The 59,470-nt window shown below is 39.9% G+C and overlaps 1 protein-coding gene and 1 pseudogene across 1 annotated transcript; one reads left to right on the top strand and one right to left on the bottom strand.

Annotated features, from left to right (window-relative positions):
- Positions 1–2,501: 2,501 nt before the first annotated feature.
- On the bottom strand, positions 2,502–3,011 carry LOC121651526 (annotated as a pseudogene).
- An 11,437-nt stretch (positions 3,012–14,448) lies between these two features.
- On the top strand, positions 14,449–58,560 carry LOC121645680 (solute carrier organic anion transporter family member 3A1-like). Its single transcript, XM_041994280.1, has 10 exons — positions 14,449–14,987; positions 21,048–21,507; positions 50,706–50,801; positions 51,064–51,333; positions 51,464–51,628; positions 52,808–53,006; positions 53,098–53,233; positions 53,362–53,534; positions 54,996–55,060; positions 55,340–58,560. The coding sequence occupies exons 1-10, from the start codon at positions 14,829–14,831 to the stop codon at positions 55,714–55,716; spliced, it is 2,100 nt and encodes a 699-aa protein (XP_041850214.1). The 5' UTR covers positions 14,449–14,828; the 3' UTR covers positions 55,717–58,560.
- Positions 58,561–59,470: the final 910 nt, after the last annotated feature.

The raw sequence follows: 59,470 nt of genomic DNA on the forward strand, positions 1-59,470 counted from the left end.
TTTTTTCCAGACTTTAAATCTTTTCACAATATGATGCACTATAAACTATAAATCCTTGTGTCTCTTTTAAATCCCACTCTGATAAAAATTAAGTTTTTAACCTTTTCAACATGTGCATAACTTTTCATTGCAGATGCATTTTTTCCATACCAGAAATCTGCCATAGCTCTGATGGCTGTGACAGATTTCTGGTTGGAGAATGCAGAGTAGGCCCAAATTAAACCCTGAAGGGAGGACTCCACAGACAAACCTACTTTTTCAACATTGCTCGTTGTCTTTGGGCATTAAATGCATAAACACAACTTAAGTTGCAGTGTGTTTCTAAGTTTTCAACCAAGAAAATCTTATCTTTCAAAAATACCCTTTAAATAGGCAACTTACTAATGTATGTTTATTTGTTGAGGAATTTATTGATTTATTCAAGCAAAGCAAGGCAGTTTATTTGTATAGCACATGTCATGTACAGGACATTAAAAGCATTACAGATACTAAGAACTAATAAAAGGCAGCAACAAATAGCAAGAATCACAATAAAATCATAAATTACATAAAAATTTTTAAAAGCAAGATTAATGAAAAAGTTACCGTGCAGAATTCATACATATGCACATGAGGAAAAAAAATGTTTTTAACCTGGATTTAAAAGTGTCTACATTTGGTGACAGTTTAATCTTCACTGGCAGTTTATTCGACTTATTTGCAGCATAACAGCTAAATGCTGCTTCTCCATGTTTAGCCTGGAGTCTGGTCTGGACTAGTTGACCAGAGTCTTTGGATCTAAGAGCTCTGCTAGGTTTATATTCTTTGAACATATTACAGATGTATTCTGAGCCTAAACTGGCATTTGTAAATGATCAGGAGGGTTTTAAATTTTATTGATATGTTCCTTTAAAATCTGTAAACACTATCTGTGGACTGCTGCTGTACAACATCTTATGCTACTGTACAACGGCGATTGTTGTTCTCCTCCAGCGGTTTAGATTACTGAACAATGACAAATGCCGTTCTCTCGCATTGGCTTTTGCTGCTGTACCTCAGCAACTGCCAATAAGCAACAGTAAATGCCATCCTCTGCCTAATGGATGATGGAAAGGATGTTTCATAAGCAAATGAAAGTGTTTAACATCTGAATTTTAAAATGTATATTTGTGGTAAAATATCAAGGTTTTAAAAATATGTATAACACTAAAAAGGCTTGATCATGTGTTTACAACACTTATTTTCCATGGATTAATTATTTAATAACACACTGGAATGCATCTGGAGAGTTATAGGAAGAAAAGAATGGCCAGCCATTGTACAGCGGTGTAAACCACTGTACATTGTGGTTTACATCTGCAAGTGCTGTTGTACAGCAGCATAAGATGTTGCATTTTAAGAGTTGTATTTTAAAAGCCGGAAATACAGAACATTCTCTTATTGAGGGTGGTAGAGTGTTACCACCCTTCACAAAATGTGTATTTTGTCCAAAGCCAGTTCTTCTGTGGAGAATTTCACTGTCCCCCTCTTGAGAAAGCCCTGAGGCCACTGTGAGTTCTCAGTCTAAGAAAGTCAGAGTTGGGAGGTGGAGCCAGTCCATGTAACACCTTATAAATCAAATCATGCATGTTTAATATTCTTAAAATTATCAAAGCCCAGAAGATTGTATTTAACTAAGATGTTACAGTGGTGAAATTACTTATGTTTATCAAGAATTTTTAAAGATTTTTTGGACAGTGATTCCATTATTGTGAATGTATTTACATCTGTTAGGGACCAGCTGGTGAAGTACTCTGTATGTGAGAGGATCATAGAGTGTACGAAGGTTCTAGCAGCACCAAGTTTTATAAAGGACCTGATCTGTTTAAAACTGTGTTTGTAAAATTTTACTGAGTTTCATACCCTTTTCAACATGTTTCTTAAAGCTTCATGTTGGGTCCAGTGTCACACCGAGATACTTAAATTTGTTTATATTTTTGAGTTCCTCACCTCTCAAAAAGACCCCAGAGTTTTATGTCCACTGGCTGAGGCTGATTCGATACACATCTCGATACGCTGCTAGAGATAGGATGCATTAGGATACAGTGAAGCCCCCTGCCAATACATTGCGATACGATTCACCCCTATTCACAATGTGATGCAATTCATTAAAGTGTAACTACACCCCCTACTTTTTGCGTAACTCCACTCACTGCCGAATTTGAGAAATGCCTGAAACTGCAAGGGTTGGGGTGGGAGGAGTGGAGAGATCAGCGAGCAGAGAGTGGGCGGGTCGGGATACACAGGCAGAAATGACTGACGGACAGCAGCTCAGCTCACTGGCAAGATGCAAAGCAAGATTCACAAAGCAGCTACACCGCAGAGCGGTCTTTGAGGTGGAAGACTTTTCCCCTCCTGAATCTCCTCAGCTACTCAAGAAAAAGGTGGTCCTGAACGTATCAGTCTGAGTCGTTTGCGCTGTTTTGCTGACCTGTCAGCAGCTCCAGCACCTCTGGAAAGCTGTGGAGACTCGGGGCAGGTTGTCACAGCTGCAGGAAGTGCTGCTGGAAGTTGCTGCTGCCCCCCCTGTTGATAGAAAGCTGCTGTCTGCCTCCCTTTCTGCCCAGTTTAGAGTAGCATCCCTGTCCATTCTCAGTGCTGATGTAGTCTTACTCATTTGTGTGGGGCACAAAAACGACGCAGGTACAACTGAAGCCTCTCATAGCATTCTCAATCGTCTGCTTCTCATAGGAGGGGTACTGATTGCTCACCACGTAGGGACCTACCACGTTGCCGTTGGAGTCTTTCCTCCACAGGCAGCTGTTGGACCAGCATTTCATGGCATTTCTGGTTGTGGGGGCCACAATGTCTCCTTCCATCAGAGGTATGTTGTTAGTTGTCAGAATCTTAGTGGTCATGTCAACAGCATTAAGCAAAACAGCATTTTTTTCTGCTTCATCTTCGTTTTCTTCCTGCTGGACAGATTGATCATCTGGTAGAAACTTAGCCTGTGAGAGGCCGAGCAGGAGCAGCAGGCTTGCAGAGGGAGACATCTTCAGACTCTGTGCAGGCTGTGGAGTTTGTGGAGAGTTCCTGTTAGAAGACCCCAGGTAGCTTGGTAGGTCCGTGTACTTCGCGGCCATCCGTTTTTCGTATTGATATTGAAAAACGAAAATCGGATATTCATCCGATTTATGATTTTCGTTTGGAGGAAGATAAACAAAAAACAAGAAATGATTCATCTCCCGTTTTTCGTTTGGAAATCGAAAATTGAAAAACAAAAAACGAGCCTTTATCTGATTTTCTATTTCGGGTGCACTTTCACAGAAGTCAGGAAATAAAATACGACTGTAATTCTTTATTCAAGCTTGCATTAACTTAACCCGGAAGTACCTTCTTCTTCTACTGCTCCTGCTTCCCTGGTGCTGCTGAAACTACACAACAGTGTATATTACTGCCCCCTTGTGATATGGTTGACTTGCCACACATTTAGCCCAGCCAGACAGTTTTCTGGGATCGCCATGGCTTTAGATGGCTACGGCAATTTTATCGCGGAAATGAAAACCAATGGCATGACTTCTGGTGAAATCGCAGCACAATTGTGCAGGCAATTTGGTCATATTCGAGGCCTTTCAGAGCGAAATGTTCGCAGGTGGATCTTGGAGCACGGTCTCTCTAGCTACGTTAGTGATGACCAACTCCAAGTTGAAGTAGCTACAGCTACAGCTGAAAAAAGTAGCGTCGCCCCTTGATTCATAATATTTAATAATTCATAATATATAGCCGAATGGATCCCCCCAGGTAACACAACTTTTTATTATTATTATTACTTTTGCATTACCACGCAATACTTTTGGATTCTCCCAACCACTATTAACCTGAAAGCGGTAGCAGCTGATGTGCAGCCATTCTGACAGTGGCGGAGAGGAATATAGGATGAATGAATGAATAAATAAATAAATTAAATGCGTGGGTACCTACTTTATATCTTTATATTTTCTATGTACAGTCTATGGTGGGAACTCAAAAGGAAACAAAAACGCCATGTTACCTGGGGGATAATTCTGATATCTAGTTTGTAATACATTTAAAGTTAATAAAATAGTCCTATTTTATTCCTATCCTTATGTACGCTGCAGATGCAATATATTCAGTATCAGTAGGGTGATTTTGTAGTAAGACTGCAATATTTACACATTCTAATGAACAAATTATACTGTTTGCATATTGGTTTTATTATCTTGTTTAAAGTTTGTTCATTTGTAAATTTCTTTGTTATTTGAGAAAAGTATCTATCTATCCATCTAGCCATTCATCCATCCAATTTAATATGCCGTTTTCACCATCTTAATGATTTATGTGTTACCTGAATTGATAGGTTGGGCCAACATATGGAAGAAAAATGATGACAGGATACCTATCTTCAAAAGGCATACATGCGAGTGAAAAGAGAGTGGGAGCAGCTTTACAAGCAACTCATCCTCAACATCATGAAGCTCGCCAACAAGAAAGCCTATTTGCTGGAGGATCAAGGCTTCCAGGACTCCTGTTTTCCTGCCCTTTTTTCTTCAGAGGAAATATTAGTCCCCATCCATGAAATCACCCAACATTGCACAAAGTGCACTGTCAATTCCTCCCCAATGCAAATATAAACCAATAGACCTGATGGTGGCGCTACAGCAAGCATCTAAAGCAGGCACTTCCAAAGTGGGTCCTCAAGGGCCGCTGTCCTGCAGGTTTTCCATGGATCCCAGCTCAAACACACCTGACTCATATTAAATGGATTCAGCAGCAGTTCAGCACAATGCCTGATTATTTTAATTCGGGTATGTAGCAACAGGGAGATATGAAAACTTGCAGGATTGTGGCCCTTAAGGACCAGTGTAAAACTTAAACAACAAACAAACTAATTAGGCTTCTTTGCTTTTTTCTTTGAGGGCGCACGGAACCTGAATCCAGTCCCATAGGGCAGACAACTTTGGACAGAAACTGCACATAGATCAGAATGAGAAGTTGGTGATGTTTGGGGTTACCCATGTTTTAACCATCGATGGATACAGTGGGAAATTGGTCGCTCATTCTACTATGCCAGTTAAGAACAACCTCAAAATATATGAAGAGGTGTACATGTATAGTGTTAATTGTTGCATGTAATTCCAAAACAGTCGCCTGACATAATGTTATATTGTGAGCATGTCAGAATGAATTTAGACCCTGATGTCTTTAGATTTTTCCCCAACACAAATATGTAAGCATATGTACAACTCATATTGTTTTTGGGTTTTCTTTCTTTCTTTCTTTTTTTTTTTTTTTTTTTGCGTCTTCAAGGGAAGCAACAATGGCCTACGGGTTGTGGGATCAGCTTCGAGCAGACTGTGGGACAGAATTCCACTTGAGTCTGTTCATGCAGGACAAACTCTCTGGCTACAGATATAGCACAGATAAGCCAGCATTTCTGCAGACGCCATCAACATCGGTAGGTTTTCATTGTTTGTATTCTTCTTTTGCATGGTACATTGTGAAACTGGCCTGCTGTTGCTCAGCAGGAATGACATTGTTTACAGTTTTAATAATATACTCCATCATATATTTTAAGTTATCTTGTTTAGCCTACATGAACTCTGTCGTCATTCGTCACATGCATTGCTGTTTTTTCCTGTTTACTTTCAGAACCATCGCATTGAGCGAATTTGGGTAGAGGTTTGTATGTTAAAAACAGCATGAATGCTTTTTTCCTCCCTTGCTGTGAGCTAATACATTTGTTGAACTGAAATTAGATTTTCCAAATATTTACTGTATTTTCCAGACTATAAGTCACACTTTTTTTCATAGTTTGGCTGGTCCTGCAACTTATATATCAAAATATATTGAAGTTAACATGGGTTTAAACATTAATTCAAACAGACTGACAATGAACCAAGGAGTTGTTTGTTGTTATTAGTTTGTTGTGACAACTATATGCTGCGTAGAACGTAAATACAAAAATGTCCGTGAGTAGAGTTCATTTTGGACATCTGACCACACTGCCTGTGTAGAATGGAGCAAATCCTCAAAAACATGTTTATACTTCTTATTTATGATGTTTATGATCATTGACAGGCATTCATTTTGTGGAAATAATTTCTAAATAAATACAGCTTATAGTCCAGTGCGACTTGCCTACGTTTTTTTCTCTTCATGACTCATTTTTTGACTGATACGACTTAAACTCTGGAGCAACTTATAGTGCAGAAGAAACAGTAACTAAGCTCCAATCTATGTATTTGTCATGACTTTGTAGGTGAATAACAGAGTCAACTACAAAATAAAGGCCTGCCTGATACATCTGCAAGATCAAGAGGTCTTCAGTATGCAGGATGGGGTTACAAAGTTCTGTGTTTCAACACTGGCATGCCAGGTTGCCAGTGTTGGCATCAGCCGCTTTGTTGAGTCATGGAATGCCCTTAGAGTGACAGGTGGTTATATTTTCATATTCTTTGTAGGCTCTTAGCTTATCTAATCGGATGAAATTCCGATTTTTGTTTTTCAATATCAACACAAAAAATGGATGGCTGCGAAGTACACGAACCTTGGTACTTGACTCAGTTCATTTCAGGGTCTTTATACTGTCCTGTGCAGGTGTGTCCACAGGAGAATTATGGGTTTGGGTCCTCTCTGCTAGGCCCAAAATAAACCCTGAAGGGCAGACTACACAGACAAACCTACTTTTTCAACATTGCTTGTTGTCTTTGGTCATTAAAAACACAACTTAACTGGCAGTGTGTTTCTAGGCTTTCAACCAAGAAAAAAATCCTCTTACAGAAAAATCAGACTTGCTTCACGTGTGTTTCACATGTAGTCTGCATGTAAAAACGTGGATTTGGGACATTTTCATGTGATCTACATTTTCGTGTGATTCACGTGTTCTTTGTGTGTAAAGACCATGTGAAACACATGTGGACCACATGGTTATGTAGATGTGTACCATGTGTGATCCACATGTGCAAACATGTGGTTTTGGAACACTTTCATGTGGTGCACATGTGAAGAACAGGTGAAGTACACGGGAACCAAATGTTCATACAGATATGAACCATGTGTGGTCCACAGATGCAAACATATGGATTTGAAACATTTTCATGCAAACAGCATGTGAATTGAGATTCAGAAAACTACAGGCAATTTATTTGCAGCTTACCACAGACACCAGTCAGCATTCAAAGTGTAATGTGTCAGACATTATCAGTACAGAGTGCCCATGAGGTCGTTGGAAGACACAAGAAATAAATACATTAAATAATCAACAATAAAACAATAAACACCAATACAAGCTAAGACACCTGTTAGTTTAGCTAACATAAAGCAAAGACAAAATAAATATCATTTAAAATGACTGCTGTCAGAGTTAGAAGTGTGAAAAAGCTGAAGGAATAAAATATTTTGAATGTCATTGGTTGTCCTTTGAGGAGCATGATAGCACCGGCCTAAAAGCATCAAAGCAAAGTCACTGGACCACATGGTGAGGATTACTGATGATGGTCTTTTCTCAATAATTTGAGGTTCCCAGAACATGTGAAGACCATGTGAAGTACTTGTATGGTTTGGGACCAATTTAATGATACTTAAACTCCTACATTTAGGGTAGGAAACTGAGGAGTGTGAGCCCCCTTTAGGCTGATCACACCCTTCGGTACCCCTTCTTAAACGGGGGGACTACCACCCCAGTCTGCCAGTCCAGAGGCACTGTTCCCGATGCCTATGCAAAGCTCTAGAGGCGTGTCAGCCAAGAAAACTCCACATCATCCATAGCCTTAAAGAACTTTGGGTGGATCTCATCCACCCCTGGGGTCTTGCCACTGAGGAGTTTTTTAACCACTTCTGCGACTTCAGCCTCGGAGAAAGGAGAGCCCACACCACATAGAAGGCAATGGTCCTTCAATCCACACCAACCCCAGACAACCAACTGCTACACCTGTACAGAAACACAACAGTTTCCAACGACTTTTACAAGAAAACAAAGCTGACAATTATAAGCAGCACCTATAGGAGATGAAAAGCTCAAGAAGAAAAAAAAAAAAAAAATAAAACAAAAACCAGAAGGTACCAAAAACATGCACACACAAGGAAAAAGACTAAACAAAAGTAACTATAAACCCACAGGACAACGCAGCGACTGTGTCAGCATGCAGAATATGAGGAATGTAATCATGCAAATGCGATCATGCCTCTACGAATGCCAGAGACAGACTAGGCTGGTCCAGCAATCCCAGAGCATGAACCCATGCCACCTCAACATGAAGACAACAATGTACCAGGCTAGTGGAAGGCCCCCAGCGAAAGCCCCCCCACAGCCACAGGGCCCAGGCCCCCAGTGGGCTTGTACTTGGGTCTCGCAAGTACAGTAATATATCATCAGCATAAGGAATTATTGTGTGATGTAAATTTTATGTTTGTATTCCTTTATTCAATATATTTTGATGAATGGTTGCAGCTAATGGTTCGATAAAAATTGTAAACAAAGAGGGAAAGAGTGGGCATCCCTGTGTAGCCCCCCAGTGCAGTGTGAAGTTACGAGATGTTTGTCCATTCATCATAACAGTGATGAACAGTGTTTCCTGCAAAAGTTATAAAAATTTGATTTATATCTTCTGACGAGTTGGTGAGAATTTTTCTTGATTTGATTTGCTAAGTATTTACCACAATTCTTGCCATGATGAAAATTCTCTTGACACAGCCTATGAATCATGAATTGAGTATGTATGTATGAGTTTGTATGAGTTATTTGGGGTCAGTTTAATTGTTATGGGAGCATGGTTGCTAATAATGATTGGGTGGATCTTTGATTCAGAGATGTTAGGAATGATGTAATTGTTAATCCAGGAATATGAGCGATAGACTGAAGAGAAGAGAGTATTCCTTCGTATTAGGATGCTGAAGTTGCCAGCTATCACCAAGGCCAAAGTTATTCATGTATCACTTTATTTTTTCTTTAGACTGCCAAATGTGTTTATTGGTACTATTAGACTAAAACAATAGTGATTGCTCTGCTCATGAAGGAGAGGAGAGGCTTCTGCCACATGGTTCAGAATTTGATTCCGGACCTGAAACAGATAAATCCAAACGACTAGTGGGTGTCGGGATTCACCATCTTTGTGCCTAGCATGTAGGGTGTGGTGGGCTCAGTCCAGCATGGGCTTGTCATCAAATCCAAGCATTTCTTGTAGGAAAGGGGTGATTAACTCAGTAGAATGAGGACCCCCAGAGCCATCTAGCAAACCCATCAGGCGAACAATGTTCCATCTCAAACATCCCACCTCTGAACTTTACTTGAAAATTGCTGGACAAGAAAGGGGGCAAACGTGTAGCAATGGGTCTAAACCAGGATTGAAACCCAGGCCAGCTGCATTAAGGAACTTCAACCTCTGCACATGGGGTACCTGCTCAACTCATCGCACAGGTTTCTCATGTAATACAGGCTAAAACATCAAATACATCAGTAGTGGATTCTGTTTTTTATCATTAAACAGTGAGATTTTATTCCAGACTTTAAATCTTTTCACAATAAGACACAATATATATGTTTGTGTCTATTTCAAGTCCCACTCAGATAAAATAAACTTTTTAACCTTTTCAATGCATGCACAAGATGCATTTTTACCATACCAGAAATCTGCCATAGAACTGAAGGCCATGAAAGATTTCTGGCTGCAGACTAAAAAGTACCTTCTGCTCCAACTCCAACTGTTCTATGGACAAGTATGTTGTAGACTATTGAGAGCAACCAGTGGTCACCAATCCTGACTACCAGTGGGATAGCACAAGCTAGCACAAGCCTACCATCTGGAACTAACTAATTGAAATCATGCCAGCAAGATAGTTTTCATATTACTACTGAAACTGATATAAATATAATTTGTTTAGAAAGTATTAGGTTTTAAACTGAAAGCAGTTGACACTTCATTTTTTTAGATTTCCAAGACTCCTTCATTGTTGACATTTGCAACATTATTATCACACTGAGTCAAAATTATAAATGATAAGCTCAGGGGAGAGGGAGTAAATGAAAGAAAGTAAATGAAAGAGAAAAATGGAGTGAAGAGAAGAAAAAAAGAGACAAGGATACTCCAAATATAAGTTAACAGCATCAGCTGTTCAATCTTTTAAAATTTTTAAGTGAGGTCAATAATAGATCACATTCAGCACAAGCTTGTTAATGGTCATTTTTTCTGTGTATATCTCACGGATGTAGTTTGCTCCCAGCAGGCTTATATTTTCTTAAATCTGTCGTATTTCAAGTAAAAAAGTTGATTTATTTTCTCTTCCTTTAAAGAACTGACAAGTTTTTATTTAGGAATCAAAGGTTATGGCAATATGAATAAAGTTGTGCATCATTTGCATCTCTTTGATGATTTATTTGTTTGTTTGTGCACAAATGCATAAATGCATTCTCCTCTGAGTGGATCTTGTGATTAAGAGGCATCTTAAAATAATGTCTTCAGAGGGCTTGCTCTGCATCAGCAGACACTGGTTGATCTTAAATCACCACTGCTACGCTGAGTGACTCCATGAGGAATGGATGCCCTCCCTGCTGAGTCCACACTTTACCTGATAGATTGTGCTGCTTCAGATGCTATTGCATTGATCCTGATAGAGCATCGTAATTGTCAGAGGAATATTGTGAGCCAAAAGCTGCAGTGTAAGTGACCTTGGCATCGAGTCTTCACTAATTTCTCAGTCATAACAGAAGACCCTTGCCTTTTGTGATTTATTCACATCTCTGCCGTTTTCACTTTTGCTCAACACACTTTGAGCAAATAATAAAGAACATTTTCATTTAATACCCAGTGAAGAAAAGCTTAACAAAAAGAAAACAAAACCAGCAAAATGTAGTCATTAATATATTCCATCGGGTCTGATTCAACCACTATTCATATCAGGTTTCCTCAATAGCACAGGCAGCACATTGGAGTTACATTACATCTGTTTGACTGGTAATGTGATAATTCACACTGCATCAGCAAATCCAGTGTTCATTTATTTACACATCTTTTGTTTGTTTTTGATAAGTGAAATTAGATAGCCATTTATATCTTTTAGCTGGTTGCAGAAGTCACAATTTTAGCATTCATAATCTTTGAGTGTTCACCTAACAAGACACACACACACCTTATTACTAAGTCACACTAACACAGGGAAGTAACACCCTATGTGTCAAAATAGCTTGAGGCTCAAATTTAATATCCTAAAATATGGCCTCCTGAACATGTGCCAACACTAATACAGTTGTATTTCAAAGGGAATATCTACATCTCCAACATCTATGGCAATAATAGGCTGCTGATGTGTGTGATATGTTTTTGTGTGGTAAGTTTTGAATGTAACATTTCCAAGTCGGCAGAATGCAGTTCAGTAAAGCCTAAAGATGGATGGCCTTCACCTAAGCTGCAAACACATTAATTCTGCTTTTATGAAACTGTTTAAACATATTCATCCATTTTCTGATTCAGGGTTGCGGGGAAGCTGGAGCCTATCCCAGCAATTAATAGGAGACAATAGTCAATTGTTAGATTGAGACACTATTTTGCTTCAGCTCCTTAGAGTCTGGGCATCTTACTCATAAGTTATACCTTTGTTCATCCAGTAAAGTAAGCTGCAGAGTCAAATTCTATGTAAGCATAATACAAACTGGACAAAGAAATATGAAAAACTACACAAAGCTGCTTTCAGTTTGGCATTTTTAAATGTCAGCAGACATTTTGAAAAATGGCATGTCACAACATTGCAACAATGCTCGCAGTTATTTTTTAGTGAGAGCAACATTAAAGGTGAGACTCAGATACAGACAAAGGAGATATGGTAAGCTTTTTAAACATAAATACTTCAATGGGTCTGTTTCAATTCCTCTTTAGAAAGCCGCTTTCCCTCAAACCAGACTTTTGCCTCTTATCATTTTATTTCAACATTCATGGTCTTTCTCTGAGATCGGACTGCATCAGCTTGCTGTTTTTACACCACTGAACTGTTGCTTTCAGTAAAGTCTCACTAATGACAATAGACCTATTCTCTTTTTTAGCCCTGTGGTAATGTGCTCTCACTTCCTTGTACCTGTTTAAAACTGGACATCTGCATTTTGAACCATTTAAAGTCTTGCTATGCAGGCCAGGCTAACTCCTGCCAAAAGTGAGTTGCAATAATCCAAATGGGATGTAATAAAAGCATGAATTATAGTTTCAAGGTAAGGTTTGGATAGAACAGGTTTAACTTTTGACAGGTGCCTAAGATGGAAATGTAGGATTTAACTACTGCATTTACCAGTTTATCCAGCTTTAGATCAACAAAATCTGTGATAACAGGCTTCTCATGCTGTAGAGAGACAGCAAAGAAAATCAAAACTGTGAGTCCTGCAAGTGCTACTGGGTGTAAAAGAAATGACTTTGGTCTTTTTTTCATTAAAATTAAAAAATCTCAGTCATCCACCTCCTGACTTCTGAGATGCAGTCAAGGAGAGGCTGAACAGAGTATACACCTGAGCGCTTGAGTAGAAAATAAACCTGACAATTGTCAGCATATAAATCAAAGAGATGTTGAGCTTCCTAAGATTTTTACCTAGAGGCAGAAGGTACAAAGATAAAAGGAGTGGCCCTAATACAGAGCCCCGTGGCAACCCCCCAGGGGAGGTCAGCACTAGAGGAGGTAAAATTCTCAAATCTTTTACAGAAACTCCACTCAAAAGGTAAAACCTAAACCAGTGGTTCCCAACCAATTTTCCTTGATGACCCTCTTCATGCAAAAACTAAGGAGCTGTGGACCCCCTGCCCCACCCTAAGCTGATACCATGCTTAATTTTATGCTTTCATTAGCAAGATTCTCAACATAAATTCTGTATTCTGGCTGAAGCCTGTCCTTCAATGAAGCCAAAATTATATTAACAACATACAGTACAGCCTTACATCTTTTATAATTTAAAATTGATTCAATACATAAGTTGTAGCCTATAAATGCCTTTTCTTTTTACTAAGGATACATGTGTTAAATATTGTATAGCAGATTTTGATGACCCCCATTTTTCACTTTGGGATCTGGTTTAAAAAGTTTGGGTTTTCAGGCTCCAAAAAATGCCAATTCCATGTGAACGAAATGTCCAGTTGATTAAAAGAAATTGAGTGGACACACTTCAATTTGTCTCTGTGTGGACGTGGAGCTAATTTTTAATTTCAATGGCTCTGAATGGTCATAGTCTTGGGGACCCCTTCTGCTCTTTGAGGAACCCCCTTGGGGGGTTCCAGACCCCAGGTTAGGAACCACTGGTCTAAACCACTGGAAGGCTGAGCATGTGATGCCCACTCATTCCTCTAATCCTGAGATGGGAATCTGGTGGTCCACAGTATCAAAAGCAGCTGTTAAGTCTAGTACAAGCAAAACACAGTCACAAATATATCATTGAATACTCTTAGCAGGGCAGACTCAGTGCTGTGGTTAGCTTTGAATACAGATTTCTACAACCCTGTGTTCTTCAAAAAGACATTAGCTCAGTGTACACAATCTTTTCTCGGATTTTACAAAGATAAGTAACTTTAGAGAAAGAGTCAACTACATGTTGAAAATTCTTAGATACCACAGTATAGGTCAAACTGCTATTAATGATGCTGAGAATAAGGTTGGAAGGACCTCCTTGAGAAGCCAAGGAGGGACATCATATGGAGAGCCTGATGCTCAGAGTAAGCTGCTCTAATAGAGTGAGGTTAACTAGCTCACAGTATGCAGGACAGGGTCTCACCATAGATGGATCAAGGGAAGATGGTGACATGAGGGCCCTGTGATTAGCAAATTTTTCCAAGAAGTGAAAAAATTGATCACAGGTTTCACTCAAAGTTTTCAAATGCACAGATTCTTTAACATTTACAGAGCAAAGTGTGTTAAACAAAATGCAGGGATTATGAAAGTTTGCAGAAATAATATCAGAGAAATACTACCTAATGAAGTGACCGTGAGTCTGTGTAAGCCAACATCAACCATCTGGTGACACTATGGATTAGTTATTTATTTATTTATTTATTGCAACTTTGAAAGATCGCTTAATCTACTTTTGTAAATGTGAGTCCAGCTGCTGAAGTAAATTGAATCAGATTAGAAAAATTGGAATTAACTTACTATAGGAATTGATCTGCCCATAGTCAAGAAAAGAAAATAAAATCATATTATTCTGATCAATCATTTAATCACATAGATTTAACCTAGTAATATGAACACAGTAAATGACAATATGGATTTTAAAGGCAAACATTTGCTTCCAATTCTGTTTTTTGTTGCGGTGTCACATAAGAATGAAAATAATAGCCAGTAATGATGCATTTATGAGTGTTTGGTTACAGTGGTGTGTAGCATACGTAAGGGTTCTCTGCACACTTGATGAGGCAAGGAATCACGCTGGAAGAGAGGAAGAGGAACCGTGAGAGAGAAGAGGAGAGTTAACTACACATCTCCCTGTTGAGCTGTAGATGGGAGGAGCATTATAGCACCGCTAACCGGACGTACAAGCACAGCATCTCGGAACCGGCGGGCTGAGGAACCAAAACTAGTCGACAGCAGTGCTGGGTGGAAAAACAGCATCCGTCGGGCAATATTAAGAAACCGTTATCAATAAATGCGCAGCCTACGGATTTGAATATGATGTTGTTGGTGTACACTGAGTGGACGGGCGATGTGAGGTCTTTGAAGGACTGTGCGTAACGCTGAGTGGTCGTCCACATACCTGCCGAGATACGGACTACCGACACCAGATTCCTCTTTTTATCCTGCGGTGTTGCTCGTTAACATCGTAACTAGATGCTCCCCGCCGGACCGGACCACAGTTTCTTAGCGTCCAAACCAAACGGAGCCTGAGCCGAAGGATGCAGGTTAAAAACCAGATCTGCACAGAGCGGAGCAGCACCGACGACCCGGAGCAAGATGACAATCAAAAGAAGACCTCGTGTTTTTCCAACATAAAGATTTTTCTGGTGTCGGAATGCGCGCTCATGCTGGCACAGGGCACGGTGGGCGCCTATCTGGTGAGTTAAATGGGTTCGGTGATGGTGTGAAGGAGCGTCGTAATTCAGTGTTCCTCTGGTAACATCGGGTTAACGCAGCGCCCTTCAGACCAGTACGCAGCAATGACGATGCGGTGCTTCAGATAATGCGGTTAGTCATATTTTTCAATCATATTAAATATAATTACATCTTACAGCAACCATGAGACGCTGGGCTCTCATTAATTGATGAGTTGCTGCGTGTCATCCATCAGGCCTATGCGCCATCTGCATGACACTAACCGCGTCACAGTGGCTGTTTTGGCTCCACGTTGTTTTCAATGCATTTGTAGGGAGTCTGTTGGAGAGCTTGTTACAAAACACTGGTCTGGAGGTGCATCTAACCCGCAGGCTCTGCTACACTGTGCACACAAATGTCTCAATAAATAATGCAGGAGGCCTTTGACACTGGTACACAGGCCGGAGAGATGACGTGATCTCCACAACAGAAGACACAAGAGGTTGTTTTTTTAGTAGCACCACATTTCCTGTAATAGTGCAGCCCAGAACACCAATATCGGATGATTAATTATAGACTGAGAGACATGCTGTGATCTGTTCATTATAAGAACAGAATTGGAAAATCTCTAATGTAGAGGTTACACTCGGTCACTTTGAGGTGCAATGAGACCAACTCCTCTTTGTGGTCAGACCAGAACTGCTTATATTAGTCAGTGTCAGCATAACCATTTACTATAAGTCATCATGAAGTCATTTGAAAAATAAAGTACACCCTCTTTGATTTTTAAGGTTTAACGTATAAATAATCTGGTCATTAACAGGGTTTACAGTGGGTAAACACATTAGATGTACAACAACAACAGCATGTCTTTGTTAATTTAACATTAAGTTAAAATGTAAAGAAATGTTTAAACGAAAATCATAAGTAGATGTTTTAATAGATTGCAGAACAAACAAGTTAAATTGAAACAATAATGTTATAAAATTCTTTTTAGGGGTATTTTTGGCTCAGTCTTTACAGAAGTACATTCATAGAGCTTTGCAGGCGTTCATTAATATACAGCACTATTTTAAGTCCCCTACATTAGATTAAATTAGATTCTTTATTGTCACTGTAAAACACACAAAACGAAATTCAGCGCACTCAGGAACCAGGTTCCATTTTCAAACCAATAGATAATTAATCGGTAATAAAAAGCAATCCAGCATTCAAAGCAGGTTGATGTCTGAATTTTGGCTATGCCATTGCAACATCTTGATTCTTTTCGATTTTAGTCTTTTTTTCCATATTTACTAAAGTGTTTTGGATCACTGTCCTGGATGATCAATGCATGATCAATATCAGCCCAACTTTAGTTGTCAGATAGATGACTTCACATGTGACTCAAGAATCGTTTGGTATACAGAGAAGTTCATGGTCAACACAATGACTTTACATGTCCTGCAGCTGCAAAATGATCCCAAATAATTATCCCTTCACCAATATGCTTGATAATAGTTGTGTGTTCGAGTTATATGCTGTGTTTGGTTTTTCAGAACATGGTGCTGTGCATTGTGAATATCTTCACTTTGATTGAATCTCTCAAAGGGTTTTCATTTAGTCTTTGTTCAGATGCCACTTTGCGAACCTCAGCTATGCTGCCATGTTCTTTTTGGAGACAGGAGGCTTTTTCCTGTCAACCTTTCCAAACAAGCCATACTTGTTCAAACTTATACTAATGATGCAGTCATAACCAATTTACAAGGTAACTGAGGTCTGTAGTGTCTGACATGTAACCGTTGGGTGTTTTTGCAGTTTTTCTGAGAACTGCATGGTCTGACCTTGGGATACATTTGCTATGACAGCCAAAAGATTGAGAGCTGTACTGAATGTTTTCCACCTGAAATAATCTTTCTTGGAATGATGGACTCCATATGTTTTAGGGAATGGCTTTATAACTATATCCAGGGTTGTTGAGTAGCAATAACTGCTTCTATAACATTGCTGGTGTCTTTCCTCTTTGGCCTTATGTTAGTGCACACCTTAACGCTCCAGGCCAGAAAACTAACAAAGCCTCTGCTTATACAGAGGTGCTCACAACCGCTGATGATTAGTTAATCAAGTGCACATTTACCCTAATAAGTTGTGTGGAAGCAGTAAGGATTTTGCTTCTTAAATACTGCAGAAGCAGAGTTTCACGTTCTGCATTTTTGTTTAACTTCTATAAAATGACATATTACAATGATGCATTGTAATATGTCTTGAGTTGTTGTTAAGATAAAGATGTATTTACTTATTTCAAAGATTCAGAAGATTTTTATTGTATCTTGATATGTGAAACTCTACGATTGAAAGAGAGTCTACTTTCATTTCTATAACTGTAAGTGCATGCAGTTGGATTTTTTTGTCTCATCAAAGCCAATTTCCCTTGTAGATGTCAGCACACTCATACTCATACTATAAATACAATAGAAAAATGTGGGACAGGAAGTTGCTCAGACACAAATTGTATTTACAACTCCCTTTTGAATTCATCCTATGAATCAGGAGCATTCAGCTAAAATTTAAAGCGGTCCAGTTAAAGAAAAAAACACACACACACACACACATACACACACATACATATATATATATATATAAGTGCTGGGCAACGATTAAAACTTTTAATCGCGATTAATCGCATGACATGCTGCGATTAATCGCATGGCTACGCGCAAAATGACTCTTTCCTTTAAAATAAGGCCTACAGCTATATAAAGAAAATGCCGTAAATTTTGTTTTACAAACACTAAATCAGGGGTCTCTAACCTGCGACTCTGGAGCCGCAAGTGTCTCTCTTGACCTTCCACAATGCCTCTAAATACGGGGCTAAAAAAAAATTTTTTTAAATCTATCTTTCTTTTCATTAGGTTGGAAACCAGGGAACTTTTTTCTTTCTTTTACATCATTTTCCACAAATATCTACATCCCTTAGAAGAAAGTCTGTTTATCCTCTTTTTATAAAGGTTTTATATTTTTCTTTATTTTAAAACCCAAAAACAGAATTCAAAATGTGGTTCTTAAAAAATAACAATTATCCAATGGTGGCTCTTCATTAAAAACATATATTAAGTTGCCTTTTTGAAAAGTCTGGTAACATTTGCGTCTCTAAAGGAGTTTTATTTTGCTGGCTGGGGGGAAAATGTCTCTTTGGATTGGAAAGGCTGCAGACCCCTGCACTAAACACATAAACAGGTTTAGCAGCAGTTTTCTCTTTAAACAGCAACAGATAAAATATTTCTTCATATATATTTATAAAATCAAATATTTATGAGAAAGAAGGATGAAATGTTCAGGATTTACTAACTAAAAGGTATAAAATCAGCTGGATGAATTTAACGCTGTGAAGCTGCTTCCTTCTAAACACAGAAGGAACAATATGTGATGAATATCAGCATCAGGTGAACAGACAGAAAGCAGGATGAGAATCTCACAGCTTCTAGATCAGGGCTACTCAATTCGGTCCTACGAGGGCCGCAATCCAGTAGGTTTTCCATGTATCCCTGCACCAACACACCTGAGTCAAATTAGGTGGCTCTAACAGCCAATCAGGTTCTACACAATGACTCATTAATTTGACTGAGGTGTGTTGGTGCAGGGATACATGGAAAACCTGCTGGATTGCGGCCCTCGTAGGACCGAATTGAGTAGCCCTGTTCTAGATGGTGAGGAGAGAGAAATATTCACAATATGTACAATAACTTCCATCCATGCACCTTCACCGCTTCATTATCCTGATTTTTGGCCTATAAATTCTCTAAACTTTAATTTTTACCTTGACTGCACCTGCAGCCTCCGCTGCCGGGAGTTAAGAGGTTAACATCTCGTTTCCGGGTGTAATGTCAGGTCTGTAGATGTAACTATAAACATGTGTGGTATCCACAGAAAGTCCAGAATCTCAGCTAAGAGCTCAGTAAAACCATTTCTATCACCAACAAACACAGTTAAGACAAAAAAGTCTGAAAAATATGTAAACACAGATGATGTCTCCCCATGAACACGAACAAACGACTCCTCTACTGAAAGCTCACATCTCAGATTCCACAGCTGGAAGTTTCATCTCGCTATGACCAAGATTCACCGAACCAGAGGTAAAAGAAGACCCTATTTATGCTTCACGTTTGTAAAAGTCAGAAAAATTGTCTTACCTTTGCTGTCTTGCCTAAATTAAACCCGCATTTATTAAAAAATAATAATAATAAATAGAAAGTTTCTCAGTGTCTTTTGGGAGCAGTTTCCCATCCAAAAATCATGATGTTCTGCCATCTACATGGGTTTAGACAAAGAGAAACGTCGATTCTTCTTCTTCTTTCTTAAGTTCCAGACAGAAAATGTCTCTTCATTTTAATAAACCCGCTCTCTCTCCTGATTACATCAGACGCACCGCTGCAGCAGGGAAGAGGGACATGGACACCATGTTTCTGTCATCAAAGCCAGCAGCCAGAAAAAAAAAACAAAAACAACGCGCGATTAAAAACATTAACGACGTTAATTAATCGTTGCGTTAACGCATGATTAACGCGTTAACATGCCCAGCACTAATATATATCTAATGTATATATATATATGTGTACACACACATACGTATACACACACATACATATATATGGGTGGGACACGTTCATTACAATTAATTAATTATACGCGAAATGTTTGTCAGTCCACCGTTTTCGGTGCACAGATTAAGTTGAGACACATGTCAGAGGTCGGCTAAATCAGTGTTGCTAAATAACTACTTTGGCACTTTATTTAGCGAGTTTTCAGACCCATCTAGTGACTCTATTTTAAAGAAGCTACTAGTAACAAATCTAGAGACTTTTTCTGGTGATATTGGAGACTTTTGGAAACTGACGTGAAAGTACATTTTCTTCTTCTCAATGAGCGGCGTTCTGTCCATCCCCCGTCCATTAGCGCGTGAATTATTTGCTTTTCAAAATTCACAGTAAAAACACGACTTTCATTTTCGTCAAATATTTTTCACTTTCAAATATTTCTTTCAAATGAACAAACATTATTGCCATGATTGAGCTCCACAGTTGGCCAGCCCACCAGAAGCTTGGTTGCTGCTGAAGCTGCTTAGCTTCGGGACTGCTTGGCTAGCCTGGGAGTAGGCAGAGCAAAGTCTGAGCTGCAAACTGGCCACAGGCACTCATCTAGTTCAGCTAGCTCTGGGAGTACCAGGCTTCATAGGCCTGGAAACAGGCTTAGCTCCTGGAGCTAACAGCTTTGCTAACAGTGAGTGCAGTCATTATTTAGTCCTCATTTGCTCTGCAGAACTTAATTTCAGCACAGCAGATTTAAGTTTTTCAATTGTATATAAACATTGGAGTGGATACACCTAAAATAACAAAGTCATGTTTATGAAAGGCAGAAATCCTCTTTTTTTTGTTTAAATAACCTTAACTGTAGCTGTAAAATCTTTTTGTACAAAAATTACATTTTAACAAACACTTAAGAAGGAAATTAGAGATTGGTCATTATGTTTTGGCAAGTGGGTGTTGTCTTGCTAACACCTCTGCTGGTTTCTTCCCCAAGAGCAAACCCAGCACAGCATGGCCAGCTCTATGAGATTTTCCCCCATCATTAATATAATCTGAAGCTACTCGATAATTATAGATACTGCAGCAGTAAATTACTCAAACACAGACTTCTTTTAGCAAAAGGTTATTTGTTCAGAACAATCAGTTATTTTCAGTGATTTGATGTTTTGATAATAACACAACTGAAATCTGTTAATTACAATTTTAACCAACTCTCTTTGCTGTGATGGTAAGTGAGACTTATTTGTGTTATTGACAGCAATCACTAAAGGTGTGGCAGATGACTCTTCCATCTGCTTAACTGCACAGTACGTAAATCTAAAAGCTCCTTTTGATGGAGACAAATGTTTAAAATAGTGAAAAATAAATCCAAACCATATTACATGAGAATCTTTACTCCAAATGAAAGCATATAAACTATGAATATACCATATAGCATAATCAATGACTGTGATGCTACTGGTTGCTAGTGGTAACCCTTGTTCTTTGTTCCTCCTCCACCTGTCTCTTTTTTGCTGCCAGGTCAGTGTTCTGACCACTCTGGAGAGACGCTTCAACCTCCAGAGTGCCGATGTGGGAGTCATTGCCAGCAGCTTTGAAATCGGCAACCTGGCTCTCATCCTGTTTGTCAGCTACTTTGGCGCCAAGGCCCACCGTCCCCGCCTGATCGGCTGTGGTGGGATTGTCATGGCGCTGGGGGCGTTGCTGTCAGCTCTGCCAGAGTTTCTGATTCAACGGTACGAGTACAAGAAAGGGGACTCATGGCACGCTGAGGACGGCAGGGACATCTGCTCTAACAAATCCAGGTCAGAAAACAGAGACTCTGGGTTTAACTGCGGAAACCGAACCAACACCAACATGATGTACCTTCTGCTGATTGGAGCCCAGGTTCTGCTCGGCATTGGGGCTACGCCTGTCCAGCCTCTGGGAGTGTCTTATATTGATGACCATGTCCACAGGAAGGACTCTTCACTGTATATAGGTAAGTAATGAGGATATGATGAAATTTTGATGTTGCACAGTACATGGATTTTTCCTGGTGCTTCTGTCACTTTTGACTAATTACACTGTCAACACACTTTAAGAAACACTCTTGCTGTATTTGATCCTGTACCTACAACATAATATTTTCTAAATGTTTTATACTTAGGTTTTATACTTCTGTGATTCTTTAAGAAATGAAAAGAAGGAAAAATGGTTGAGTTTTCCAAAAACTGGATTTTACTATTTGAAACTGAAAAAAAAATGGAATCAACTTACTAATTTAGGATTTTTATCGTTAACAAGAGGACTTGATCTGCATATATTTAGTTTTTGTTTCTACTGAGAGTACAAATTTTAAGAATAACAAAGTATACCCATTTGTTCTTCTTAACCATGTAAATGGGGAATAGGAAGGACAGTTTTGAGCTAGGAAGGACAGGTTTGGTATGTAAGGATCTAGGGTTTAGTAATTTGAGAAATGTGTAAATATATGACCTCTCTAGCCGGTATATATATATATACATATATATATATATATATGTATATATATATATAAATTGTCCCCTCGCACTCCGTGGGGGGTCTCTCATCCATCCAAGCTCGGGTCCTCTACCAGAGGCCTGGGAGCTTGAGGGTTCTGCGCAGTATCTTGGCTGTTCCTAGGACTGCACTCTTCCGAACCAAGATGTCTGAGGTTTGTCCTGGGATCTGCTGTAGCCACTCTTCCAGTTTGGGGGTTACTGCCCCGAGTTCTCCGATGACCACGGGCACCACTGTTGCCTTCACTTTCCAGGCCTTCTCAAGTTCTTTTTTCAGACTTTGGTATTTCTCCAGTTTCTCATGTTCCTTTTTCCTGAAGTTGCAATCGCTTGGTATTGCGATGTTTGTCCATCACCACAATGTCTGGCTGGTTTACCATTACCATTTTGTCTGTCTAGATCTGGAAGTCCCACAGGATCTTAGCTTGGTTATTCTCTACCACCTTTGGAGGTGTTTCCCACCTTGACCTCAGGGCTGCCAGTCTGTACTCCGCACAGATGTTCCTGTACACTATACCAGCCCACTTGGTTATGACGCTCCTTGTAAGCTTTCCCTGCCAGCATCTTACACCCTGCAGTTATATGCTGGATTGTCTCAGGGGCCTCTTTGCACAGTGTACACCTGGGATCTTGTCTTGTATGGTAGATCTGGGCCTCTATTGCTCTGGTGCTCAAGGCCTGCTTCTGTGCAGCTATGATCAATGCCTCTGTGCAGTCTTTCAGTCCAGCCCTTTCTAGCCATTGGTAGGATTTCTCGATATCAGCCACTTCAGTTATCTGCCGGTGGTACATCCCATGGAGGGGCTGTTACTCCCATGATGGTTCCTCCATCACCACATGATCTGTTTTCCACTGCCTGAGACATTCACTGAGCTCTTCGTCTGTTAAGGCCATCAGTCCTCTGCCTCCTTCCTTGCGCTTAGTGTACGGTCTCAGGGTGCTGGATTTGGGGTGGGACCCTCCATGCATGGTCAGGAGCTTTCGTGTTTTCACGTCTGTGGTCTGAATCTCTTCCTTTGGCCAGCTTATTATTCCCGCAGGGTATCTGATGACCGACAGGGCATAGCTGTTAATTGCCCAGACCTTGTTCTTGCCTTTGATCTGACTCCTTAGGACTTGCCTTACTCGTTGAAGGCTCTTAGAGTCCTGTTGATGTTATACATCTCCAAGCATTCCATGATCCATGTGTGTGGCATTGAGTCATAGGCTTTCTTCCAGGCAGGCACTGCACAGATTGGTATTCCTGGTTCTGCAGTCCCGAGCGACTATTCTGTCTACCAGCAGCTGGTGTTTTACTCCTCTGGTATTTTTACCAATGCCCTTCTGTGCTGTGCTCATATATTGATCCATGTGGCTTCCATGTGGTGGGGAGACAGGTTATTGGCCGATAGTTGGATGGAACTGTTCCCTTCAGGGGATCCTTCTGGATCAGGATTGTCCGGCCTTCAGTTGGCCATTCAGGGTGGGTCCCATCCTTTAGCAGCTGGGTCATTTGTGCTGCCAGGCGCTCATGGAGTGCAGTTAGCTTCTTCAGCCAGTAGGTGTGAACCATGTCAGGCCCTGGTGCTGTCCAGTTTTTCAAACCTGAGACTCTTTCTGGTATGAAAAAAACTATATACATATATATATATATATAGTGAGTGCTTATTGCTGGCTAAAAATTTAGAAGAGAATGTGTATCAGTGAATTCAGCTGTGAAATTGTTGGTTACATTCTGCCCTGTTCCATGTAGTTTAGAGGCCCTTGAGGGAAATACTTTATCCCAAACTTCTGGAAATGTTGACAGCCCAGCAGATAAGCACTTTGAGTGTAGTTTAAGTAACAACCAGGAGGTCAACATAACACACATAATAACCTCTCTGACAAAGTTGCCGAGGCAACAGTTCAGAGGCACAGCAGTTATGTGCCATTCCTGTTCTTCCTACTGCTCAGTAACCTGTTATTAGTTTATCTCCATCTGAACTGATGGAGAGAAAGACACACATGACACAAGGTGAGGCAAATTATTAGTTTTTACTAAAGAGATACTGTAAATTAAATTTATTTTCTTAAATAATATTTCAGTCAGTAATTAAATCTAATAAGTTACATTTTTACAATTTTATTAATTAGTAAAGCTGTTCTTTTATGACCAAACACAACAAGACTCGTCACAGACTTAGTCTTTTTAGCAGGTCAGACTGACAATGGCGAACCAGTCATATTACAAATCATTATATCTCACTAGAGACTTGGCATCCTTTAAATACGAAGTTTATTTTGCCTCAATCAGTACAGTTTGAACCTCTGTAGAGGTCATACAAGTGGATATTAGATATTCCATTCCTCCAGCTTTTTAAACAAATGTGATTTGAAATGTGTCTGTTCTTGAATGTTTTTTGGCAAGAGGTGGCAATGACAATGGACTTAAGGCGGATTTATACTCGCATGGCACCTGGGTGCGGTCCGTTACTCATAGCTGAAGCTGGTGAGTTTGCTCTCGCAGTCAAGTGTAGGGGGTGCGCGTCATTTTGTTGTCGCAGTTTCTCCTCCTAATCTGTTTGGTATCGGCCAGTAAACTCACCAGGTCGGAGTTCTTTTGATGGTTCACTTCAGTTCCGGTGGGTATTTTCTGTTTTAAAACAACAATGGAGTCCAGTATGGTTCAGTGACTTTATTAGCTTGTGGAAGAAAATTAAGAAATAATTCGATCAGCCTCTCATCAGCTTGATCCACTGGGTGTTGTTTTTAAAAATGGCGGTTACAACACAAATTCAGCAAGTACTTCCATGTAACCGTCTGCATAGCAGGGGTGCACGTCAGGCCTGGCAGAAGTGCGTGTCGGGCCCAGTGGAGCTACGCAGCCCCTAGAGCGGTGACGCAGATGCCGCGCAAGTATAAATCCACTCTTAGAGTTGTTTATTTGCCAAAGCAAGAGCCAAGGCAAAGGTTTGTGACTGTTGCCTTTTTTTGTTTATTTAAATTTCTTATTTTTTTGGCAAAATTACACAAATTATACAAATTAAGCCCAGTGACATGAAAGAGTCATTTCAGATAGTTTTTGTTATATCTTCACAGTATAGACTCAACTGGCCACTTTTTTACACAAACATATAATAAACTCAGTGGATTTAGTCATGTAGACAAGGTAAAGATAACTTGCTGAACGTGCTCCGTCCACCTACATGCATGAATCTTGGTCTGCTTCAAGTGGACCAAATTCAGGAAGTGGACTACAAAACAAAGTGCATTTTGGGCATTGTGGGTAAACACAACCAACACACAAGCACATGTGGGACAGTTGGGGGCCCTGGCCAGGAGACATTGCTTGGTAAAAGTTCTGATAGAAAAATGATCAACCCAAGACCGCTAGGATCCGATGCAGCTCCATATTTAGCTGTTATGTGGTGGAAAAATGCTATCGTGCATTAACCCATAAATGAACCAGTTTTCTTCTTTGTGCATCTCATCTTCTCCTTCAGTAATTCTTGGTGCAGTGCCACCTCTGTCGGAGAGTGGAACATGTTATTTAAAATTTGATTTGTTTCAGAAGTGCAGTGTGGACAGTGTGGAGTCCCCAATCATACCGAATCTAGCAGACTATACAAGTGACATTGAACATGGCATGGTTGTTGGCCTGAGTATTTCAGAAACTGCTGATCTACTAGGATTTTCACATACAACCATCTCTAGAGTTTACAGAGAATGGTCTGAAAAAGAAAAAATATCCAGTGAGCAGCAGTTGTCTGGACCAGAATATCTTGTTGTCAGAGGTCAGCGGAGAGTGGGCAGACTGGTTGGAGATGACAGTAAGGCAACAGGAACTTAAATAACCATTGGTTAAAACTGAGGTATGTAGAATAGCATCTCAAAAAACAAAGCATGTTGAGCCCTGTTGATTGGTTACAACAGGGTCTTAAACCATCCTAAGGACCACTATCCTACAGGTTTTAGTTTTTTTACTGCTTTAACACACCTAACTCAAATTAATGGGTCATTGTGCAGAATTTGACAAGCTGTTTGATTAATTTCTTTTGAATCAGTTGTGTTAAAGCAGAGAAGCATCTAAAGCTTGTAGGACAGTGGATGTTGAGAAGGATATTTTCTTACCATGCTTTGGTCCTTTTGGTAACAGTTGAGCATCATTTAACCAACACAGCCTACCTGAGTATTGTTGCTGACCATGTCCATCCCTTTATAACCACAGTGTACCATATTCCAATGGCTGCTTCCAGCAGGATAATGCTTCATGTCACAAACCTCAAATCATCTCCAACTGCTTTCTTGAACATAACAATGAGTTCACTGGACTCCAACGGCCTCCACAGTCACCAGATCTCAATCCAACAGATCAGTTTGGGATGTGCTGGAATGGGAGATCATGGATGCAGCCAACAAATCTGCAGCAACTGTGTGATGCTATCATGTCAATATGGATCAAAATCTCTAAGGAACGTTTCCAGCACCTTATTGAATCTGTGCAATTAAGCTTTAATGTTGCTGTGGGCCACTCTGACTTACAAACAGCAGTAATAGCAATAATGCATTAAATATTTATATAGGTTACACATGCATATGACACTAATAGCTTAACAAGAGCACATCCTCTGCCAAGTCAGTGCATTGTGTGAGAATAATTCATGATTATTTTTTTATATTATTACTCTTTATTACTCTAACCCTAACCCACCTGTCTTGATAATAATTCTGCAAATGCAATATGTGATGTTGTAGCCACTGCTATCAATCCTGAAAATACAGTTTTGCCTTAAGCCTGTCAAATCATATTAATCCTTTAAGATATGCTATAAATAAAGCATAATGCAACATTCTTCGGTATGTTGCATTTACAGAACAATTACCCTAACAATACAAAGATACCAACAAACCCATAGTGCAGCGTTAGTTTTTTACCTTTTTGTGGCTAGTTGCTCCTCCTCACAAGGTTGGCTTCTTGTGTTGTCCCTGCTTGCCTTTCACTTAAAATCTCTTTGTAGGACAAGAAGGCCTGCAATTTGTTCTGTGTGCTTTGATCAGTACAGTCTCTGCAAGCAGCACAGAATGAAGAGGAAGGAGGAGGGGATGGACAGAGGATAGAGAAAATAGAGGGCATACAAGGCTACGCAGCACCCAACAGTCTGTAATAACCCTGCCTGGCCTGACACCTACTCATACCAGATGCCTGATGATATATGTTACTGCTCATGTCCCTCTGATGTTTTGAAAAAAAAAAATGAAGCAATCATAAAGGGAAAAATTAGACACTTTGCACTAGGGATGTTGAATTGGATCTTTTGTACAATATATCGTGATGGAGATATGGACGACTCTGCAGCAACAAAACATAATTGATTATAATCATGTTATATATATTTTCTGCTGCCACTTGTGTGTGTGGCATGATCTAGCCTGCTGCAACAGCTCGGTAGATTTGAGGCTGAATCCTTTTTGAAACCTTAACTTCGGAAAGCTGTAAAACTAAGCAAACATATGGAAAATACATCAGTATTTCACTGGAAATACATTCATTGTCTCAGTGAAATCACGTAACATTACACACAAAAATGTATATAAACCATTAAGTTAGCTTAAGGCTAACGTCTATGGGAAATACAATTGGCAAGCTAGCAGTTAACATGCATGAATGGACTAAAGAAATTAAAACGGCTTTGTCCATCAACAAATACTTACCTGAACAATAATCTCAGTGTTTAATTTAAAAGTGTCTAGAATACTTACAGGCAAATATTTTTTGGCCATAAAGGAGAACATGACTTCTTAACTTTCATATTCTGTCTGAACTGACTACAGAAAGACTGAAGGAACAAAACACACTGCTTTATTGCAAGAAATCGCTTCAGGGCTGCTTTACCATTTTTGATGACAGAATGTCTCATTATAGTAATGATGTTTTTTGATTTTCCTGCAATGGAAAAACAAAGTTCAATAATAAAGTACAATAAAATATTAATAAAACATCACTGTTCACATGTTTATGATGTTTGTCAATATCAGGACATTATAAAGGACATTATAAATTATTTATAATTTTTATATATTAATTATAAATAAACAGGTAGTTCATAATTATCTGACTGCTTGTATTAATCGATGAAAAAAGTAGCAATGTGCAGTGATAAATAAAATTGAGGATGCAACACATAGTGATGCATCATGATGCATCATTGAATCAAATCAAATTGTTGACAAGATAATTGTAATCGAATCGTGGAACCATTGAGGATGCACGGCCCTACTTAGCCCCAATTAGTTGGAAAGCATAGTTCTGTGGGCATCATGTTGTCTCTGGTTAAGTAACATACACACAAACACTTGATGTAATGCGTCACAGTCGTATTTCTTATGTTTGTGGTTTGCCATATTTAGTTTCTGTTATAATTTGGTTTTGATCCTGATCTTAGTTCAGTCATGATCACAGTTTAAGTTCTTGGTTTTTGCCATGTTTAGTTCATGTTAAGATCTTGCTTTAGGATCATGGGTTAGTTCTTTAGATCACAGTTTAAGTTTCCGGGTGCTGTCATGTGTAGTTAGGATCTTGGGTTATAGTCTTCAGTTTTGCCGTGTTTAGTTTATGTGTAGATCATGGTTCGGGTTTCTTGTCTGGGTTATTTTATAAAGATCTTGGGTTTTGGTTTTATGTGTATTCAGGTTCCTGGGTCATAGTCTTCCTTCACGTGCTCTATTTTCTGTTCCTGGTTGATGAGTACACCTGGTCTGATTTATCATTCATGTCACCTGCTGTTAATTGCCTTTGCTGTGTATTTATACCCGATGGTTCTAGGCATTCCTTGTCAGATCCTTGCGGTTTCTTCATGGTTTCCCTGTTGCGGTTTGTCAGATTTTTTTGTGCTCCTTTTTCAGTTTTAGTTTCAAGTTGAATGGTGTTATGTCAAGTCTTGTTTTTGGTGCTGGAATAAATCACTCATCATTTGCACTATTATGCCTCCTGTCCTCAACTGCCTGCGAGTGTGTCTGCACACTTCCCCCTATTGTAAACCATTACCATCAATCTGGAACTGGAAAAACTGGAAAAAATCCAGAATTTTTTTCCTGTTTTGATCAATCTGACCACAGAACAATTTTCCACTTTGGCTCAGACCATTTTAAATGAGCTTTGGTCCAGAGAAGATGGTGGTCTTTCTAGATTGTGTTCATATACGGCTTTTTCTTTCCATGATAGAGCTTTAACTTTAATTTGTGGATTGCGTTGTGAACTGTGTCTAAGTATCAATACTCTAACTTATAAAAGACAGTGAGTATGACTATAAAACCCCTCATGATGAGTGAGTCACTGAATGTCTACCATGTACAACATCGCTAACATTTGGTGCTGGGAACTTAAAGTAGGCTATTGAGCAAATTCATATTTTGAGTTTAACCCTGAAAGGGATGGGATGGGTTAACAAACTTGACAAGAAATTTAATTCAAAACCAAAAGGTAAATAAATCACTAATATCAATACCATCCTCTTGGAACCATTAATGTACCTTCTGACATTTTAAAGGTGCAGCGTTGCCATGGGCCCACATACATGCCACCATTTTTACTTCGGTGTCTCTGAAAGGACAAACAACTCTGTGTGTGAAGTGAGAACTCTCTGAGCTTTAAAACTGCAGGACTGACTTTGTTTGATACTGTAGATGCTAGCATACCGTTTGGGATAAGTTACGCCTAAAGACACAAGAACACAGTACACATGTACATAGTGTTGAAGCAGTTACTGTAGTGCAGTCATCACTGCACCTGAAGCCACTGGATCCACTCACAGATGAAAACATGTTTGCCTGGAGAAATTTTGGCCAATGACTGCCACCATCTATTCACATCTGTGCTTGACTTGTTAAGTAATTGTTTTGCCCATCTAGATGTCTGTAATTCCTACACACTGTACCTTTAAACGAGAGTAAATAGTAACCAATTGACAAAGCTAACTTGGCTGAGTCAAAAGTGGATAAAAACCAATGATTTACTGAATATGATCAACACAGAAGTCACTTATCTGTAATTCTGAAAGACATCATGCCATTTTATTGCTGTTGCACACGTTTACACTGATATTTTGTCAAGTCTGTTGTTTTATGACTTGGCTCAATGCACAGCAGTCATTTATTACATCCCCCATGCTTCTTCCTTAAACATAATACTATATTTTTTTTTCTTTTCTCTCCACCACCCCCTCTCTGTTCTTTGTTCACTGTCTCTGTTCTTAGCTTTTTTGACGATCCAGGCATCTTGATTGCCATGGTTACATACTGCAATGTGGCTGCTGTTAAGGCTTGGTAATTGCGTAGAGCTCTGTCTTTATCCAGTGCTCTCGTGTTTTCTGTTTTTTTGCTGCTTAGTATTTCTGCTGCTTTCATAAGGTAGTGGCATTGTTGGACAAGTTTGAAGTGTGAAGACACAGTTGTTTTGTAAGGAAAACCCCTGAATAATGCAGTATGACACAGAAACAGGGTGAGTTTAGCAAACATCTACCCTAGATGATTAAATATTAAACCTGCAGCTCTCAGCGGGCTCAATAACAAATGAGATGATCGAAGGAAAGGCTGCTCTTTTGTGGCCTCCTCTTCACCCACATGGATCAATACTGCCTGAATGAGAGACTGAGGACACAAGGAATACTCAAGAGTAATTTGGAGAACACTCACTATTTGCCACAGTATAAATCTCCCAGCATGACCCTCAACTGTGACTCATACAACAAATGTTGTGTCAGTTTTCTTTCAATGTGTAGACCATTTCTTTGTATGTTTTCCATAGTGTGTGTCTGTCCTAATTATAGTGGGCTGCAGATCAGGCAGGATTCTAATAAAAACATACAAAGACTGTTTTTCCACTTAGCTGGCCATCAGATTGTTGTGCCTTCAGGTAGTTGAGAGGAAAACAATACAAAAATTGAATAAAACTACCTACAATTCAGCATAAGCATAATGAGTGGTTGATGAGGGATGGTAAGTGTCCAGAGACACCTTTAATCCCCTGAGCATGTCTGTTAGGTCTAGTAGACTAAAAAACACTTTACTGCTGGTGAATTCCTGTTCGGATTGCTAGTAACTGGTTAAAAAAAAATGTCAAGGCAAAAATAGATTATAAGTTTCAGTCTACATTAAGGAATGGACTCCATCAGGGTTGGTGGTGTCAGTTGCATTTAAAAATCCTAATATTATCTCTTGGCTTCAGTGTTCAGCTGTTATATATATTTTAGTGGGAAGAAAGTGGCTGTCTGTAGAAAGACTAACCTGCTCTTTAGCTGTGCTCACTGTAATGTCAGAGCCAGATTGTAATTGGATTATTGATCGCTGTCGACCACTTGACTGATAGCCTAAAGCAACTAAGCCTGCTATCTGTTGTATCCCTCACAGAAGGTCTAACAAAGACGAAGCTATTAGAGTATTCATGCTGAGCTGTGTAAAAAATAATGTAACTCCAAATAGTTTGTTTTAAATGTGAATGGGGTTCAGTATGCAGTGTTATGTAACCTCTCAGATCGAAATCGAAATGTAAATCTTGTCTTGCCACATTGTAAACAGTCTTTTCTGAGCGCCACAGCATTACCACTGGATACTGAAAGGCCTCCAAGCTTTACTCTGTTTCACATTTGATTTTAGGAGTTGAAATGAACCTTTACAAAAAAGAAACATTTGGACACAATTGTTGTGTCCCAATTCAGTGACTGCACACTTCGTAGTGAAGATTCATCGGCTACATACGTCATCGTGGTGCGCCAAGCACTGTCCCAGTTTGAAGGAGCCTCCAAATCCACCCTACAAATCCACTCTTTCTTTAGCCATAAACGAAGGCTGCTGGTGATGCATCCTTCGTGGAATCTTTTCTTCCAGAATTCATTGTGCACAAGATGGTGGCGTTTAAGCAACCAAGCTCAGAAGAGTACTTTTTTTTTTTAACTACACTTTAGTTGAAACATGACAAAATCAAGAACATTAAAAGCATGTTTGTTAAATGGTGACATTAAAATTTTGTAATATTTGATATTTTTTTTACATTATTAACCGGTCGGTGTTAATGCGCTGAAGTGTCCTATAATATGCAAAGGTGTTGCTATGGGAAATTCTTGTTGGCTAGGTTGGCTGTCCCATATCACAAACGTTAAGTAGACTTTGAAGTATGAAGACTACGGAGAGTGGAATATCTGATAAATTACTGCTAAATTACATAGCAATTTTCACGGTGCCCACATCATGAATCTCACAAACGATCAAGACCAGTGTTACCAACTTAGCAACTTTGTCGCTATATTTACCGAGTTTTCAGAAACCTCTAGCGGCTTTTTTCGAAAAAGCGACTAGCGACAAATCTAGCAACTTTTTCAGGTGTTATTGGAGACTTTTGGAGACTGACATGAAAGAAGTATTGTTTACTCTTTTCAGTGTGGGGTTGGTGCTGCACAGACCCCTCCCCCATCAAAAAGCACTCAGAAGAGGCTTGGTCCTCAGGCAGCAGCAGCACACAGCTCTCAGCTGCAGTCAGACCAGGAGATGATCACCTGTTTCATGACCAGGCTAAAAATGAAATGTGCAAACCTGCTGCTGGTGGATCCCGCGCCGGCTTACCATTAGATAGTAATGCCTATTAATGAAGAGTGTGGAGGAAAACATTTAAAAATTTAGAAGTGCTGTGACATGTTGCAAACTTCTAAATAAAAAACATATTACACCTAATTAAACTGAACTTAAAAACAAAAAAATAATAACCAAAGATCTTAGTTTTACTTTATTTTTTTCTGTTCTGAACATTTATAGGTTGTGTTTTACATCAACTTAGACCTTTTCCACCACATTCCTCTCCACAGCAGCTTCCATTACAACTTAATGTACAAGTTTATTATGCAAATTATGTGATGATGTCATTTAGCGACTTCTAGCAACTTTTAGGACAGCCAGTAGCTACTTATCTTATTGAGGAGTTAGCAACAGTGATCGAGACACCTCCTAACTATTGTTTTAGTTAATGAGATTGAGATTTATGTTTTTGATTCAAATATCTCAAAAGATGACTGTACAGTCGTGAATAAGACAGCAAGTTTTTCATTTCAAAGGTTCCACATGAAGAACAAAATAAAAATTCCTAGCCTCCTCTACAGAGCAGATTCAGCATATCTAGTAGACTATTATTATTATTTTTTTTTATCTGGCTTATCAAACCCTGACAGAAGAGATCTTACAAAGCAGTATCATGATGCTAATTGTTGGCCCGGTCCATCAGTGCATCTTTTCTGACTCAGGGCTGTACATTCTCATGTAAAACAGGCAGTTAGACCAATTCCAAACCTTTATTCCTGCCAGCATCAAAAGCAGCACAGCATCTGCAGGTAAAGCAGGAACGAAAGACGACAAAATGAAAAAGGATGCCAAATATGTAAATTAATTAATAAGGTTATCAATATTACTGCCACATCATTTATAGTAAATGTCTGAGTTATTTTTCTGTCATCCAGACTTTAATGAAGAGCATTAAAGTTAACCAAGAATCTTAACTAATGTAATAACAGTTAAAAGATAAACATGGATATGAATTTGAACATTTTGCAGTGTGGTGAGTTATATATATCCTGCACACACAGATGCACACACACACACACACACACAGCGGGAAATCTTTTATAGTTCATTGATTGTTTTTGACAATAAAAATAATTAATGCAGATTTCAGGAACAAACGTTTGAGTAATCAGCCTTTATTTTAGGCTACATAAGCAGTCCGAATCTCTTCTACAAACACATCTCTAAAGCTGAAGATCAGTAAAAGTCAAACTGTGCAGTTGGTCTCTATTTGGATTTGGATAAGGGCTCTGTTAGTGTCCGAACACTGATGCCTTTTTTCTGTCTTTTCATTTTCTTAGAGAAGATGTTGATTGGTAGGCAACACTTTCACCTCAGTGGATCTTTGATCTCTGATTCCAGCTTAAGTTGCCATGATGATGCAGGCTGGCAAAAAGGGATCCAGCTCCATAATACTGAAAATCCCAAACTGAACCTGAAATTACCCCAATAATCCACTAACCCTGCTTCCTAGTATAGGTCTCTGGTCTATTTTGAAGTATATACAACCTCAAGTAAAAACACGTTGTAATACTGCATCCCATGTATCTCAGAAGTGGAAATAGACTGATCAAAAGCTGCGTTTCCATTACAGTGTTTCGCAAAAGAAAAGCGATATTTCTAAAATTTGCAATTGTGATTTGCAGGTGTTTCCATTGAATGGTGTTTAGTGCATTAGCTGTTATTCTCAGAAAAACTCGTCCCACGGGACTACACTTTGAGGAGGAAGGAGATTTCTAATTCTTTGTAAAACTCTGCATTCACTGTTTGCAATTGAGGAGGTGGTTATATTTTTTCTTAAATTGTTTGTAATAAGATTTCCGTCTCCTACTCATACTGTGCCATCTTTATTAGACATGAACTGGTCACGTGACTCCTTACGTCACATCTGGGGACATGTAAATGTGAAAAAAGTGTTTCCATTACACTTTGTGAAATACTTTTATATCGACACATCTGAAAAACCACCTCATGAGAGCGTAAAAACTTTTTAGTGATATTTGAGAGGTTTTGTATGTTTCCATTACCGGCTTTTTATCGCAATATTTATTTTTTGCACATTTCAAGGGGTAATGGAAACACACCTAGTTACAGCACAAAGCACTAAATCTGATTTTTTTAAAAAATTCCCAAAGGTTATGTTATAAAGCTGTAATCCACAATATTTTCTTAAAGACCCCTTATATCTTAATACAGAAAGCTTTATGTGCACACAAATGCACCAAAACATATAAAACAACCCCTTTTTACAACAGTCACAAAAAAAGGTAATGCTACCTTGAGCTTGAATCCTTCTGTCCAGGTATGAGACTCCAGTTATAATGCTTGTAAGCTCCTATCAAAAGCTTTTACATTCATTTTTACAAAGAACCTTGAAGTTTAAAATATAGAAATCATCAACAAAACATGACTTCATGTTCATATGCTGATTTTAGTGCGTGGTGTTATGACCAAAATCAGTGTATTTTTTTCTAAATTATGCTGGTTTCATGGTATGTGATTGTATCTTTTCCTATCCAGTAGCAGGTGTTAACCATGTTTTCCAATAAATGAGAGAAAAATTACCACAGAAGATCGGCTAAGAATTGTACATTGTACAAAAAACCCAGCAAAAATAAATTATTTCCACAGTGTCTTGATCATAGCCCTGAATCTGTCGGTACTTAGCTGAATCAGGTGTTTGGCTGGATGGACTGTGATGATGTTGCTTTAATTGATTCACTACTTGCTTTTTTAATGTAGTCAGTACATCTGTTAAACACATCTGTATATGAAATCTGACTTGAGTGTCCTCCAGCTTTTTTCATTTTTACCTGAGACGATGATCTTAGTTTCAAGCATTCTTGGTACTCCAAAGCTCTTTTGTGGTTAAAGTGATGCAGCACTTTGCTTGTGTTGCCGCCTCCGGAGACGACTTTAGCTCAACAGCATTTTCAGTAAATAGTCATTTGGTCCACCTCAGACCTTTTAAAACTAATGTATTGCCAGACAGCAGATACAGCTCTTATTTCCTGTCGTCATGTTCAACTTCAGCATCTGCTGCAGCTTCACTTTCTGAACGTTCTTCGTACATTTTCACTGCTTATGTCTCCAGTAATCCAGCTGCTGTGCTGCATGCAGATTCAACAGTTTCCCACTGCACCATGCTCCAAACGATGTTTAGGCTGTTTAAACCAGTGTTTTATGTTTAAGACAAATTGATATCATAAAAAAATTGAAAGCCAGCTGATAAACAACCCAGCACTGGCTGAGTTCAGAAGCTGGTGCAAAGAAATTGCTTCAAAAAATGCCACCATATTGTTATATAGTATGACGTGGAAATTGTAGCTCCAAGTCAGCACTCTAATTGCATTATTTGCAATGTTGGCCAAAGTGATGATTGATTCAGGATCCTGCTCCCATTTGTTGGTCTCACTGTGGTTGGTGAGAATATTTGTGTGTTTTGGTGTTGCGTTTGGAAGGAACATTGGTCAGCTGTTAGCACAGTAATGATCTGTCCTGTGTCAAGATCTTTTTTTTCTGCAATTCTATAAGAAATAAAACCTCCATGTAACAACCACAGTACCACTGTTTTAATCATTATAGTCTTAAGCTGACATATGCTGGCATCTAAACACCATTTACTAAGGCTATAATTCCCAGGCTTGATCACAAAATTGATTCAATGAAAAACCGATTCGATGTTTGCCGATATAACAAATCCACAATACAATTACAATTCCATGAGACTCGGGAACCAGTGATGATATGAGATTTCATGCTGATTGAAAATAAACGTAAACAGTTCCTTATTTTCTTAAGTAATTACTGCATCAGTGCTTGATCAATGCTTCTACCCTGTACTCAATGATGCCAACACAAAAACACCCCAAACACAACAAAATAAGAAGGAAGAATGGAAAAATAGCAGAAGGCTGCGTTTCTGCATCAAAACCTACTTTATCTACTTCTTCTAGGTCACAAGACATTGTTGAATCATAGTAGAACCATCGTTAAGGTGCTACATTAGAAAATCTATTACAAGTCTGAGCTCCTCAAGTTATTCAGAATGAGTTAGATTACAACTGTAAAGGGGCAGGCCAGCTGCAATGTGCTAAAATGCAACAGCAGTTCATAAAATTACAGCTAAGGCCTTTAAGTACCCTGCATTGAAGCACTGCAAGAACAGCCTGAGAAAAGCATGCAGTCCAGCTCTATAACCAACAGGGTCAGCCTCTCTCCTCTTGCATCATATCATATCCTCTATTCATCTCTGTAATGCGTGTAATGAAGCGGTGTGAGGCTGCAAGTTGAGTCCACTGCAGCAAAATGTTTTTACTCCACTGGGGTTATTACTCTTCCACTGTAGGACAGCAGAGGAAGGAATGGGCACTGACTCAGCACATGCTGTCTGCTCAGACCGGCCCAGGTTGTTTTATATGAGCACCTTTCAGGATCACCTTTGCCAAGATACGAAGGGCCAACGATTCAGCTCTGCCATAATGTGAGTCTGAGTGTGAAATTATTCATGTGCAGGCAGCGTGACCAGTTAGAGGAACCTTGTTCCACACAGTACGACCTCCCCACTGCTGCATTTGTTACTGCAGGCTACAGAAGCCATACTGCATTATGGAGTTGAAAAGTGTTGACTTAAGTCTGTATTAGGCCTGTCACGATAACAAATTTAGCTGTACGATAAATTTTCTCAGAAATTATCGCGATAAACGATAATATTGCGCAGAGCGCTAATGTGTCATTTTGAGACCATTCTCAACTAATATAGTGACATATGCCGTAATAATGCAAGTACACATTTTCAAAGGTCAATAAACTAAATAAATAAAAGCGCCTTTTTCACTGTTGCATCTTCAAATAAACTCCAGACAAGTAGACAAGCATGCCGGTTTTAATGACGAACCAAACTTCAGCACTTTACATCGAACAAAAACCCGTGTTCTTCTTCTGCTCTTCAAAATCTACTGCTTGTGAAACAAAGTCATTCTGCCCTCTGTTGGCCTTATAAGTAACTACAACCCAGCAGTTAGCTGGGATACCACATTCACATACGCCGGGACACCGGCCCAAAAGTTATGCGGCCCACTGGGAATCCTCCCAAACCTCTCGATTAGCCGGCATTGCTCTTAATGTGTATTTTGTCATATACGGTAGTATATAGGCTGATTCTATTTGCGTAATGTGCCTGCGGATTACAGGGGTTATTACGGTAGACCAGGAAGTGGGGGCTTTGTACTGACGTCGTAAGCTAGAATGTGTGTGTTCTGCTTACATGTGGGAAGCAGCGAAACAATAAAAGAGGAGATGCTTGCATCTATTATTTACATATTTCAGCATGAGAATCGGAGGTTTAGCGCGAGAGCGTGAGAAGCCACTTAAATACGCAAGTCTCACGGCCATTGCGTGTTGGCAGCCGTGCAAAACAAATGCGGCTTACCGGCTCGTGCTGCAACATGCTGCAGTCAAGTGTGACACTAGAGAGATCACTCCGCAAGAAACCAGAGCGTTTAGTCGAAATACTCCATAGTGAAACCTATTGTCATACACAGTCTATGGTAAAGGGGGGACGAAAAAAAAATTATCGCGGCCGGCATACTTATCGTGCTCTTATTTTCTTATCGTTCAATTAATTGACTTATTGCTTATCGCGACAGGCCTAGTCTGTATGATTACTTCAAGGAAAGAACTTGTTGAGCACATAACAGTGACCCAAATATTTTAATGTCATCAAAGCACGAAAGGTCGCTCCATTATTAAACAGTTATCATGTGGTATATTTTATTCTCCTCCCTGAGCCACCACCTTATCGTGGTGGAGGAGTATGTGCGTCCTGATGATCCTAGCGGCTATGTTGTCGGGGGCTCATGCCCCTGGTAAGGTCACCCATGGCAAACAGGTGTCTTGGGGAGAAACCAGATGAAGTACAGCTCCTGTGTGCTCACCACCAGGAGGGGCCATAGGGATCGGGTGCAGTGTTATTTGGGCGGCTGCCAGAGGCGGGGACCCTGGCGGTCTAATCCTCGGCTGCAAAAGCTAGCTCTAGGGACATGGAATGTCACCTCTCTGGCGGGGAAGGAGCCTGAGCTGGTGCGCGAGGTTGAGAGGTTTGGCTAGATATAGTTAGACTCACCTCAATGCACTGCTTGGGCTCTGGAACCACTGTCCTTGTGAGGGGCTGGACCCTCTTCCATTCTGGAGTTGCTCCCGGTGAGAGGCGCTGAGCAGGTGCGGGCATGCTCATTGTCCCCCAACTTGGCGCCTGTACGTTGGGGTTTACCCCGGTGGACGAAAGGGTAGCCTTCCTCCGCCTTCAGGTGGGGGGACGGGTCCTGACTGTTGTTTGTGCTTATGTACCAAACAGCAGTTCAGAGTACCCATCCTTTTTGGAGTCCTTGGAGGGGGTGTTGGAGAGCACTCCTTCCAGGGACTCTCTCGTTCTGCTGGGGGATTTCAATGCTCACATGGGCAATGACAGCAAGACCTGGAGGGGCGTGATTAGGAGGAACGGCCCCTCTGATCTGAATCCGAGTGGTGTTTTCTTGCTGGACTTCTGTGCTCGTCATGGACTGTCCATAACGAACACCTTGTTCAGACATAAGAGTGCCCAAAGGTGTACTTGGCACCAGGACACTCTAGGACGCAGTTCAAGCTCAAGCTGAAGAAGGAGTCCTATTGGGCCTTTTTGGCCTGTGGGACTCCAGAGGCAGCTGATGGGTATTGGCAGGCTAAGCGGAGCGCAGCTTCGGCGGTCACTAAGGCAAAAACTCGTGCCTGGGAGGAGTTTGGAGAGGCCATGGAGAATGACTTCCAGACGGCTTAGAGGAGATTCTGGTCCATCATCCGGGGGCTCAGGAGGGGAACGCAGTGCTCCGTCAACACTGTGTACAGTGGGGATGGGGGGGCTGCTGATCTCGACTCGGGACGTTGTGAGGCGGTGGAGGGAATACTTTGAAGACCTTCTCAATCCCACCAACACATCTTCTGATGAGGAAGCAGTCTGGTGTAGCTGGTGCTGGCTCTCTCATCTCTTGGAAGGAGGTCACTCAAGTGGTTAAAAAGCTTGTCGCTGGTAAGACCCCGGTGGTGGATGAGGTTTGCCCAGAGTTCCTTAAGGCTCTGGATGCTGTAGGGCTGTCTTGGTTGACACGCCTCTGTAGCATCACGTGGACATAGGGGACAGTTTCCCTGGACTGGCAGACCGGGGTGGTGGTCCCCCTTTTCATGAAGGGGGACCAGAGGGTGTGATCCAACTACAGGGGGATCACACTTCTCAGCATCCCCGGTAAGGTCTAATCAGGGGTGCTGGAGAGGAGGGTCCATCGGATAGTCGAACCTCAGATTGAGAAGGAGCAGTGTGGTTTTCGTCCCGGTCGTGGAACAGTGGACCAGCTCTACACCCTCTTCAGAGTCTTTGAGGGGGCATGGGAGTTTGCTCAACCAATCTACATGTGCTTTGTGGACTTGGAGAAGGCATTCGACCGTGTCCCCTGGGGACTCCTGTGGGGGGTACTCCGGGAGTATGGAGTGCCGGACCCGCTTGTACGAGCTGTCTGGTCCCTGTACGACCGGTGTCAGAGCTTGGTTTGCTGCATTGCCGGCAGTAAATCCTAATCGTTTCCAGTGCGGGTTGGACTCAAGGCTGCCCTTTGTCACTGATTCTGTTCATAACTTTTATGGACAGAATTTCTAGGCGCAGCTGAGGTGTTGAGGGGATCCGGTTTGGTGGCCTCAGGATTGGGTCTCTGCTCTTTGCGGATGATGTGGTTCTGTTGGCCTCATCGGGCCGTGATCTTCAACTCTCACTGGAGCGATTCACAGCCGAGTGTGAAGCAGCTGGGATGAGAATCAGTACCTCCAAATCCGAGACCATGGTCCTCAGCCGAAAAAGGGTGGAGTGCTCTCTCCGGGTCTGCAATAGGCTCCTGCCCCAAGTGGAGGAGCTCCTGATCTCGGGGTCTTGTTCACGAGTGAGGGAAGAATGGAGTGGGAGATCGAAAGGTGGATTGGTGCGGCGTCTGCAGTGATGCGGACTCTGCTTCGGTCTGTCGTGGTGAAGAGGGAGCTGAGCCAAAAGGCAAAGCTTTGGATTTACCGGTCGATCTACGTTCCTACCCTCACCTATGGTCACAAGCTGTGGGTAGTGACCGAAAGAACAAGATCGCGAATACAAGCGGCCGAAATGAGTTTTCTCCGCAGGGTGGCCAGGCTCTCCCTTTGGGATAGGGTGAGAAGATCGGTGATCCGGGCGGGGCTCAGAGTCAGAGTCGCTGATCCTACGCATCGAGAGAAGCCAGATGAGGTGGCTCGGGCATCTGGTTAGGATGCCTCCTAGATGCCTCCCTGGTGAGGCACGTCCCACCGGAAAGAGGCCCCGGGGAAGACCCAGGACGCTGGATGGTCTACATCTCTCGGCTGGCCTGGGAGCGCCTCGGGATCCCTCCGGATGAGCTGGTGAATGTGGCCGGGGAGAGGGAGGTCTGGGTTTCCCTGCTTATGCTGGGCTCACACCAAACGATTTTCACGGTCGCAGACTAAAAACGGAAGTCTTTAGGAAATCTTAGGAGTTTTGCTGGAGTCACAGTGCGCTCCTGTCATCTCGGTTGTTAGGTGTGATCTGGTAACGTCAATCTTTCTCCAGTCTTGGATCTGCGACAATTTCTAACATGTTAGATATTATCGCAAGTCGCAGTGACGAAACATGATCAACAACCAATAGATGAGCTCTGACAAAGGCAGAAACAGGAATCCCGACATTCAGACCACCGGCAAAAAAGAACGGGAAAAAAAAAAAAGACGAACAAGAAGCGGTGATGAAACGTCGTCGGTGGACCGTCCAGAAAGAGGAGCGGGTGGTTATTAGAAGTAAATGTCTGCTGTGGATCATTTATGTGTTACAGTATAATGATCTAACAAATAAGAGAATAAAAACTCATTCATCCCTCCAGATTCTGATGAGTCGGTGTAACACCTGGTGGAGATGCAAAGCCACACTTAGTAATGATGATGTGTAATTCCCTCCTGGAGGGAAACTCTCCCCTTGCTTGCTTTACTGTGTGCAGATCAGCCCTGTTCCATATCAACTGTCCAACATGTCACAAAAAATGCTAAAAGAATCTAGTTGCAGTCTTGTAATTTGTGACCCTATAGATTCACAGTCTTTGTCAAATCTCAGTCTGAGACTAGGCTGAGACTTAAGACTCTAAACATTGGTCTTTAGATGTGAGCTGGTAGTCTTTCAGAGTCTTGTGCAAATCTTTTAAAAGTCTTCTGGTGTAAGCCCAGCCTTAGGCAGCTGCCTCTGCGACCCGACTACGAATAAGCGGCAGAAAATGGATGGATGTATATATTTTTATTCCAAGGTTGAATGTACTGATGGTTAGATTTATAAAGGACTATCCATAGAAGTGTTATCCTGATTTTAAAGAAGTCCTTACTGAAGTGATTTAATTGTGCTGTAATGTACTGTGTTCGTCTCAATTTCTCATTTATTCTCAAGATCACTCAGACTCTGCAGTTTCGTAGTGGTCTCTGTCCTCTGGCAGAAAGTTTCAAAGCCTTCAATCCTTTGATTTGTGCAGGAACAGTTTGCACCTTTAGTCATACCGCATAAGTTCTGCAAGCACTGCAAGGTCAGTAAGTGCTGAATGATTTATATTCTGCTTCTGATGAACAATTTAATGGCATGTTTATCTTTAGAAGATATTTAAAGATGTTTGTACATCATAAATCAATCCTTCAGGATGTTTCCAAAATGAACGACAGTCTAAAGCAGCAATTCAAGAAAAAGTAAAAACTTTGTTTGTCTTCACTGAAAAATCAAACAGCATCATAGTGTTCAGTTCTCATTTTAAGAGGTTTTTTTTTTGCATCCATCCATCCATCCATCCATCCATCCATTTTCTTTACCACTTAGTCCAATTCAGGGTCAGGGTCAATTAGCAGGTGAGGTTATATATATATATATATATATATATATATATATATATAAGCCATAATATGCTATAAACACTGCACACATTTATAATCACTGGCCACTTTATTAGGTCCACCTGCTCAGTTGCTTGTTAACACAAATACCTAATCAGCCAATCACATGGCATCAACTTAATACATTTAGTCATGTGGAAATAGTCCCAATGATTTACTGAAGTTAAAACTAAGAATCAGAATGAAGGAAAAAGGGGATTTAAGTAACTTTGAATTGATTGTGGTTTTTAGTGTTAAACTTGCCTGAGTGATGGTAAGGTCAGAATAAAAAAATAAATAATAAACAACACAAACGCATGGTTCTATCCTCCTTTTTATCAATGCATCAGGCTTCTGATGGTGTAATGGTATATTTTCTTGGCATGGCATGCTTTGGGCCCCGTAATACCAACTCAACATGGTTTACAGCTTATTGTTGCTGACCATGTCCATCGCTTTATGACCACAGTGTAGCATCTTCTGATGGCTACTTCCAGCAGGATAATGCACCATGTCACAAAGCTCAAGTCTTCTTTAACTGGTTTCTTGAACATGGCAATGAGTTCACTGTACTCCAGTGGCCTCCACAATCACCAGATCTCAATCCAACACTTTTGGGATATGGTGGAATGGGAGATTCTTATGGATGTGCAGCCGACAAATCTGCAGCAACTATGTGATGCTGTCATGTCAATATGAAGCAAAATCTATGAGGAATGTTTCCAACATCTTATTAAATCTACACACCTTATTCACTTTCAGGTGAACATGCGAACACTGGTCAGTCTTAGGGTGCATTCACACCAGGCTAGTACACTAGACTGCTGAACTTAGTCAGTTTTGAAGCACCCTCTAACGACAGCTAATTTAACATTTGTCTTGCATCATAATGACAAAGTACTGGTGAATCACCTGTCTAATCACACACATAATCTGAATACACAAACCAAACATTCTTAGGTCTACGGTTGTAACACAATAGTTTCTACAAGATTATGCTTATGTCATGGTGTAACAAAGCTTTGTGTTTATCTCTATTGTAGCTATCGCTGCTTTTGTCATCAGCTGTTTAACTCGAGGCGCTTACCTTTGTCACATGTAACATGACATAGTGAAGCTTTTACCCACAATAAAGTTAAAGGCCCTGATTTACTCACCACACTGTGCTGTTTATCCCTGATATAGAGCACAGTATCGCATGGACACGCAAATCGATTGCATGTTATGATTTGCGGGTGATAAACTAAGAATGTTGGCACAGTTGATAACAAGTTTAAAACCGCAGTATTCAAATGAGGATTTAGTGTTTTTTATGGTATCACCATGGAGATTTTAGAAGCAGAGCCGGAAGGTCGGAAACGCAAAATAAAATTTGACCCAATGGAGATACGGTATTAGTGGTAGTGGCAAAAAAAATATTGCTGCAAAGAAATCCTAATGTCACCAGAATGACTCCACAGTTTTTAAAGTGATGAAGGATTTATCATTATTTTATTATTATTTATGTTACATAAAAGTGTCTTATTATTGGTTTAATTATTTTGTGAGAAAGGGGCAGATAATATAAGATTTTCTTCTTTCTGCTCCTTTTCATTCAGGTGTTATTTTGTTGTTTTGATTGTTTTGTTTTTTTTTTTTTTTTCTTGTTATGAATTAAATAAATATTTTTAAATATATATATGGAAGAGTATTTGCTAAACAGTAAATGCAATACCAGATGGGGTTAAGAGGAAGTGACAAGATATAATATGAAGTTCCAAAACAAATAGCCTATAATAAAACCTCAGCACAGGAGATGCCTCTGACCAGTATTTAGCAACTGGTACTGCTCACTTACTGTGAGGAGTAGATGACTGGAATACTGGGTATGAGACACTAGAGCTGATTGCAGAGCAAAATATGTGACAAAGTAAAAGTTTTATTGATGAATTAAAACTTTCAGCCAAAGCGATATTGATCACATGAATGTGCCTCCTGTGGCACTTTTTATTATGCGTGCTGTGTGCACTAATGTGCACATTGCAGCGCACTCAGCAGCTGGTCCGTGCTATCTGGGCTGACAATGGTCATTAATGTCCTTAAGAGAGGGATCGAAGATGGGGTACAGGGCGTGGTTTTTACACTGGCTTCCTGTCTATCAAAGAATTGACTTCAAAATACTGCTTTTAGTTTACAAAGTACTGAATGTTTTAGGGCCAAAATACATTCTGCTTGGATGACCAGGCCCAAAGAGTATTGATTGATGGTGGACTTTAGATTTGATAGGCTGAGAACCAACATTTTATGCTGGTTCATTGTGTTTGTATATTTTTCTACTCATATGATGGGGACCAAAATCTGACTTCACACCAATTTGTGGGAAGTTGTGGGGACAGCAGTTTAATCCCAACAGCAATATTATTTTTTATGTTTAAGTCTCAGTTTTAAGGTTTAAAGTTAAAGTTAGGTTATGGTTAGGTGTAGGGTAAAGGTTAGAGAATGCATTGAGTCAAAGGAAAGCCCACACATTAATATAAACCAGACGTGTGTGTGTGTGTATGTACTTGTTTTTCCCAAATGATGGGGAGAGGATTCTGCACACCAACTTAAAGGGACTTTCCATATACGTAATGAAAACAATTTAGTACATGTGAAGTGATATTTGAGGTTTATTATGGATAGATTTAGAGTTAGGCATTAAGTTATGATGGTGAATGTTAAAGTAAGGTGCCAGGGAATTCATTGTGTTAATGGAGAGCCACCATGGTCTTATAAACCAGATGTGTATGTGTGTGTACTTGTCAGCTATCCTACTTTGGATACTGTATGGATTAGTTGTCCCGGGTGATTTGACTACAACTGGGAGGTTGGTTCGTTAGTTGGCCAATGAGTTGGTCCAGTTGTAACTGCATACTTCTTATTTACATCTGAGTCCAGACCAGCTCTGCTGAACCAAGCTTAGCATGACAGAAAATCAGTCAGTAAGCGGCTGCACAATGCAGTAATGAGAACGATTTCTTTCCAATCGGCTTTCAGACCTCCTTGCGGTTCTTCATAGAATAAGATGGCAACAACACTAGAAGAAAACTAGTGTTTAGTAGGCGTACCTTTTTCCCAGGTATTTTCATAATTGTCCACCAGCTTCTAAACGTAATTCTTCTTAGCACTGAGGTTGATAATTGTTCAGATTCTATAAATACTAAATCTTCTCATCAGTTCTGATTCTTGGAGGGTGCATATTCATGTAATTAACATGTACTTACCAGAAATCAGCTGAGGAAATCAAGCTTACTGAGTATGGGAGGAGGAGGCGAGAAAACTGGACTAAACCAAACCACTATAAAGAATCAGATGGGATGATGTCCATTCGCTTAAATCCTTCTAACCACGTTTTTTGTGTGTTCCACTAAATACTATTTACATTTAACATGTACTTTATTCACTCATACACATTTCACCCTATGCTTTAATTCAGGACTTTTCTGTTAAAGAACTGTTTGTATCATTATCTACTTTTATTTAATTAAAATATATGACTATGCATTCAATGGAACCCAGGACCAAATGAGATTAAATTATTAGCCTAACCTGAGTGTTTTTTGTCTTCAAAGCTGAAATGATGATAGGGTTCTGTCGAACACAGTGGTATTTTCTGAAAGCAAGAAAATTGAGTCTAATGTATATCGTAGTCTTTTATCTTGCATAATTCTAACAATAACAGGGACCAGTAGAAAGTGCTGGAGCATTTGTACATGGTTCCTTTAGAGCCAAAAAAAACAACACCTGATAAAATTACACAAGAAGAGAAACAGGTTAGGTTGTTTTTTTATCCTACTTCATCTGCTTCAATAAACAAGCAAAGTTTGGTACAAAGCAATGTTTTAAACGTAGCATGCTCTTTGCTCACACGTACATCAGTAACCTGTTTTCCACAATGTTCTTGTAGGACAGTGAAGGCTTTTTACTTTTTTACTTTTAAATTTGTGTTTCTTTTCAATAGTAGGCTATATGATCTTTGTCTAAGAGTTTCAGTACTTTCTTGATGATACTGAAGTTCTAGTAGTCAATAAATGAAATCTGAAACCCTAGTTTGAATATTATGGATTTTGAGGTTTGAGAAATGTTTAAATTTCATTACTTTTTTTTTTTTAAGTGACTTGTTTTTTTTTTTTTTGTTGTTGTTTGTTTGTTTTTTTCTTTTTAAACTTTGAAAATGACTATAAATGCTATAAGTGGAAATGTTCATTTTTAATGTCAGTTTTGGTTTTCAGTTATTTTGTGGTATATGTATGTGCTGTTTATTACATGACTGCGTGTCATCTCTCCATCATTCTCTATGAATGGAAACTACAACATACAATCATGTAAAATAGGTAGTAGATCTTTTATTTATTTATTTAATAATAATAATAATTCATACAGTTTTTAACTTAAGACTGTCTTAAAAACAAGTAAATATAACTTCAGGTTTACAATAAAATATGCTGCACCATGTTTTTATTCACTTAAAAAAGCCAAAATTGAGAAACAGTGAAAAACCAAGTACTCCTCATAACTTGGAAAACCACCTTTAACAGAAATAAAAATTTCCTGTATGATGTTGTCAACTTCTCATTTGGTGGTGTCTGTCTGTCTGTTAGCAACAAAATGTGATAAGATTTTTGGGGGTGATCCAGATTACCACCTGGATCAAGGAATTTGTTTTAAAGGATTCTTTATAATGGGGACATATGGACATTTTTGCCATTAGATTTTCCAACTCAACAATAATGTCCACGAACATTGTCAAAAAAAATTATGATAGCATGGAGGTGTGCACGCTCTGAGTGCTTCCAGTTATGAAGAGATATTGGTCCACTTTTCTTTATGAAATTGCTCACTCTAAGTCCATTGAGGTTTTCTGGCATTTGTTCATGCATAGTTCTCTCTAAGCAACATTACATAACTTTCTGACCCTAAAACAATAGGCTTCTGACTTGTTTTGATGGCACTCAGACATTTATTATGTAAATGGTCTTAAACATCCCAAAGCTGAGAAATTGCACTTCACAGTTTTTATTTATTGATTGATTGTTTGCTTGTTTTTTTGTTTGTGCATCCTGGCAAATTGACCAAAAAAAATGTTTGCTTCATGTAACTTGATGTCGACACACTAGTTATCTTTAATGTGCATCGTGTCTGATTAAGCAAAAAAACCAAGAGGACATTATTAGATGAAGTGAGGAAAAGAAAGACAGAGGCAAAACAAGAGATAAGCCAACATCAGACTGACTTTTACTGACTGGAGAGAGCTCAAAGACGAGACAGGATGCAAGATGAATGCGGAATTAGCCTTTGTTTGAGGTGCCAAAGTGTGAAAATCTGCCAAAGATTCAACCAAGTTGTACCTGTAGGACAAATGACCTCACATTTGGCTCTAAATTACATGGGAGTACAGAAAAGTTCATGGTTGACTCAGTGGCTCCAAGGTGCCTTGTTCCTGTTGCTGTGAAATAAGCCCAGATCATCATTACTTTACCTCCGTGCTTTAGAGTTGGTGTGAGGTTTTTGTGCTGATATGCTGTTTGGTTTTCACCAAACATGTTGCAGTGCATTATGACTGAACATCTCCACTTCAGTGTTATCTGTCCAAAGGAGATTATTGCAGAAGTTACATTACACAAAGGTTCCGTTTGGTAAGACAGTTAAGAAATAAAAGTCTATAGCCCTTTACCTTGACATGTTTCAGCTACTTCCTGTGGCCTTCCTCAACTAATTTAACCAGAACATTTTTAGACAATTGTTACAGAAGTCTTCTGGTTTGTTCAGATGCAGCTTTGCAAACTTAAGCTGTGCTGTTGGAGAGAGAAGAGCCTTTCTCATGGCAACCCTGTCCTTCTAATTGTTCTGTCACAAACTTTAAAGGTCCCATATTATACACTTTATTCCCAATCTGAGACCATTCATTAATATCTAAATGAAATATTTCCGCCATGGTATGGACAAATCGACCCTCAGTTTGAGTGCAGCGGCTTCTCTTCACCTCCCTCTTTTTAGCAGCTTCAGAAATGTGCCGTTTATGGTGGGCGGAACCCTGGTGGAGCAGCTCAGCTGTTGGCTCCGCCCATCGCATCGCCCGTCATGAGGTGATTGACAGGTTAGGCCTTAGCGGTAACTAGACGCTGATTACAGCGTAGTGAAGGATAAACAAACGCCGGAACACCGGAACCCATTCCTGAAGCCCCCATTACCGACCCAAACCGCGACGCACGGAGAACACAGCTAGCTACGCTCATCAATCTGATGCACAATGGCACCGGATACAAACAGTAGAAACAGTGACTTGGCTACATTTACAACAGTGCTAATATATTTTCAAGCTATCAGACTAATAAGGCCGAAACGATAAAATAACTGCCAGCTCTTACCTCTCCAGCTGTGTCACGGACAGTTGGTATTGAACCTGGCTTCAGCTTCAAACGGTTGGCGAAGCCTGCTTTCCATGCCCCCATGTTGTGGAAACAGTCCTCTTTGAAATGCTGGCCACAGACATGCAAAACCTTTGGAAGTTTTCCTGGTACATTTCCTCCAAAAATAAAATTAATCCACTCAGTCCTCGTGGGTTCAGTGGATGGAAGTAAAAAAACGTTTTCGTGTTCATTTATGCAGCCACAAACAGGACAGTGCTTCTGTCGCTTAGCCATGTCCGCTAACGAGGGTTGCCGAAGAGGGAAAAACACTGGGCGCTAGGTGATTTTTAGAGGGCGGGCTTTGAGAGCCGGTAAGCGGGTCCGTCGCTCTGTGGGGAGTGGTTATTGTCCCTTATGACGTCTTAACGTACAGGCTTTCAAACTCGCTCAATTCAGCGCTTACTTCCCTAGAGGTGGAGCAGGGGGGAGAGAGAGCGCCTGAAAGAGTTTCACACTTACGGGTCTCCTACACATGCGGGGGGACCAGTATGACTGTTCCAAAACCATTAAAAAGTGAATTTTGCATAATATGGGACCTTTAACATTTAATATGAACTGATCCTATGCAGCCTGAAATGTAGCACTTCTGTTGGTTTTGCAGTTTCTCTAAGATTTGCATGGACTGACTTTGGGTTGAACTTGTAAGGATGCCTGCTTCTGGCAAGATTGGCAGCTGTTCTGCATGTTTTCCACTTGCAAATAGATTTTCTCACAGCAGAATAACAGACTCCAAAATATCATTGCTGATGTCTTTCCTCCATGGCATTGTGGTAGCACACATCTGAATGTTGCAGAGCAAAAAACTGTGTAAACTTCTGCTTTTATAGAAGTATCCACACCTGCTAATAATGAATGAATCAAGTGTCTTTGATTAGCAAGACCTTGCTGCTATTTAATCTGTTTATTGTTAAGGTTTCAGACATGCTTTTTTTAGAATTATGTCCTGATATATAAAACCTTAGAATTAAAAGAAGGTTCCAACTTGTTTTATCCAGTATTTAGAGCGCCATGCCACTATGAAAAATAGTACTGATCATTAAATCCATCCCAGGAGAATTGACAGGTCCTTTTGTTTTGTCCGGAGGAGCACCCCCTCCTCTTCTCTGAGCTACTTATCAGCACTTGCTGAGAGCCTCTACTATTGTTCTGTTTACCACATAACAGATTTACCCACCACACACAAACATACACAATGCTGTTGAATCTGATGCTTTATGGAAACCTCTGCACCACAGCCAGAGAGCTTTTTCATTCAATAGTCATAGAGCTGCCGTTTTAGTGGCTCCCTGCCCATTATACTCTTATGCTAAGAACCCATTTCCTGCTTGATAATTTATGACTCAGCTGGATAATCTAGACTTAGATCAGTAATGTTGTCAAATCCTTTGGTTGGATATTTAAAAATATTTGGGATAGAGTTTATCACATACAGCAAACACAGCACAAGTGATCCAAAAAGCTGAACAAAAACTATTTCTCTGTTAGCATGCTTCACATTTAAAAGGAGCCCAGTAGGAAACACTTGATGCAATGTTGCCCTCTGGTGGACGATGATGTAAACTGGATTGATAACTGAATGCTCATTTCTTCACTTACTTTGATTTTATCGCACTAGCAGTAAAATATCATTTTTGCCCCTGCTGCATAACCTGCTGCTAACCTGATCACTTTGCCTTTTTTGCTCTTTTGTTTGTTTGTTTTTTGTCCAGGTATCTTATTTTCAACGTTAGTGTTCGGCCCAGCCTGTGGCTTCATCTTAGGTTCTGTCTGTACCAAAGTCTATGTTGATGCTGTCTTCGACACCAGTAAGTTGTCAAAATAAGAAGATAAAAAGAAGTTGCTACACAAACACCTTTTTTTTTAACAAAAGGGTGTTTACATGGTGAAAGTTTATTATTATTGTTATTTCTTTTCACTTATTACTTGTAAACGAAGGAAAACTAATTTACAAAAACAGTAAAATATAAATAAAGACAGAATGAAACATCTTTAAAATAATTTTTACTTTTTAACAGAGACATTACAGGAACACATAAATGCTGAATAATTGTCCTGCCTTCTGTCCAGGTAAGCTGGACATCACCCCGGATGACCCTCGCTGGATCGGGGCATGGTGGGGCGGCTTCCTCCTTTGCGGTGCCTTACTCTTTCTGTCGGCCCTCTTCATGTTTGGCTTTCCCCAGGCACTGGACGTGCAGGACATGGACGGTGGAGGGGAGAGTGAGCAAGCCATGCTGCCTTCTTCTATGTCCATGGAGTACCAGGGCTCCAAACCCAACGGGGCCATTTGTGGCTTTGATACAAGCAGTGGACTCTCAGTCTGGGAGCATTTGAGAGGTACGAAGGTTTAATTTATGCCATATTTAAATTAAACACAAATAGTTTAATCAATTATTCTAGCTCTTCTTTTACTGCTTATAACTTCTATGTGTTTTGCTCTTTTTTTTCCTCCTCTCTGTGGACCCAGTGATCCCCCGGGTAACCAGGCACCTCCTCTCCAATCCAGTGTTCAGCTGCATCACTCTGGCAGCCTGTATGGAGATAGCTGTGGTTGCTGGTTTTGCTGCCTTTCTGGGCAAATATCTTGAACAACAGTTTAACCTAACCACCTCCTCAGCCAATCAGCTGCTCGGTACGTACTTTGACTAAATGTGGGGCGCAAGTATTTTGTTCTACTATTAAATCATCCAACAGGAAGGTCGATAAGTGTGGAACGGAGTGGAACAAAAACAATAAAATGTAAAAGAATAAAGATGAAAAATAAATAGGTAAATTAAAAGTATATAAACAGATTTGAATAAAATAAATTCTCATAGAACTATAGAAATTAATAAAAATCTGATCATATGTCAGCATCCTGAAAAGCCAGATCCTTTGATGCCTAAGCTATGCCTACCACCTAAATTAAAGTGCAGCCTGCAGGTTGGCATCCAGTTAATAGTTTAGAAAACATGAACCACAGCTTTAAATGCCCCACAAAAGCATTCAGGGTTGTTTCAGTATCAGAAAGCTCCATGTGTACAGCATTAGGGAGCGCAGTCAAGCTAGAACAATTTAAATGAAAAGATATCAAGCATCTTTGCTGGTGATCAGGAATTATAGCAGCTGTGATGGTTTTTCTGCCATTTTCATCACTGGGAATTTGTAGCTAGTTTTACTACCTGAAACCACTTTGTTCAGATTAAAAAGTATTGAACTTAGAAACAAGGTGCAGTGATCATTTTTAGAAAGGACAATAATGTAGCGAGAGATTTAATGGAGGTTCAAATGGGATGCAGAAGCCAGAATCATGTCAAATGGACACAGTAAGTGATAGCAATTTGCTTGTGCAGCCAGCAAGAACTATAGGCATCCAACATGTCAGCAGCTTCTCTCAGTAATTTTGAAATAGAGCTTTCAATGGCCAGATGATCAGATAATGGTCTTCATGTACAGAGAGGAAGCAATTCCTCCCTCACAAACCACAGTCACACTGAGCATGTGCAAGACTGCATTGAGTCCTGTTGTGGAGATCCTGTGTGCAGGAATTGAAGACAAGATTCTTCTCTAATTATAAAAAGCACAAGCGATTCAGAAAATTACATGGATGACTAAAGAGAGAGTAATAAGTGAAATAATAAATGATAGGTTGTTTTGCTTTTTGAAAATAGATTCATACACAGAATTAAAAATGTAAAAATGATTAATATATCCACATTGATGTGATCTTTTGTTTCTACTTTTATTCACCCATCTATTTTTTTTCACAATTATTATTTTTTTCGTTTTAAAGAAAGAAAAATATAAACGACGTTTGTGCTTCCTTCTCCAGGTATGACGGCCATCCCCTGTGCCTGCTTGGGTATTTTCCTGGGAGGACTGCTGGTTAAGAAGCTGAACTTGTCCGCTCTGGGTGCCGTCCGCATGGCCATGCTGGTCAACCTGGTGTCCACTGCCTGCTACATCTCTTTTCTCTTCTTGGGTTGTGACACGGGACCCGTTGCTGGGGTTACCGTGGCCTACATCAACGAGTATGATCGCGTTAATAAACATGATGTCAACATTGTATGTAAGCTGTTTATGCAGTTTAATCCCTAACATGATCTTTGTTGGCTTCCATAGGACGCTGCAGTCGTGGCAGCGGCCTGAGGCGTCCTGCAACAGTAACTGTAACTGCTACACAGCATCGGTGAGCCCCGTCTGTGGCTCCAACAGAGTCACGTACCTTTCAGCCTGCTTTGCTGGCTGCACCAAACCAGTGAGTGGGGCCTACTGGGCCTCTTGGCCAGGTCATATTTGTGAATGAGAATTGGTTCTCAAACATTTTACATCTTGAAAAGAAACCACATCATGATATTTTCACCTCATTTCTTGTTTTTGTGCCAGAATCTGAGCAGCTGTGCATGCATATCCAGCACCACCGAAGAGGCAGTGGCTTTACCGGGAAAGTGTCCCAGTCCCGGCTGTCAGCAGGCCTTCCTCACCTTCCTGTGTGTCATCTGTGTGTGCAGCATGATCGGAGCCATGGCTCAGACACCCTCCGTCATCATCCTCATCAGGTGAGATGCTAATGGTCCACAAGAGGGAGCTGTTGACATTTGGAGAAGCTCAAGGCTCAATGAAGGAGTCACATGAGTAGTAAAGGAGTGATTCATCATGATGACATACAGAGAAATACTGACACACAGGGGAATGTTATGTCACAGGTAATAACTCAGAACAATCTCCCCGCAGAACACGAAATGGAACAGATGTGTAAAGAAATAATTTCTTTTTCTTGTACTTGTTACTGAAATGGTTAAAGTCATAGTACAGGTAAAAAATAAAGACTCAATCAAGACTCAGGGATTTTGGACATACTGTTACTGAGCATTTATCTCCCACCATGCAAAGCGCACAGGAAGTATAGAAGATGCTCACCGGTTGAACAATTCAAATAAATTGTTATTGTGATACCAAACACTTTCAGTTTATTAAAGGCATTTTGCTGTAAAACTGTGAAATCAGATGTAACAGCTGATAAATCCAGAAATTCTTGGGAATGCAGTGCATTTCTTTCTTTAGAGATCAGAAAATGAAAAAGAAAAGAAACTACAGCTAAAGCAGAACACACTTTTATATCATTCTGTGAGGTTGTTTGTTGCCTCTGGTACTGGAGGAATAATTAGGAGTACAGAAGGATTTTAAAAAGGTGTCAGGAAACTGTTTGGGGTGAAGGTCCTGGCTCACTTAGTGGAACAACACTCAGAAACACATGTCCAACAATGCAAAAGAACTCTGAAATCTGCCATTTAAAAGGCTCCTAGAATCCGTTAAATTCATTAAATGCATAGTACTGAGGAGAGCAGACTGCTGAAAAAAAGCTTCAACATTAAGACGTTGTTGCAGTTATTACTTCTGTGTCAGTTCAGTAGTTCAGCTGGAAATCATTTTGACTAAAACTGCAGGGATTACGAATGTGATTATTGCTAATACCAACTTTAAAATGAACAATCTGGCCGAAGGCTGATTGCTTTTGCCATTTACTTTCACTAAAGAGTTTTTAGTCTGTAAAAAACCTTTCCAGAGTTTTAATTTTATACTGCAAACATTGTTTATTTATTTATTTATTTTTTTTTCACCAAAAATATTTCATCTAAAAAAATGGTGTCAGTCCATGCAACACAACCAGGACATGATTGGCTAATTATGGCTAAAAAGCTAAATATCCGCTGGCCCAGAATAACGACTAAAATATCTGTGTACAACTTGTAGCGACACTAAGAAAGCAGAACAAAAAAAAAAAAAAAGAAACCAGTCTCCTGCTGCAAACTCGGCCTGTCATTACAACCATTTAGAAAACCACTAAAATAAAGATTCACTGTGTTTGGATGCAGCCTGGTTGCTGTAAGTTGTAAAAGTTGCCATTATGTCCAGAGGTCAGCTTCAGAATAACAGCTACAGTACTGGAATACAAAATGTGCTGCTTTCGGATCACTTTAATTTCTTTTTACTTTTCTCTTGTTGTCTTTTCCTTCCAGAACTGTAAGCCCGGAGCTTAAATCATATGCCCTTGGAGTTCTGTTCCTGCTTTTAAGGCTGATCGGTAAGAAACTCAACATTTGCATGTTTCAATCCTATTTTGCATCCATATCCACAAATTACATTTGTTTGGGTGCACATCCTGCAGTAAGTCTCTCTTTCTCTGTTGAGTTTGTGCTACTGGAGTTTTACTCTGTGATGTAAACGTCAGGGCAATTTTTCACCTTTCTTGCAATGAACTTCATCAGATTGTCGAACCACATCCAGTTGGAACTTGAGCACAAACTGGTTCTCTTCTTGGCTTTCTGACCTGCTGTCTGTCCACCATCCCATTCTGCTCCAGGCTTCATCCCCCCCCCTCTGATCTTCGGCATGGGCATCGACTCCACCTGTCTGTTCTGGAGCTCTGTCTGCGGAGAGAAGGGAGCCTGCATGCTGTACGACAACGTGGCCTACAGGCATCTCTATGTCAGCATCGCCATCGTTCTCAAGGCATCCGCTTTTGTCCTGTACACCACCACGTGGCACTGTCTGAGAAAGAACTACAGGAAATACATCAAGAACAGCGAGGGGTACCTCACGCCCACTGAACTCTTCTCCTCCAATGTGACTTTGGACAATTTGGGCAAAGAGATTACCCAGAACCCAACCAACAGGACAAAGTTCATATACAACTTAGAGGACCATGAGATGTGCGACAACATGGAGTCAGTTTTATAGTGGCACTCTGCTCTGGGACTGCAGACTGAAGCTACTGATGTGCATTAATGTTTCTTTCAAGTTGTATCTGTTTAGAGCAAGGCCTCAATAAGGGTCTAATTTCCTTCACATTCAAAACATCAGACCATTTGATAGAAAAAAATCTAAACGATGACCCCTAAAACTCATAATATTCACATTTTTGTCAGATGAAATCATAAGCTGGCTTACAAACTTCTTTTCAGTCTTTTGGGGATATTTTCCCCTTGACAGCAAAGTTGAGACTGACAGTATGAAGGGGAAAAAGGCCAGCAGATGGCCCTTCGTAAAAACCACAATCAGATTTACTAAAAGACCCAAGCTTTATCAGAAAGGTTATTTTCTGTGGTATTTCTCAGGTCCGGTTACCAGAAGATGCAAAAAGAATGACAATAACACACTTTTTTCACACTGATGAAGTGCAGTTTGCACCCCTCTTGAAATCTTGCAGTCTTGCAGAGGGATTCTTAACACACCAATGTGTTAACAACCTGCCCAACTTTCATTCAGTTTCGGCTCAATGCAAAAGTCTATTTATAAGCCATTTTACAAAACCGGAACATTTCTGAAAGATTAAAGTCTGAGTAATGCAGCAATAACTCTACGTTGTTTACCATTCAGCCTACATAAATTATTAAAAAAAACTGAATTAGGTCTCAAAATCCCAGGAAAATGAGCAGTGCTCTGCTCTCACACACTGATTGACAGATCTCAGATCTGCTCAAATGAAACACAAGCGGAAAACAGAGCAGAGTTCATTTTAATCAAAGCAAAATGCTTAGAAGTGAAATCCCAAATGCAACTACAGATAATGAATCACCCTCCAATTGATATTTTCATGATGGGTATGTCCTTCAGGGATTCAGCAGTGTGAGCACATCAGCGGGGGTAACAAGTGTGTCAGTATAACTGTTAATCCTAATGGTCTTCAGTAGACGTATTAGCTGGGATTCTGAGCTCTCTACCACTGCAGCTCCGCACAAAAATGCGGACATTCACGTACTGTCAACTAAAACTAGTGTTGCCAGGTCTGCAGTGGTGAGACATTTTAGTGTAACTCCTTGCTGTTATTGTTCCTCTTCAATTTATGCCAACCCAGATTCTCCAAATTCTGGCATCTAAGGAAGATGCATTTCCATGATGGAGGCAAATGTTAGCTAGCTAATTGCTAGTGTGAGGCTAGTGAATCATAGTCGGCCCACTTACAGTATTTGAGTGTTAGGGGTGGAGGCAGTTCCATTGTGTCTTGGATTTGTGGTTTTAGACTTGCTCTAAAAATCAATGAAAAACTATTTTAACAGTCCAATAGAACACAGTTCTGGTTTTCATGCAGAGCTATGATTTTGCTTTACTCAGACTTTAAAGTCAGAATAGGAAATCAGTGGAAGATGAATGAAATGAAATGGTTTTGAATTTTATTTTACTAAATTTATAACTATCTTAAGACAATTTTTTAGGAGTGAGGTTTACAGTATTTAAACAAAAAACATTTTTATTTGTGGACATACTTTAAGCATATGACTATAGAGTTTAATAATTATCCCTTTACTGTGTGTTTTGATGTGAATGCTGGATGAGACCAATTTTCCTTCTTAAAGCCCCAGAACTGTGTTCTTTTCTTTTCTTTTTTTTACTTCTTTACTAAAGTGCACATTTAAACATGTAATTAAAACACAAATTAATTATTTTTTTCTTTAAAATAATAATGAGGAAGATTAGCATTTCAAGTTCCTGTGACATTTCATTAAGACAACTTCTTTGACTGCATCACTACAATAATTCTGGCAAGAAAATGAATGTCAATTCCACATACATGCAGAAATGCAGTTTAACAAAGTGGTGTAATACTTATGGGGATGGCCGCTGCCGCAGATATGCATGGATTACAAAGCAACATGATAATAACATGCAGGGGACTTTGCGATTAATAGTCTCAAAGGTACGTGCTGCAGTGCCCTTGTCAGCAGCATCAGCATCAGTGGCAAAGCTCACATTATGAGTGTGAAGGCACTCAAGTAGAACACAGAGCCAACACAACATCCTCAACCTCTTAATTGTGTTGGGCTACCTGTCAGGGGACACAGTATCCTGCTAGAAATTGTTAACTTAAACGCATGCTAGTAATGCATGCATAAGAAAATAAAATAGATAAAAAGATATTCAGTATGACATAACTGAGATGCACAGACTCTGGGGTTTGTTGGCCATCATACTGGTAAAACACATAACATACATGAATGGCCTCCTAAATCTATTATTTGATTATGGAAGAGCGTTTTAATGCATACTGCATTGTGATTTTGTTATTTATTTTAATTTCTTTTACTTTTTTGTTGAAGAGGTTAATGTTTTTTTGTTTTTTTTACAAATATACTGTAGTGTTTTGAGACTTACTCTGTAAGTATTTGGTATATTTTGCATCAAAAAATCCATTATTACAGCAGATTTTATTTCCTAAGCCTATATTGGGGGGGGGGTCCGGTGTTTGGAAAATACACTTAGATGCTTTCTGGTTAAAAGACTAGAAGATTCATTTTACAGTCACAACAATAAAGTAGCAAGAAGCAAGAACCTTCAGTCAAATTAGCTTAGATTAAAGTTTGGAAATAAGGGTATACAGCTAGCCGGCCTCTTTTCCAACATTACAAAAACTTGCAGCCTTGCAAAACCTCCACATCTCATTTCTTAACCTACATCTTTTTTGATTACTACATACAACAATTAAACATTAAATTTGTGAGCTTTTGCCATTTTCAGCTCCTGGAAGTCAGTAAAATATGCTAGCAAAAGTTGCATTATTTCCCTTTAAAACTAAAACTTGCTTTGCTTTGCTTATATATATATATATATATATATATATATATATATATATATATATATATATATATATATGCGTGTGTGTGTGTGTGTGTTTTAAGAAGAACAACAACAAGAATATGCTCAAGCTTAAAATTTGACCATACAGTCCTATATGATGGGAACAGTGGCTCCTAGAAGGACAATAAAAACAGCTGGACCCAATGCAGCTATGTTCATACAATTAAAAATAAATTTGGAGGTTTTATTGATGGAGGAGCATGCGAACATCTGGCCACCATCCCCTCTGTAACCTTCTACAGGTGGCTCTGTCTTTGAAATCTGTAACATCCCATGTGTCCTAGTGCTGACTCCTCTGTACATAGTAGTACCATACAAGTGCCAAAGTGACACCATAGAAGTGTTCTGTAATGTCCTGCAGAGATCTGTGTCTCAGTGCTGGAGCTTGGAGCACTTCCTCCAGCTGTTTGTAGCCTCTCTGTAATATCCCTTAACTTACTTCCAGCGTATCGTACAAAAGTGTCCCAGAAAGATATTGCCTATAGCATATTGTATATTGGTTTAGAAAACGGTATTATTTAGGATGTAATAACTGTTAATATGTAGGACTTTTCTTCTAGTGAAAGTCTTCTCTAATTTAGATTAATCTCTCTTATCATCAGTGGCAAAGCTGATAACTGTTGCTTTGGTCCACATAAAAACACTTTGCTTGAATTAGGTGGCACCAGTGTTGAACTAGAACTTGACATCGTGAAGCAGATGAGGTTGACTGCAGAAAATGAGCCAAACTGCACAGATTGCAGCACCATGACTGTGCCTGCGTGTCAAGCTCTTCTCTGAGACTTTCGGATGGGAGCCATGTTGTGCCATATCAACCTGTGCACTGTAACATTCAACACTCGCGAAAAAGAAGCCAACA

This window comes from Melanotaenia boesemani, chromosome 1, assembly GCF_017639745.1.
Source record: "Melanotaenia boesemani isolate fMelBoe1 chromosome 1, fMelBoe1.pri, whole genome shotgun sequence".
NCBI classification, from domain to species: domain Eukaryota; kingdom Metazoa; phylum Chordata; class Actinopteri; order Atheriniformes; family Melanotaeniidae; genus Melanotaenia; species Melanotaenia boesemani.

Bases quoted from the DNA above. Each gene is read 5' to 3' on its own strand.
- LOC121645680 (XM_041994280.1), top strand. From the start codon at position 14,829: ATGCAGGTTAAAAACCAGATCTGCACAGAGCGGAGCAGCACCGACGAC. The intron at 50,802-51,063 runs GTAAGTTGTCAA...CCTTCTGTCCAG, and splicing joins TGATGCTGTCTTCGACACCA to GTAAGCTGGACATCACCCCG. The intron at 51,334-51,463 runs GTACGAAGGTTT...CTGTGGACCCAG, and splicing joins AGTCTGGGAGCATTTGAGAG to TGATCCCCCGGGTAACCAGG.